The sequence below is a fragment of the Bos mutus genome, chromosome 23 (genome assembly GCF_027580195.1).
Source record: "Bos mutus isolate GX-2022 chromosome 23, NWIPB_WYAK_1.1, whole genome shotgun sequence".
NCBI lineage: Eukaryota > Metazoa > Chordata > Mammalia > Artiodactyla > Bovidae > Bos > Bos mutus.
The window spans coordinates 537374-608105 of NC_091639.1; the positions used below are offsets into that span (position 1 = coordinate 537374).

Here is a 70732-nt window from a genome sequence, read left to right on the forward strand (position 1 = left end):
GCACGTCTCCTGCACTGCTTCCTGTTATCCGGCAGCTGAGGCTGGAGCCTGTGGGCCCAGGGCCGGGGATGGGCTGCAGCTGAGGCCAGAGGGGCGTCCAGGGTCAGCAGCCCCCAGAGGGGCTTAGCGCGTCTCCTGGGCAGCCTCTTGTGCTGCCCTACCCGGCGCCCTCTCACGTCTGGGGCTTCAGCTGCGTCTCCCTGCTTCCTCGTCCTGGGCCTCAGGCAGGTTGATAAACACCAGGAAGCAGAAGCCTCCTTAGACGTGGGAGTGTACAAGACGTAGAAAGACGAAGGCCTCGGGAGCCTGCTGTTCCCTGCAGTGGGTGCGGACTCAGGGAGTCTGTTCCCTGCAGTGGGTGCAGACTGAGGGAGTCTGTTCCCTGCAGTGGGTGCGGACTCAGGGAGTCTGTTCCCTGCAGTGGGTGCGGACTCAGGGAGTCTGTGGGGTGCTGGCAGCGGCCTGGTGAGAAGGTGGGGTGCGGTGGGCTTGGGTCTGATTCACATTCTGACCCATGTGCTTCTGAGACAGCAGCCCCTCCCTGGAGGTGAGGTCACTCCCGGGTGAGCCCCAGCCCGGCCTGGCACGGACCCCTGTGCACTTTCTCGGTCTTTAATGTTTTACATTTGCCCCCAGTTTAAACAATTCTTCACAGCCTCTCCCCTCTTCCCACACAAGGAGTCAAGTCTCAGTTTCAGCGGACACCCGTCTGCCCTCAGTGGCTGCCCACAGAAGTTGACTTGATTCCTGACTTAGAAGCAGCTGTAAAAGTACAATGCCTCCTGTTGCAGTCAGACACCCACCAAAGTGCCAAAGAATTAATGCTTTCGAACTGTGGTGCTGGAGAAGACTCTTGAGAATCTTGGACAGCAAGATCCAACCAGTCCATCCTAGAGGAAATCAGTCCTGAATATTCATTGGAAGGACAGATGCTGAAGCTGCAATACTTCTGCCACCTGATGCAAAGAGCTGACTCATTTGAAAAGACCCTGATGGGGGGAAAGATTGAAGGCAGAGGAGAAGGGGTCAACAGAGGATGAGATGCTTGGATGGCATCACCAACTTGATGGACATGAGTTTAAGTAAACTCTGGGAGACGGTGAAGGGCAGGGAAGCCTGGCGTGCTGCAGTCCATGGGGTCGCAAAGAGTCGGACACGACTGAGCGACTGAATAAGAACAACACCCCACTCCAGCTGGAACTTTCCTCTCTGCTCTGGCTCAGGAGCTCACAGTGTTTTGTTGAGTTTGGTTTTGATTTCTGATCATAAAGAGCAGAAGAAAGATGGAAAATAAGTGATGGAATGTGTAGGGGGAAAATGAGATCAGATGGAAGAGAAAAGCAAAGATTATGAAGATAATGTAGGAGGAATAACGGCAGGAGGTGGAAAGCCCCGGGAGAAGGCGTACAGGAGACTCAGGAGATGTTTCCGAGGACGTGGGAGACTCAGTGCAGAGTGTGGGGTGAGGATGTGACGGTGAAACATTAACAACCACAGAACCCCCGAAGCCACACTGGGGCGTGAACACCGCTCTTCCGGGTCCGTCCTCAATTTGGGCCCCCTCGGCCTGAGATTCTCCGAGGTGGGGACCGCCCTGCACTGCGCGGGGCTGAGCGGAACCCTCCCCTCCTCCCACCGAGACGACCCTGACGGTGTCAGTCAACCGCCAACACCGCTCCGCAAGGCCCGGCGGAGGCTGGCAGGCCTGCAGGGTGTGGCGTGGTGAGCGGTTATCCTATGGACTGCATTTTAACGTGCCTTCGACGGTCTCCCTTCCCCCCACGCCCACCCTCTGCTGCGCATCCTCTGTTCCCGCAGCTGGAGGAGGCCTCCCGGTCAAACTCGCTGCCTTCGACAGTCCGTCCTTTGATCCCACAGATGGGGTGCTGCCCTGCCCTGTGTCGGGGCTCTGGCTCTGTGGTCTCCCTGGGAGCCCAGGTTGCAAAACCCAGGTGTACACACCGACTCAGACAACAGGAAGACTCATTAGCGGCCCTTTGAAGAGCCCCCGCCCCCGCCCCCGCCCCCGCCCTCTCCTCCCGGCTCCATCCACTGGCATCTGGCAGCGAGCCTGCCCTGTGTGAGTGGGAGGGGAAGGGCCCGTCTGTGCCAGCCTTCATTTCAACACTGGGTCCAGAAGTCAAGTCAAAGTCCTCACTCGGGTCACTGGGGAGGTCACGGCCGGATCTGAAGCAGGGGCCCCATGGTGCTGGGCGTCCTCATCTGGTACTGGGGACACAGAGCCCACAGTTGCCCTCTCGGGGACAGGAGATGCCCCAACACAGGGCTGACACAAAGGGTTAACTCCCCGAACGCAGGGACCCACGTCACAGGGGCCCCAGGGGCAGGCCTCCTCCGGACCCCAGGACAGTGTGCCCAGCACCACGTGACGTGGCCTCTCCTCTGTGAGCAGGTGTGGCTGTCGTTACCAGTGACCAGAGCTGTACAGCCGAGGCGCTTCCGAAAACATAAGGAAGCAAAACAAAAGAAAATCAGACACCAGCCCCCTGTTATGCAGAGATACAGATTGCCAAGGTTTTGTCTGTGTTCATCCAGCTTTGTTCTTTGCAAAGATGTACATCTTTTAAGGAAACAGCATTGACTACCTTGCCTTAATAATGTCCCAAGAGTCGCTGTACAAGGGAACGTGCCACCCTGTGTGCATGGCTGGGTCTCTGAGAGACGGCCCTCAGAGCCCGTGTGCATCCACTTGCTAGAAGAATGTGGACGCCTGGGTTCTGCGCTGAGGTTCACTAGTTTTTCCTAATTGGTCATGAGTTGGGCCTGGAAATCGGAGTATTTGAAAGCTCCCTTAAACCACCGCATTGCACAGCCCCTCTGAGCCCCTGCTCCAGGGCCTTGCGACCAGCGGCCTCTTTCACAGGTGGCACCCACATCCCGCCCCAGGAGGAATTCCACCCGGGAGGAGCCACTCAGAATTAGCAGCCAGGGCCACTGGGTTCCTTCGGCAGCGCTGATGCGCAGGCCCATGGGGAAGCAGCAATTTGAAGAATTAAAGCAGGCTGCCGCACCTTGGCCTGGCCCCCGTCTGCACGTCCCCCGGGAGGAGGCAGCCTCGGGGTCAGGCCAGCAGGTGGGAATCAGAGAGCGGGAGGTGGGGGTCTGTGCTGCAGTCCGCTGCTTCGAGCACCGAGTCCTTGGGATGTGCCCGCTGCTTGGTCCTCCAAGGAGGATGCGGGATGCGGGACGCGGGGCACCACAGCTCCTCCCCGAGTGCTGCTTGTGGTCAGAAAGCACGGGTTCCACAAGACTGCCGCGTCTTCCGCGATTTGCTTTTGTCGTTTTGATAAACGTGATGGGGGTTTCCTTCATGTGCTTTCTTTCCTTTTCTGACTTGAGGGCCTGTGGCCCTGGTGCCTGACAGCTCAGAAGGCGCTGCAGGGTCCCTCCCGCCCCTGCCGGTCGCAGGCCCCCACAGGCAGCCCCGAGGACCGAAGCTGGGGCCTCCTTGCCGCCCTCCACCCCTGTGTCTCCTCGAGGTTCCCGTCCTCAAGGGAAGGGGCTGTGGGTGAGACCCTCAGGGCCGGGGCCCTCACCGTGGTGCAGGCAGAGCCCAGAGTGACGGCTGTATGCACAGCCTCTCCATGCAAATAAAGGACATGGTATGTCCGCCTGAGCCGTCCACCAGCAGACGAGTGGGAGCCGAGACTAAAGACCTTTGAAACCTGGTGGCTGCTGGGGAGAAGCGAGGTGGGACGGCCAGCGGGGAGTGAGGCGGGGTGGACGCCATGGGGAGTGAGGCGGGGTGGACACTGCGGGGAGTACAGGGTGCGGACGCCGTGGGGTGTGAGGCCAGGCTGATTCACAACAGAGATGGGTGGAGACCACCCAAGACCCCAACAGCAGATTGTGGACAGACAGAAGGTGGTCTGTCCGCGTAACAGAGTGCCATCCAGCCTCACAGAGGAAGAGGTCCTGACGGAAGCTACAGAAGGACGAGCCCGGAGGACACGATGCCCAGTGAACCAAGCTGTCACACGAGGACGAAGACGGTGACTTCGCTGGAGGCTTCTGGCGGAGTCAGATTCAGAGGCAGAGCAAGGGAGTGGGGGCCAGCAGCCAGGACGGGGGTGCCGTCCGTGTTTCCCGGGGACCGCGTTTCAGCTTTGCAAGATGAGGAATTCCAGGGCTGGACGCTGGGGACGGCCGCACGGCGTGCTGAGCGTCATGTTCATCGTGTGTATTTCACCACAGCTGAAAAAGTAAAAACGAACGCCTCCTTTTGTGACTCGTCACAGAAAACGCAGTCTCCTCACTTCCGCACAGAACCGCTTCCGTTGCTGTGAGGGTTCAAAGGAGCAGAGGCCGGCAGAGCGGAGGAGAGGGCAGAGCTGAGAGCCCAGACCACCCATAAGAGAAAGAAAGGTGTTTTCCTCCCAGTGCCTCGGCGGGCTGTGGGGGGTACACTGGTTTCTCTCGTTTCCTGTTCAGTTTTCCCATTTCACTACTCAGGAGAGACACACTTTCTTCTTCTCTTTATCCCTTGAGATGCAGAAAGGGCTAAAGAGAAAGAGGTTCCATGTCGCCTCTGGAAGGCGGTGGGGCTGCAGAGCTGAGAAGGATTCCTGCTTACCCGGCCCTGTGAACCCCGAGCCGCCTCCCACACGGTGCTGTCCCACACATCACGCAGACGGCTTAAACGTGGGTGGAAACAGGACTTGGAATTAAGGAAAGAAGTTATTGCTAAGACCTTCAACTCAAAGAGAAGTTATAAATTTTCCTTTCCATTGGAAATTTAGCAAATTGTGTCTTATTTTTAAGCTTGAGAGCTTGAAAGTCTCTCTCCTTGTTTTATTTTCTTCAGCCTGCATCTGGCTCTGGGGCCGATGGGGTGGCACTCAGAGGCCCCTCGCGCTTCCTCAAGGCTCTCAGGTTCCCCGGTCACGGGGCTGCCTCTTCTCCGCCAAGGCCTCCCACCTGCAGGAGAACCAGCTCTGCGGGGCCGTCTCCAGACCAAGTGTGTCCTTCTCCCATGCACTGTTCAGAGTGATGAAGTAGGCGGAGGGTGCCCCGATTTAATGGGAATGATCTGACTTAGGAAATGAGCACAGGGATTTGGCTAGGAACCGGCATGAGGCTGCACCCGCAGAATCAGCAGAGGGTGGCCCCGCGTGGTCCCAGCAGAGGCTCCAAGTCGCCCGCCCTTGGGAGCCTGACCTCCCCCTGCACCGTCTCAGGCCTGAGCCACCGCCTGGCAGCTCCCAGGGAGCTCCGTGTAGACGCAGAGAGCAGATAACACACTTTCTGTGCTGGTGAATCGGTGTCAGTCATAGTTCAGGGCAAGCCAGGGCTGCAGGAACAGTGTAAAGTCACACAGGGTGTGAACCAGGTTCAGAACAATAGAGAGAGGCCGTGTGTTTTCATATCGGTGATTAATACGGAAAGCGCACCCTCTGTTTACGCTGGGGCCGTGCCAGCCAGGGCAGCGTGTGGGTGTGCGAGGCCCTTTGTAGTGGGAGCGGGCAGGGAGGGTGAGTGTGCGGGGCCCCGTGAGAACTCCAGGACCCGTGAGCACAGTTGTGCCATGCGGGGGTTGGCGGCCGGGGGTCACAGGGGAGACGGACCACCCTGGGGACCCTGGGGTCACAAAGCCCCGCTGGGCACCGTCCTCCAGCCCCTTCCTCTCGGGAGCCTCCAAAGGAAGATGGTCATGGCTGGGGACCAGCGTGCAGTCAGGAGCCCCTGCGGGCCGGGCCCCCACGCTCCACACCCAGCCTGTGCGTCTCCATCTCCAAGCGCAGGTTTTCTCGCTCTGTCACAAAACCAGCGCCTCCAGGGCCCGCGGAAAGAGGCCGATGCGGCTGGAGGTGATCGGAAAGTGGGCCACCCCTCCCAGAACCACCCTCTGCCCCCTCCATCCACGCCCTTCACGTGGACCCCTGCAGCCTGGGGCCCTGGGACAGCTGGGAGCCCCCGTCCCGGAAGCCCCCGTCCCCGTCTGCTGTCGGCAACGTGCGTGCTTTGTCCTGTGCGTCGCACGCCGTGAGCTGACTGTGGTTTCCGACTGCAGCCGCTGCCCTGGAGGGTCCCTGGGCAGAGTCAGACCAAGGATGGGCGGGAGGTGGGGGGGGCACAGGAAGTGAGGGAGCACAGAGGTCTCCCGGGAAAGGAGAAGACCTGAAGACAGGCTCACAGCGAGGCTGGGATCAACACGGGAGCGACTCCCACAGAGGGGGCCCCGGAGGCTGTGGGTGGAGCTCGAGAGAGGAGCTGGAGACGCAGGCCGATAGAGTGAGAAGGAATCGCTGGGTACAACTGTGCAAACAGCCTTGAGAACTGCAAGTGTTCAAGGCGTCAGTGAAGAGGAAACAGACAGAGAGGCAGGACGACAGTCCTAAACTCCCAGCCCCCGTCCCACGCTTGCTGCTGCGCTGGGCCTGGGGGTGTCACCGCGGTCACACCGTTAGGGCAAGGAGCTGAGGGCCCCGCCTCAGGCCCCCACTTGGAGGCACCCGCTAGAGTCTGGCTCCAAGTGCCTCCTCTTAGGCCCTTTGCTGTCACCACGCTGGTCTGGGGGAGAAGACCATCTCTAAGTCGAGGCCTGGCCAGAACCCCTGGGCCGGGCAACCGGGGAATTCCAGAGTCCAGGGGTGATGCTCACATCTGCCCTGAGTGGACAGTGTTGACCAGAAACACAGAGTCTGGTCACACAGTGTCTGCTCACCTGTTGATTCACCAGGGAGCATCCCCAGAGGTCTGCTCAACAGCCCACAAGCATCGGTCACCATTCTTGTCCTCAAGGAAACGGGGAGATGAGACTGATGCTGGACACGGGAGCAGACGACGATTCCACGGGCTCAGGCCATGCAGCGGGCGGCCGGGAACCCCAGCCCCTTTCACACACTAGGCTGAGGGAGCTACCCGTCCACCTTCGCGCAGAGAGAGCGGACTCCTAGTCAGAGGAGTCACGTTCTTACACCACCAGCCCCCACCCCCACCCCGGAGGAGCCGGGAGCCAGGGCAGGGGGCAGACCCTCAGTCCCATCCCCATCCTGGAGGACGTGAGGCCAGAGCACCCCGGGCCTCACGTCAGCGGGAGGACAGCAACTGCAGGGCAACAGGGAGTCTGGAGAAAGCACAGCGCTCCCAAGGCAGCTCTTCACGCCTCCAGTCCGCCGTGTCCCTGCCGGGCAGGCAGTTCTGAGGGGACAAGGGGCCTAGACCTGCCAGCCCAACAGAGACCCGGTTCCTTCCCGGGCTGCTTAGCAACGCTGCAGAGATGGATCCCACTAACTTACACAACCACCATGAGAACAGTGAGTGCAGGCTAGCGTGTTACTGTAAAACCGGATGCACCAGTGCAAGTCCAGGGAGAAGCCTTCAGCATTCAGCTAGCAGAGCCCTTCCTCCTGGTGCCCAGAGAAAGCCCACAGCCCCGAGTCCCGTCCTGGCGGAGGCCCAGCCCCCATCATGGGCATGTGGATCGGGCGGCTCTGGGACACCGTTCCCGGGAGGCGGATTCATTAGGATGCACCCAGGCCTCCCTCTGCAGACTGTCCTTCTCGGGGTCTCCACCTTTGTGCCTATGCAGCCTGATGAAACGGGTCCCCGGGCCCCACCCCACTCGGGTTTATCCCTACTCTGGCAGACTCAGGGGGTGCTCAGGGTGGCCGCCCAGGACCTCGCCAGCTGTGCACTGGGCATCCTCACCCTGGGCAGCCCTGGTCCCAAGGTCACCTCCTCGTGCAGTTGGTGACACTGAGAAATCAAGTCTCCAACATCCAGTGGGCAGTGGGCAGCAGCCTGGGCTCCAGAGAGCACAAGGCTCCAGGCAAAAATAACCAGACCCTGAGCCAGGAAACATCCGCCGCCCCATCCCTGCTGAAGGCACAGGGCCCTGGGCTCTGCAGGAACAGCTGCCTGGGTCCCGAGGACGTCCCTCCCCAGGCACTCGCCCTCCAGACCCCAGGAGCCGAGAAGCCCCTTCCCTGTAACATTTCTGTTTCTTCCTCTAATGGGGCGAAGGAAGCCCAGGCAGACAGATGTGCCTGGGTCCACGCTCATGGTCAGAGCTGCCGCCGGCCACTCTCTGGGTCCAGCCCGGTGCATCTATGAGCGGTGTGGACGGGCGCCTCGGGATCCCGGGGGGCTGGGCTCTTTCCTCTCGGGAAGTGGCATGAGCTGGGCCTGGAGAGGAAGGGTGCTGATGGCCCAGCATCCGGGCAGCATCTCAGGGGCAGACAACCTGCACACAGCCCGCTCTACTGACTGCTGTGCTCGGAGGAGGCAGAGACTGTGCTGTTGCCTGGGGAAGGAGGGGAGCCTCCAGCTTCAGGCAAGGGAGGGCATGGAGCAGGTGTGGTGGGAGCTGCCCTGGAAGCCACGGCAGACCTTCCTGGTCAGAGCAGACCCAGCAAAATGGCACTTTGGGGCCCTCACCCCCACCAGGCTTCCCAAGGGAGGGCACAGCACCCTGGCAGAGGACATTCTGGGGTCCCCCTGGGGGTGGGACACCGGACCCCCGTAGATGGACTCACCATCAAGTCACTGGGGAGGCTGGGGCCGAAGTGAGGGACAGGCCTAGGCCACTGAGGAGCCTCTAGCCCACCCTCTCCTGCTCATTCCGTAAATGCTGAGTCAGAGCCCACTAAGTGCCCGTCAGCGTCCTTGGCCCCGAGAAGACGGGTGTGTGTGCTCAGTCATGTCCGACTCTTTGTGACCCCATGGACTGTAGCCCGCCAGGCTCCTATGTCCATGGGATTCTCTAGGTAACAGTGCTGGAGTGGGTTACCATTTCCTTCTCCAGGTATCTTCCCAACCCAGGTGTCAAACTGGTATCTCCAACAATGCAGGTTGATTCTTTACCACTGAGCCACCTGGGAAGATGCCCACTTCCAAGAAAAGACAAGTCCTGTGTCTCCATCCCAACCACAGGGATTCTGTGGAGAAGTAAGGACATTTTCTTATAAAGCCAGGTCCCAGCTGGTGCCCGCCGCATCTGGTGAAATTAGCGGTAGAGGCTGTGACTCCACATCCCCTCCAGGCCTGGAGTTTCCTTCAGGGCAGGTGGGCGAGCTGTTTAGGGCAGCCCCCGAGTTCTAAAACCCAGGATGGGGGTCCTGTGAGCTCCAGTCTCCTGCCAGGTGGGCAGACCTCAGGCCTGGTCCCCGGAATCCAAGTCCTCGCAGGCCTGGCCTCTGGGAAGCAGAGAAGGAGCTGCCCTGGCTGGGAGGCGACTGGGGGAGACACTCACAGCCACATTCATGAGGCTCAAGCTGGGAACAGCTAGGGTGACCCTCCGTTCTGGCTTGGCCCTGACGTGGGGCTTTTGGTGCCAAGACTGGGATGGTCCCAGGCACGCAGGACAGAGGGTCACCTCGGAGGGCGAAGCCACGCGGATGGAGTGTTCCTTTCTGGTGGAGACGTGATTATGGTAATGTTTAAACCTACACGATAGGAATAGGCAAATTATCCTCAATCAATCAAAGCCCCACCCTGCAGCTCTGTGACTCAGTGACAGAGCAGGGGGACTGGAGTGAGCTGGACTTGGAGGCGCCACGCTCCACACACCAGGCGGGGCGGCACCCAGCACATGGGCCCAGGAGGCCCTCCCCTGCGAATGGAGCCGGGGACCCAGTGTTGCCCGGGCTCCGATGTGACCAGCTCACTACTCGTTACCTGGACACCCGTGTCTGAGAATTGTCAGGGTCTCAGCACAGCCCCTACCATCCTCACCGCCGCTGGAAGCTGGTGGGTGCTGGCTCAAGACTGGCCGATTCAGTTCCCCAGTGACGTGTGGCCATAGACAATGCTTCTTGGTTCTGTGCAGGTGCTGGTTAGTAAAGACTCGTTAGTGGCTCCCTGGGTGCAGGGAGGTGAGATGAGCTGCTTTTCCCGGGATGGTGGGCCCCGGGAGCCACCACACGAAGCTGGTCTGCAGGGAACAGGGAAACCATGGTCACCTCCTGCCTGATGAGAGACGAGAGTCCGGGGCAGGAGGGAGGGCGAGGTGGGGTCTCAGAGGTCCCCTCACCCCCATGCCTGCCCTGCACACACATCCAGGGGGTTTCACCCCTCAAACCAGACAAACTCTGACAAGGGAACGCCCACTCCACAGAGGAGGAACCTGGATGTTGTTTGATATGTCCCCAGAGCTTTGTGGAGCGTCTCTCATCAATTGCTCTCCCAAGGCTGTGACACGACGGTGGCGGCGGCTCCTTGGCTGCCCCCATTTGGAGGACAGGCGTGTCAGTCTCCACGTCTCTCCACCTCCCTGTCTCCCAGAACCCTGCACAATGTGGTGTGAATGCTAGTGGTTTAGTTGCTAAGTCGTGTCCGACTCTTTGCGACTTCAAGGACTGTAGCCCCAGGCTCCTCTGTCCTTGGGATTCTTCAGGCAGGAATACTGGAGTGGGTTGCCATTTCCTTCTCCAGGGTGTGAACAGTACGTCAACTTCCAAGCACATCACCTATCAGACTAACACCACGTATGCAGGTCATCACCTGGGGTTGAACTTCAGAATCATTTAGGCACCGTTTCTTACTCCTGTATACCCTTGGTTCACATCACTGCATGAGCACATTTGTGTAAGAGTCAGATATGTCCCTGTGAGCTTGGGAGATTCTCCAGGGCAGGACCACCCAGCCCTTCCTGCTCGTCTGTGTCCAGGAGACCTGGCCTCTGATGCTTGTGGCCCAGAAGGCCATCACGTGGCATCTAGGCTTGGAGGAGAGTAGGGCATTTCGGCGACTAGTTCAGCAGGTGGGTCACCAGGAAGACAGGGCCTTCTGCTAGACGTGGAGTCCGGTCCAGCCACCCACCTGCACAAGCTCTGAGAGCCCCAGGGAAAGAGCAGGGAAAGAGCCTCAGTGCTGAGGCAGGTGCTACACGGAGGCTGGGCCTCCACAGCCCCTCCCGTCCTGGCTCCAGAGCCTCCAGGAGGCCGAGAGATCTGGCTGGGGGGTATAGCCCACAGGAAGAGGAAGACATCCCTGAACTTCCACTCTCCTGGGCCAGGAGTTGGCCAGACCCAGCTCTGCAATGCCTGTTCTGTAGAGTTTCCATGGGAATGGCCTCGCTGTGTGTCTGTCTTGTCTGTGGAGGCTTAGCTGTGTCAGAGGGGTGAGCAGCCTGGACAGAGAAAAGTTGTAACGCTGGATGGTTTGGGACCTGCAACCTGTGCTGGGTCAGAGCACCAGGAAGCCCATGAGGGTTCTGGAATTTTCTTCATGACCAAGGCTGCTTCAGGCTGGACGTTGGCGGGAGTGGCCAGAGGGAAGTTAAGAAAATGTTATCAGAGCCATTCCCTTGATCAACACTGACGGCTTCATAGATAAGCTGCGAGTTTGCTCCCAGTCTCTCTCGGCGTCACGTGCCTTCCTGGGGCAGGTGTGGCCTCTGCTCAACTCTGCCACAGTGGCCGAGGCCACGGAGGGGCGGCCGCCTCAGCCAGGGACCAGCTCCCCACCGACTCATGGCCCCCTTCTCCGCTCTGCTCCAGATGTGAAACCAAAGTGCCACGAGAGTCACCCTCCTCCAAGGGGTTCTCAGTCATACTAACGCTCCTGGAAGCTCTGCAAAGGTGGTTACGGTTCCCCTTCCGAAGGGCAGGCTCTGAGCAGGAAGTCAGGTTGTAAGCAAATCTGAATCAGGGCTGGTAGTGGAGCAGCGAGAGAACAGCAAGACGAGGGCTCTGCTCTCAGCCTCGGGACGAGGCTTCTTCAAGTGTTCGGGGCGCATTTCACCCAAACTAAAAACGTTCCAACAAGACAATGGCGCAGCCGTGAGGACCACCTATTAACACGTCTGGGGAGGGAAGGAGGACCTGCTGACAGCTGAAGGGGGTTGGCAGACACACCGGGGACTTCCCCGAGGTCTGCCTCTCCTGGGTCTCTCGGGGCTGCAGTCGCAGCTCCCGCTGGCAGGCACACAGGACAGAGGCTGTGGAGAGCGACGGCCCGTGGAAAGAGAAACTGGGTTCTGGGCAACCTTCGGGGGAGTGAGTGCAGTGGAGGCAGTGAGGTGGCCCCGAGGGTGGGGGCTGTGTCACTCAGTGTGAAGGAGTCTTGGAGGCAGAAGGACCCAGGGTCTGGGCAGGAGCTCAAAGCTCCTCCGGGGCAGTGACCAGCGGCCCGCCGGCGCCCAGGCCTCCGCCTCCCACCCAGGCCCGGGGCTGCGACCTCTCCCGGGAAGCCGCCCAGCCTGGCTGCTGGGCCGTGAAGGGTCCTGCCTTCAGTTTCCATTTCAGACTTTTCACGCTGTGAAACTCTCCCAGGTACCGCGATCTCAAGGACCAGGGGAAAGGGAGCAAAAGGGGACAAGGAACAATACTTGCCTCCACTGTCGTAGAGTTACCTGGCCGAGCCTCGGACAGTTGATCGCTCAAGCGCTTACTCCCTCTGTTGTTGTTGTTAAATAGCAGATACCAGTGTAAACCGGTTTAGAGAAAGAGTTTGCACAAGAACAGCCCTGCCATTTGCACACTCTGAGCAAGAGAACCCTGCTCCCCAGCCCTGAGCTCAGGGGGTCAGGAGGGTAAGGCCAGGTGAGCCCCCGGCACCTGGCACCAGCCAGCACAGGGCAGCCCCGCCCTCCAGGGGTGCAGGCGGCTGTGAGCCTCACTGCACGGCTGGATGCAGACAATGCAGTGGGTGCAGCTGCCCGCGCCCCGAGGAGACGCTCTGGAGGCAGAACCGAGATCTCTGGACACCTGTCCTCTGTTGCTCCCACTGTGCCCTTCTGGACTTGAGCTGAAACATTTCACATTCAGACTTGGAGAGAGTTCAAGTCTTTTCCGAAATGTGACTGTTTCTGACACAGATACTTTAAAACCAAGGGGGTCCAAGCTGATTAAAGTTACAACAAATTGGGCCTTTGGAAAGTTCATGTCACCAGCCAAGGAAGGAGATTAATCTGATTGAATAATGAGTTTCATCTGGATTCGCTTCACCATCTGGTACAAATGTTTTCCAAACCGTGCAGGGTGAGCGCGGGGCTTCATGGAGGGACTATCGGCTGTTACAGCAAACGTGGCATGTTCTCATCCTTCCAGAAAATGCGAGCACGTGGAGACGTGACAGTCAGACTCAGAGCCGGGCGCCTCCGCGCAGTCAATGCCCCACATCAGCCGACACTCGTTTAGTGAGCACTTAGTCTCTGAACCATCAACACACAGCTTCCGGTGGAGAGTGTTAGACTGGGGAGTGAACCTGGAGCTCGCTGGCTCCAGCCCACCAAGGCGGCAGGTCAGAGAAATGCAGCGGCGGGAGCCAGGGTCCCGGGTCCCGCCCCCATCCCGGGTCCTGCCCACGGGGCCCGTCACTGTGCAGGCGGCACCCGAGGCCAGGAGGGAACCGGAGGCCCCGGCCCCAGTGCCAGGTCCCTCCTACGTCACGCGTGGCTCTCTTTATTTTGGCTTCCCAGGCAGCACTAGCAGTAATGAACCTGCCTCCAGCACAGGAGATACAAGAGACGTGGGCTCAGTCACTCGGGAAGATCCAAGAGACGTGGGCTCAGTCACTCGGGAAGATCCAAGAGACGTGGGCTCAGTCACTCGGGGAGATCCAAGAGACGTGGGCTCAGTCACTCGGGGAGATCCAAGAGACGTGGGCTCAGTCACTCGGGGAGATCCAAGAGACGTGGGCTCAGTCACTCGGGGAGATCCAAGAGACGTGGGCTCAGTCACTCGGGAGATCCAAGAGACGTGGGCTCAGTCACTCGGGGAGATCCAAGAGACGTGGGCTCAGTCACTCGGGGAGATCCAAGAGACGTGGGCTCAGTCACTCGGGAAGATCCCCCGGAGGAGGTCACGGCAACCCCCTCCAGTGCTCTTGCCTGGAGAACACCACGGACAGAGGAGCCTGGCGGGCTGCAGTCCATGGGGTCGCAAAGAGTCAGGCACGACGGGAGGGACTTAGCACACACGCTGCTCTGTTTTACTTTGGATCATTTTGCTGTGTTCCGTGCATTTTTTCTTTTCGCATTTTGCTTTAGTGCATGTCCCAAAACAGCATCATAGTAAATCTCTCAAGGTGGATAGTGCTCTCTCACGGGAACAATGATAAACCGAGGGTAGTGTTTCCAATCAGGAGTGCAGCTCGAGCAGTCACACACATGAACAACAGCACTCACAAGGCAAAGATTAAACAACCGCAACCCAGAAAGCGATTTTCTTCTCTGCGAGCCCCAGTGACCTCACCTGTACAGCAGGTCGGTGGTGGGGTCGTCTGCTGACACTGACCGGTCAGTGGGGATGGAGTGAACACAGCTCTGGGCAGCACGCTCGCGGGGCGAGGGCGCCGCTGTGACCTGCGCTTGTCTGCTGGACATGATCCTCACGGCAGTGTTGGAAGCGGGCGCCATCAGTACTCCTGTTTCAAAAGGGAGAAAATACGGGCCCGTGGATGCAATCAAGCTGTCCATGGCACGGGGCCAGCGAGCGTCCCCACTGGCATTTCAGCCCAGACATGTGACTTTAGAGTCTAAAGGCTTCAGTCCTGTTCTACAGGCACAGGCGACGCGAGGAATAATGCGACTCTTATCATCCGTCTAAATCGAGTTGTCATCCGTATCACGCAGAGAGCCACACGTGTGCTGTGAATGTCGTTTCAAACAGACCCCTCGACTGTAAAGTGAGTGAATCAAAATATAAACCTACGGACTGCGGTGCTGGCCCTAATGAATACGAGATACAAGCCCCGTCACTCAGGAGCACTTTTTATTATTATCGTAAGTGAATACGGGATACAAGCCCGTCACTCAGGAGCACTTTTTATTATTATCGTGAGCCCACGCTTCCTTTTTCCTGAATAAACTTCGGACTTGACACAAATCATCTGAAATTACTGTGAGGGGTTGGTGTCCCGCACCTGCCACTCTTGTGAAGGCACCTGAGCAGGTTTGCTGTGAAAGGCTCGTTTTCTTTTTAATTAGGAAAGATGTGAGGGGTCCTGAAGAGGACAGAGAATGAGTAACGTCCTCACGTCCCCACCCGGCCTCTCAGATCCCAGGGCTGGATAAATGTCAACACTGTGTCTTTAAAACTTTTAGAAAGCTAGGGATAGAGGGGAAGTTCCCCACCCTGACCATGGCAGCCCCAGACATTAACAGCACAGCCGGCACGCTATGCCCCTGAAGCTGGAAACGCACAGACGAGCACGTCCTCTTCACTTCTGTGTCCTGCGACGCGCGGCCCGAGGGCCCAGCCACGACAGGAGGAGGCAGAGGGCACAGACCGCGCTTTCCCACCTGGCTGCGGACGTGGCTTCGCCGCTGTCGGCTCCTCGTGGGCAGGGCGTTTGCAGAAGCACGTGGCTCGTGTGACCACAGACCGTCCGCCCTTGGGGCTGCGGCCGCGTGGTCTCTGTCGGGCCGTGTCCCCGGATGCTGGGCTGGATCAGGTTCTCCTCCTGGGGATGCAAAGTCCCCAGAAGCAGTGGGCACCGTCAGCGTCTGCTCCAGGCGCTGACGCCACCTCGGGACTGTGTGCTTCCCTGCTGTTTAGCGACTTTACCTGATGTCAAGCTCTGTGTTTGGGAATCTGTCTGGGCCACCTCCTTGGGGTGCAGGCCCCTGCCAGGGATTACCGGGGGAGACGCAGGGTGGGCTCGACCCTCTCTGGGGTGGGGACACAGCTACTCCATTGTTCCTGCTCTTTGGGATCCATCCTTCCCACACCCAAGAGGGGAGCTTGCAGTTTGAGCCCCTCAGTTACTCCAGGAACCCAAGCGCCCGCCCAGGACCCTGGATGCCCCATCCCCGACCCACAGCCCACTCCTCTGACCCCTAGAAGCACCCCAGCCTTTCTCGCAAGCTCAGATCCACATTTAAGAGAACGTTTGCTAACATTTCCCCAGCACTTTGAGATATCTGCAGTTGGACGGGTTTCAGGTTCTTTATCCACCACATTTCTGAAACCAGGCACTCACTCCCGAGAGCCAGGAATGACTCAGCTCTCCTCACCTTCAGCCGCCTTCTCTCTAAAATACACCCAACGGTCGGTTCAACCCATCTAAATGCCAATCGTGGCTGCCGTCGGAGCACGTCCACGTGTGTGGTGGGAAAGCCCTGCAGGGCCGCTGGCCGGGAGTGCCCCCAGGACCCTGCAGGGGCTCAGGAGCGGGGCCTTGGTCTCCCGGGGACACGCAGAGCACAGGCCTGGGCACTGCCGCTAAGCCCAGCGGCCCTGGCTCCACAGCCTGCAGATTTACAGCCCTTTTAGACCAGGGCCAACCCAGCACCTCCGTCTCTCTCAGGCCTTTCCTTCTCTCTCCTCCCAAAGCAAATATTTTGGCATCAAAAAAGTGATTTTACGGATGGTTTCCCCCCGAATCCCAGAGCACACTGATGGCAGGGCCAGCTTTTCACACATCTTTCAACAAAGCCTTTCGTCAGCAGACCCACCCTTGCTTCTCTCCCCACGTGAGTGTGGTACGAGTGTGTACACACACACCACACAAATGCACACGGCACACACATGCACACACACAATCACTGTCCACAAACCACAGCAGACACACACAGGTGCACACTTGTCCCTGGGATAACCCTGGTGTCCATCTTTCCCTGGGCGTCGGTTTATCTGTAGAGCAAATTTCCCCGGAAGCATTTCCAAGTCAAAAGATAAGCACTTTATGATGTTCTTATATTGATAAAACCCCTCTATGTCAGCTGACCGATTTGCACACTTTCCTGCAATTTGAGTAAATGCAGGAAAACGAGTAATTTTCTTCTAGCCTCATCAACAGAAGGTGCTGTTGGGTGAACTCGAATCTTCACCCATTCCCCCGGTGAGTCCACGTTCCTCTCGTTTCCATGAGGATGAGCAGCTGTCATCCTCATTTCTTAGGATTTCTTTCCCATGAGCCGCATAATTTGTGTCCCCTGCCCATTTTTCAGTTGGCTTGTTGGTCTATTTTTGATGAAATCTAGGACTTTTAAAACCATTTTTTTGATCGCTTCTCGGCCTTTTGGCTAAGATCAAGTGTAGTATCTGTTCTTATCAGTTTAATATCTGATACGTCCTCTATCCGAGGACACACAAAAAAAAAATAAAATAAAACCATTTTTTTTATAGTAACTCCTAAGAGAAAGTAGAAACAAAATTGATAAAGGGAATTGCTGTAAATATGACGTTTCATAATAACTGCTTTAGGTAAAAGTTTACAAATTCTCCCTACCTTTCAATGTTAAACTCTATTCACGGGATGAAGTAACTCATATTGTTGTTGTTGTTCAGTCGCTAAGTCGTGTCCGACTCTTGGCGACCCCGTGGACTGCAGCACGCCAGGCTTGCCCATCCTTTGCCGTCTCCCGGAGTTGGTCAAACTCACGTCTATTGAGTCAGTGATGCCATCCAAACGTCTTGTCCTCTGTCGCCCGCTTCTCCTCCTGCTCCCAGTGTTTCTTTCCCGTATTAGGATCTTTTCCAATGAGTCGGGTCTTCGCATCAGGTGCCCAAAGTATTGGAGTTTCAGCTTCAGCATCAGTCTTTCCAATGAATATTCAGGTTTGATTTCCTTTAGGATTGACTGGTTTGATCTCCTTGCAGTCCAAGAGTCTTCTCCAACACCACAGTTTGAAAGCATCAATTCTTTGGCGCTCAGCCTTCTTTATAGTCCAATTCTCACATCTATACATGACTACTGGAAAAACCAAAGCTTTGACTATACAGATCTTTGTCAGAAAACTAATGTCTCTGCTTTTTAATATGCTGTCTAGATTTGTCGTAGATTTCAAGGAGCAAATGTCTTTTAATTTCACGGCTGCAGTCACCGTCTGCAGTGATTTTGGAGCCCAAGAAAATAAAATCTCTCACTACTTCTACTTTTTCCCCTTCTATTTGCCATGAAATGATGGGACCAGATGCCATGATCTTAGTTTTTTGAATGTTGAGTGTTTTTTTTTTAAAGTGTCTCATTGTTTCTGTCACTTTTTTTTTCTATTTTTAAACTTTACATAATTGTATTAGTTTTGCCAAATATCAAAATGAATCCGCCACAGGTATACATGTGTTCCCCATTCTGAACAGTTTTAAGGCAGCTTTTTCACTCTCCTCTTTCTTCCTCATCAAGAGGCTCTTTAGTTTTTCTTCGCTTTCTGCTGTTAAATCCTCTACAAATTCTAGTCTATGGGTTATTCATCAATATAATAAGAAAAACATTTAGAAACAATGTAAAAATATAATGTAGTGATTAAGATTCACACCCTGAGAATTTCACAAATAACAGGTGATTAATTTGTTTTAAGACGCTTTCCTCTGTACTCTGCTCATCCACGACCTTTTCAGTGATACGGAAATAAAGGAAAGTTGAAAGATTTTTTCTTCTGTCACCTTTCTGAGGCACATGTCAATTAGATTTAGTGTCTGAATTTCTCCAGATTTCTGAAATATATCTCCCAAACTCATCACACATACGCAGACCATCTCCTTAGAGATGAAGACGTGTCTGAGTGATTACCCGTCATAGCCATCCTAGCCCCCCCGACTTTACATCTGCAGCCCTCAGATTTCAGGCAACGGCTCGTCTCGGATCATAGACGTGCAAGGCTGTGGGAAAGCTTTTCAACTCTGACCCCTGCCCCTCAGTGTGTCGTTGATCCAGAGCGAATGCACAGCCTCTGCTCTCCCCAGCCTGGGGAGAGAGGGAGGAGGGCAGGGTCTGGGGCACCAGCTTGACCAAAGCCAGGGTCCTCCCAGCAGCCTGAGCCTCGGAGGCTGGCCCAGGGCCGTGGCCAGGCCAGGGCAGGCGGGCCTCTGGGATCACACGGTCATCGAAAGCAATGGAGCCGGGACACTGCTCGGAACAACACGCCCTGGCAGTGATGTCAGCCGGTCGTACTGAACGCTTAAATGACACAGGGTTTGGTCGAGCCCACAGGACCCACCCTCCAGGAAAACCCCAGGGCCTCCAGGGGTCGGGGCCTGGCCAACCCAGCCGCAGCAGGACTGGGTCAGCGGCGCCCTAGCTGGAGGGTTCTCTGGCTGGGTCAATGACACGTCCTTAGGTGGGACTTAGCATTCAGGACTAAGGTGGCTCAGCCACGGGGCCTGGAGGAGAAGAGCAACTGCACTCCCGTAATTCTGAGTGAAGGAGCTCTGAGGCCCTGGGACGCCTGTCTGCTGGGGCTGGGGCTGGTGCACACGTTCTCAGATCGGGGACAGGCCTGTCCACCGCGAGGGGTCGCCTGTCCTGCAGCCACGAGCCCACTCTGCATGCGTCAGTCTGACATTGCCATCGCGCTGGTTCAGGTTCGGGTGGGAGTCAGTTTGTGACGAGTGGAGGGTGACAGGGACCCTATAAACCACCAAGCACAACGGCCACAGACCACACACACGTCTTGTTTCACGGCTGATTCGTCCCTACAAACCTGAAACGCAGAGCTGGCCTCCCCGAGAAGACTGCCCTGTGCCTGCTCTGAGCGGCCCGTGAGGCCCAGACACGTTCGGCGTCCCAGGCATCTGTGGGCTGACCAGGTGCGTCCCCGGTCCCCGAGACCTGGGGCAGGGGCTCACCTTCCAGAAGAGAGCTCTGACCTCAGCTTGGGGGAGCAGAGCCTACCCCCAGGTACCCCTGCCCAGCCCAGACGCCCCGCCAGGCTGCCCAGCCCAGACGCCCCGCCAGGCCCTTCCACCCGCTCTGCCCTTGCCTCATCCAGCCACCCCACTGCTTGTCTCTAGAGTACCCAGCCGCCATGCAGGGCCACTGGGCCCCGTGCTGTCTGCTCCACTGATCCCCTGGGACCCCAGGAGGGGCCATCACTTCCTCTAAGACCCTCTGGACCCCAAGAGGGGCGGTCACTTCCTCTAAGACCCCTGGGACCCCAGGAGGGGCGGTCACTTCCTCTAAGACCCCTGGGACCCCAGGAGGGGCCGTCACTTCCTCTAAGACCCTCTGGACCCCAAGAGGGGCCGTCACTTCCTCTAAGACTCCTGGGACCCCAGGAGGGGCCGTCACTTCCTCTAAGACCCTCTGGACCCCAAGAGGGGCCGTCACTTCCTCTAAGACCCCTGGGACCCCAGGAGGGGCGGTCACTTCCTCTAAGACCCTCTGGACCCCAAGAGGGGCCGTCACTTCCTCTAAGACCCCTGGGACCCCAGGAGGGGCCGTCACTTCCTCTAAGACCCCTGGGACCCCAGGAGGGGCCGTCACTTCCTCTAAGACCCCTGGGACCCCAGGAGGGGCCGTCACTTCCTCTAAGACCCTCTGGACCCCAGGAGGGGCCGTCACTTTCTCTAAAACCCCTGGGACCCCAGGAAGGGCTGTCACTTCCTCTAAGACCCCTGGGAGCCCAGGTTTCTCCTGGTGGCACCTGGTGTCTGAGCTCGTGCAGGGACACGAGCTCTGTGGGGAGCAGAGACGCCCACCCCCGACCCCGTCCTGGCCCCGTCCAAGCCCCGTGGCCGTGGCCCGAACCACCCGTGTTGTGTTTGCCTGAGTCTCCACTCCTCCACGTGGGAAACACAACACGAGCTCCTGGTGAACCAGCGTGTGGACCGGGCTGTTCACAGGGACACGGCTCAGCATCAGATCACTGAACGTCGACATCGAATACTCTTCTCCTCGCGGTGTGGGTTACACTGGGGTGTTTCCTGCTGCACAGGTTCTTGGAGAGTCTATTGTGGAAACAACCGTCCTGAAACCGCCCACAGGTGCCTCTCGTCCCGGGCCTGGGGCCTCTGCGGGGACCGGCCCTCCGGAGACAGGAGGAGCCTCAGAGGCGGCCCTCTGACCCACTTCTGGACAGCTGTGTTGATTTTCCTTTCTTTCTTTTGGAAAATCTGCTTGGCCCACAGTTTAGAGAGATGAGAGGTTTCGCAAGTTGTCCCGAGGCCGATGGACTTGCTGTGTGGCCCACAGCCTGGCGTCGAGTCCTCTCCAGACACACATCCTGCTGCCCGGGACCCCAGGGAGCGGGGGGACACATGTCCGCACCTGGGGGTAAGGTGGTGTCTGACACTCATACCCAGAGACGGGGCTGCACACACACAGCACACCTGAGACACACATACACACCCTACACATGCACCCACAGCCACACCCGGAGACGGGGCTGCACACACCTGAGACACACACACAGCACGCCTGAGACATGCATGTGAAGAGCTGACTCATTGGAAAAGACTCTGATGCTGGGAGGGATTGGGGGCAGGAGGAGAAGGGGACGACAGAGGATGAGATGGCTGGATGGCATCACTGACTTGATGGATGTGAGTCTGAGTGAACTCCGGGAGCTGGTGATGGACAGGGAGGCCTGGCGTGCTGCGATTCATGGGGTCGCAAAGAGTCGGACACGACTGAGCGGCTGAACTGAACTGAACTGATCTGAGACACACACACACAGCACACCTGAGACACACACACACACCCTACACATGCACCCACAGCCGCACCCGGAGACGGGGCTGCACGTCTGACGAGCACACACACCCTTGTGCTTGTCACAAGGGTGAGTACTGTCTCCAGCAGCCCCCTACCACCATGGGGACCTGAGAGTCCTTAGCCCCGAGGAAGTGTCCCTGGAAGCCCGCCCCTGCCCTCCCCCTCCACCCCACCCTGCTCCCCGCATTTGATCCGAGGACACCCAGCCCCTCAGGCGCTTGGCCCTGGTCAGAGATTTCCTGATTCCACACTCGGGGCTGGGACGCGACTTGGCTGCCACCCATTTGCTTGAGAACAGAGGGCTCGGGACCCCCGCAGCGGCTCTGACACCCGCCTTCATCCCTCCCTTTGCTCCCTGTCCGTGTCCTCTCTGACTCCCACCAGCAGGCACTACCCGACCATGAGGTCCAGGACGACTCACAAGCTCTGACACCCTCTGCTTCTGGTCCTTGTGTGCCCTGATTCTGGGAGCTCTGCTAACGACTCCAGTGTCCATCACCCGGGGCTGACGGGGACCCGTGCTGTCCTGGGAGTCCCGGGAGGAGGAGGCTCTCTGGGGTGGGCTCTCCACCCAGAGCAGAGCCGGCCGGTGCATTTTCCAGCCGTAACTGTGAAGACCCAATTCTGCTCTTTTTCGGACCCAGCCTGCACTGCCGACCACGCCAGGCCAGCACCTCTACCGGAACCTAATTATCCATCAGTCACCAGGAATGGCAGAGTCCTGAGGGGGACACAGGTCATCTTGCAAGTGATGGGCCCGGGGACTGTTTTCAAGCTAATGAGAGCGTGCTGACCCCCAGCACCGCCCAGGGAAAGCAGCTCAGCCCCCAAACCCCGAGGTCCGGGAACACGCGGTCTTCCGCCCAGAGGGTCCCGCCCCAGGTCGGGGACATGCCTTCCTCCTGGGCCAGGCCTGATTTCCTGCTTCTTTGCGTGCCTTGTCACTTCTTTTGCCCACTGGACGTTTTATGTAACCCGATGCAGGAATTCAGGGTTATGACTCTTCCCGAGGGAACTGTTGTTGTTATTGTCCCTTATTTATTTGTTTAGCCGTTCTCATTGTGCAGCACTGACGTCTCTGCTGAGGTTTTTTCCTTTCTTTTGACTTTTTAGAAGCCGGGTGCCTAGGAGTTGCGTGTGTCTGCAGGGCTGGGGAGGCAGACGAGGACCGGTGCATGCAGGTGCCTGACCGCCCTGGCCGCGACCGAGGCTGACGGCCAGAGCGGGGCCCTAGCCCGACCCCCGAGCTGTCACCCTGGGGCGTCTCTTTCTCCTGCAGCCCCAGCTCTGCTGGCCAGGCTGTAAAGTGACCAGAGGCCCCTCTGGTCTCACCCACAGGTGGGCTTGGCCTCTGGGAGCCTGGAGACGTGAGATCTTGTTCAGACCCCACCAGCCGGTCCAGCTCGTGGAATCCCCAGGCAGCACTGGTTACCTCTGCATGGCCTGTGCTTCCCGCCCCAGGGCCACAGCCTGGACGGCCGCACTCAGGCCCCACTGGCCCCTCAGGGGTGAGGCCCCCTCGGGGGTGAAGAACCCGCCACCCCCGGCAGAGCAGGAGGGCTTTGCTCAGCTTCTGGAGTGCTGAGACAACTCAGGACCGTCGGCCCAGCCTTGCCGGCACTCTGGGGAGGACTCGTCACCTCCGCGTGCTGCTGGACACGAGCTTTCCCAAGTGCTTTGATCGTCCTCTGACGGTGCAGCCCCTCCACAAAGAACAGACAAGCAGAGCTGAGTTCCGGCTCGTCCGCTCAGGGTTCACGGCCCCTCAGCCCCCAAAGCAGACTTGGCCATGGATGACGAGGCTTGTCTGTCTGGTGGTCTGACGGATACCACGGCCTCCATGCTGCAGCCGTGACTCTGGCTCAGTGGCTGCTTCCCCTGGGAGTGGATGTGGCTGACGCGGGGGCCCGCCAGAGGCTCTTGACCAGCTGTGAGTTTCCCCTCCTCTTTGAGGCCAGCCAGGCAAGGAGCACTGGCCCTGGCCTGGCTCTGGAGCCCTGGTCACTCCCACTGGCCTCCCCGCCTCCCATGCTCAGCTGCCCATCACCCGAGGCCACTGTGCCAGAGGCAGCCTCCGGCCCAGCCGTGCCTGCGGGGCCTGCAGAGCAGCCTCTGCCAGATGCGGCCTAGTGCTCCCCCGGCCGCTCTGCCCACTGTAGGCTACTGCCCATCGCTGTTCGGTCAGACATGCTCAGCCTCCACCCGAACCCTGCCTGACTTGGCTTCTACTTGAAAAAAGATAGTATCAATGGTTCCCTATACAGAGATTTCCAAATATAGACTGAGGGTTAGTTTTTTAATCCCAACTCCCAAAGAAGCTAAATGTAAATAGAATTTTTAAATGTTTACAGGCGCAGAGAATATATTGGTGGTTCTCAGTGTAGTTCAAATTGTTAATGGCCTCTTGAATTTTTATGTTAAAATTATATATTAATTTACAATTTCACTATTTAATTTCCATTATTAATGTCTTATTTAAAATGTTTTTTAAAATCATTCAATAGTTTTACACTCTTAACCAGCAGAACTCTGTGGCTTATAATTATTTGCCAATTTCTTTCTGTTTGAACTATTAAAAGATAGCAGGGAGGGGCATACAGCAAACACTCTTCAAAATGTTTATTTGAAATATCTTTTGTTTATTAGCAACACTTGTGAAGTTTCTAATTAATACAAACAAGGCTCTGACAGCAATGGATCAAGGGTTTAGGATTACACTAGGTGCTTGTAGTAAAAGTAGCATTTTATAATTTAAGTGGGACAATTAAGACATTTTGCTTTTGATGTTGATTGAGGCTTTCCAGAACTGTCGTTCACTGAGGTGATCTCTCTGAACAGACAGGATGCATTGGTGCCTCTTTTGAAATGCTACACCGTGGGCAGCTGTGTGCAGGACACAGACCCGGTCCCTCAGCAGGGCTGTTCCCTCTGGGTCTGGAGGTGCCTCGTGGCTGCAGGCCTGTGAGCAGTGGCGCAGGCCTCTGGGCGGGCCAGGTCGTGGCGGGGTGGATGTGAACCAAGCATGGAGAAATAACAGGAGACGGGGAGGCCAGTCCACCAGATCCATGAGCCCTCAAGACTGAAGTTCCAAATGCCAGCTTCAAGCTCCCTTTCCACACCACAAACCCCTTATCACTGAGGGCTAGAGAATCAGAGCATGTCTATGCTGGGAGCAAGTTGAGACATCATTCCGTGAATGCTGTTCCCTTCACAGGTGGGGCCACTGAGACCCAGAGAGGTGGCCTCGTCGGTCCAAAGTCCCACAGTCGCTGCAGAATTAGACTGGTCCTCAGGTCTGCTGATGCTGGGAAAAGCCCCTGATGCTGGGAAAGATTGAGGGCAGGAGAAGGGGACGACAGAGGATGAGTTGGTTGGGTGGCATCACCGACAGGATGGACGTGAGTTTGAGCAAATTCCGGGAGATGGTGAAGGACAGGGAGGCCTGGCAGGCTGCAGTCCATGGGGTTGCAAAGAGATGGACACGACTGAGCGACTGAACAATGACCAGGTGTGCTGGGCCTAACCAGACCTCTTCTGCTGCAGCCTCTGAGTCAGCGGCTCTGCTCTCTGACCCTCCGAAGTCCTGGAAAAGTCATGGCTGGAGGCTGGATCCCTGGTGCAGCATCTGAGCTCCCTGGACAGAGCAGGGCCCCTGCCTTTCAGACACAGACAGAGAGACAGCTGGGATAAATGGGGCTTTCCCGGCCTCTGCTGCCCTGGGAACTGGGAGGAGGAGCGGGGCAGGGGTCCTGTTTGAGTGGGCAGGGGACACGCTCAAGAGGGGGAGGCCCTGCCAGGATCAGATGGTCTTCTCTGCTCACCTGTCAGCCAAACATGGAAGGTGTATGCGGAGAAGCCGTCAACAGCCAGCGTGGGGACGACCCCTCCAACCTCCACCTGCTCTGGAAGTGCACAAAAGTCTTGAGAGGCTGCACACACGTGGTCAGCGGGCAGAAGCGAGTCTGGGTCCCAGACATTCTGCAGAATTGCTCAGACACCTGGAGTCACCGCCAGGCACGGCCAAGAGTGAGCCGGGTCCCTGCTCCCAGCGCAGGGAGTTCAAACAGTGGTTCTCGAATCAGGACCACGTGAAGACCTGACTGAGATGGGCCCGCAGGAAGGCACTGTACGTGTGCTGGCACCTTGGGCCCTGCCAGTCCAGACAGCCTGCTCCTCACTGCCGCTCCAGGAGGCCTGCTCTCTACTTTTGTTTCCAGGGATGCTAAGATGGATGCTCCCCGAGGTCGGAGCTCTTCCAGCCGCTCGTAGATGGAGCGCAAGCGCTGTGCTGTGGGGTCAACAGACAGCAGAGAGGGCGGGTATTCTTGTTTGATGACACCCCTGACTAACAGAGGGCCTGGCCTGGAATCAAAGCCCCTGGCTGATCATTCCTCGGGGCTTCCCTGGTGGCTCGTAAAGTAAAGAATCTGCCTGCAGTGCTGGAGACCTGAGTTCAGTCCCCGGGTAGGGAAGATCCCCTGGAGAAGGGAATGGCTACCCTCGCCATCACTTCTTCCCCAGTCAACCTGCTGAAAGATAAATTACAGGCAATAAAACCTTGTCCTCAGTAATGGTTCTTTACTGAAGGACCCTGTGCCTTCAACCCTCCTCTTAGGACACAGCTTTCTGCCCAGGTCCCCTCCTGACCTCCCACCCCGCACCCTCAGAAGCAAAGCCCACAGTGTTGAGGCCCAGAAAAGTTATTTTCTTTTGGCCAACAGCAGGCACTTGGGTTTATACATCTCTGTGCTAGTATCACAGGGGCTGCAACGGCGAGAAGCTCAGGACCACGGACTGTGGGCTAGGAGGCCTGGCTCTGTGACCAAGGAGGCCCCTAGCCCAGAGATGTTGGGGGTCATGCGAGACACGTCAGCTGGACAGAGGTAGGAGAAGCCTTTGAAGCTGCGTCCTCTGAGCCCACCGTCCAGGCTGTGGCCGGGGTGCCAGGTGGCCGGGAGGGTGAACGGATCTGAAGGCAGGGGAAAGCACAACTCTGCCCTCTGGCAACCAACTGCATTTTCTTCGGGCCAGTCTTCTTTGCACTTACCCTTAAGTATACACCCAGAAATAAAATTCAAATACAGCTCGGTGGTTCTTCCAAGGAGTTCAGGACCCTGTTGATTACAGGAGTATGCCATAAGCGAGAAGGAGCATCTTAGGGCCGTTCTTGGTAAACACGGGTTGACACGAACCCATAACACTGCACTGGACCGTGTGTCTTTTCTGCTTCATAAACCTCTGTGACCGAGGAGCGGCCACTTGAGAGACGAGGGCACAACCCAGCTCGCCTTCAGGGCATGGCTGCTGAGCCTGGAGGGCTAGGCCAGGGTGGCGGTGGGCTGGGGGTGGAGGGAAGACAAGGAGCCCGGGACGGGGCCTCTTCCCGGGGGGGCCGCCCCGACTGGTCACCACGCTGGCCTGCGGGACAGGGGAGGGCTCACCCCCGGGAGGCCCGGGACAAACAGGAAATTAAACGCGGTTGTTTCAAGGCCAAGATGTGTGCCAAGGCCGTCAGCTCCCAAGCCCAGCCTGGTGTTCGGGTGCCGCGCGGGGCTCGGTGAGGCCTGTTTCCTGCAAAGGCTCACAAAGGCCCACCAGCAGTGTTTATAAACCCACCAGCGGGGCCGGCTGACCTCACGACGGGCCGGGTCACGTAAACAGCTCGTTATTCTGCAAACGGACACGCACAGTCCCCTCGGGCTGGAGCCGCTGTGCCGGGACCGTGGGAAACACCCCCACCCTGAGGGGGCAGCCTGGCCCTCAGAGCAGCGAGGTGGGGGCCCGATCCGCACAAGAGCCAGTAACTTGTTTGTAACTGCTCCAGAGCGGAGGCAAGATTAGGGCAGAACACAGAGCACTGAGACGCGCGAATCTGGGGTCAGTCTATTCAACAGGCTCTCGGCACGCACGTGTGCGTGTGTGTTCCCGAGAGTGAGTGAGTGTGTGGTGTGTGCGTGCACATGCACACATCCCTTGGAGGTTTGCTCACTTGGTAGCATTAATTTTAAAAGGACAGGTCCAGGGGAATTTTATGAGGTAACATCTTAGAATGTAGATATTATACACGGGATTTCTGTTCTCCCAGTAACAGCAAGCGGGTGAAATTAAAAGAGAGAAACAGAATTAAGGAAGAGCAGCCCCGGCTATCTGAGATGAGCTCCAATATGTAGAAGCATCTCACTCCCCTGGCAGGAATCTCCAGGGAGACGGGGAGGGGTGGTAATTGCTTTTAACCCATGCAGTCTGCTTGGTCTTCATTTGCCCCAGAATCATGGAGCGTTGACACAGCTGGAAACAGTGCTGATCGCCGAACAGCAGGTGTGAGGAAGTGAGTTTAGCGCGATTTAGAGCTGAGTCACGGCTCCAGGGGCAGGACAGCGGCGAGCCCCTGGGTGCTGGCCGCATGCCTGGGAGGGGCAGAGGGACACTGCCTCCACACAGAATAGGATCTATGACCCCCGCATAGACGCTCAGTGAGCACCAGCACAGCCCCGCGGCGGCGTAGGCATGACGCTTCAGGTGCCGACAAGGCTACACCCTGGAAAGCAGACGCGCGAGCCTCACGTCTGGGGGTGTCACAGTCTCCAGAGAAGCTCAGGGAGCAGGTGGGGGGGGGTGGGAGTTTGGCTCACCGTAAGGTCAGTTTAAAAGGGAGAGAGAGCAGTCTTAATCTATACCCTAAAGTATAGAGTTTGGAATAAATTTCAGTCTGAGACCAGATTAGTCAAAAAATGTCTTTGGTTTTAAGCAGGTGCGTGAGTTACGGAAAGTGTTTTGGGAATCCTGAGACCTGGAGCTGGGGACTAGGTCCCAGCCTTCAGACAGGTCATCCCCAGGAGCTCAGGGGTGGGAGGCAGAGGGGTCCGCGGGTGGAGGAGGTCTGTGTTCACCTTCCATGAGGGGTGGGTGGCACCAGCCCGGGGCTGAAGTCGGGAGAGCTGAGCCCCCCAGGCCTCGGGCACTGCCTGGGGGCTCAGCAGCTGCACTGACGCCTGAGGCCTGAGCCCGGAGATGCGGATGAAGGCCAGGCATGAGCCCACACCCTCGGGAGCCTATCCTCGGGGCTCTGAGAGGCGGGCTCACCCCAGGATCACGGCGCGGAGAGACATGGGCACCGGGAGGGAGGGGCTTGCGAGGATGCGGCCTCCTCACAGGCCCCGGCACGATGACCGAGGCACGGCAGGGGTCACTGAGGGCTGGTCGCACAGAAGATTGACTCTTCAAACGGGGACCTGGGCGCCCCACGCCAGGCTGCAGAGAAGCCAAGGCATCAGCGCCCATGGGGGAGCGCTGGGGTGCCCTGCTGGCCACCCTGGGGGTCTGCCTCACCCAGCTCTCTGCCACAGGCCCCCCAGCGGGTTTGGCCAATGAGAGGCCTTGGCGGGCCCTGGAGGCAGGAGGAAGGGAGAGGTGGGTATTTCTTCCTTCCTGCCTGGCCCCATCCCCTGGGATCTGACAATTCTGGAGAAAGCAGGTGCTTGGAAGCAAAGGTTGCTAAATGCCCGAGGTGCAGGAGGGTGGGGCAGCCCCTCACATCCTCCCTGGCAGGGATGCGGGCGGCTCTGTGGCCGTGAGGACAGTGAGGAATATCCACCAGAGTTTAGGAGCTACTGATCTCTGACTCCAGCAATGAGAAATTTGTAGCTCAAGAGTCTCGGAACCTAAAAATCTGTGAACTTACGTAGAGCCTAGGAATCCATCTCTCCCCGGGGCAGCTGTTCTGTGCCCATAGGTATTCGGGGTTGTAACAGTGGACGATTAGGGGCGATCCTCTCCATCAGTAGGAGCAACTTGAGATGGACTACACCCTGTCCAGACTACACAACGTTCCTCCCAAAAGGGTGAAGAAGATAGTCTGTGCTGACCCGGCAGGGAGCCCCGCCTGATGCTCCTGGGGCGGTGAGTACAGGGCCCTGGCCCCGTCACTCAGGAGGCCCTGATTTGGGGTGTTGCCACCCCGTAACCACTGTGCAGGGCGCCTGTAACTCCGAGTACACCACGTGGCTCCTCACTGATCTCAGAAGCCGCTTGGGGTGCTCCCTGGCAGCCCTGGCCACGCCTGCCCCAGTGGCCCATCCACTGGGCTCTTAAAGGAGACCTCGGACCCTGAGCCCCCAACGCTGTTACTGGAGCCAGAGTCGTCCACCAAGCATTTTCAGGAAAGAACCAGAGAGTGAACCCTTAGGTGTTGAGAGTCCCCCATCTCCGTCATGACCACTGGGCTCTGCTCCCATAGCCTGAATACACAGAGAGGGCGGTTTAGTTCCCATGAAGCAGTGTATACAGTCACCAGAGCTGGAATTTCATATCGTTTTCACCTCATGAAATCTCCTGACTTTCCTTCAGCACTTGAAGATGTGGAAACCATCCTGAGCTCGTGGATAGACCTGCCAAGCTGGGGGCTGGCTGTGGTCCCCAGCCTCTGAGGATGGCAAGTATTTCATCTCCTCCGTAAGACTCTATACCTTAGGCCCTGGAGCCCTGGACCAGAGGCACCTGGACAATTTTCTCTTGATGGATGTGCGGAGGATGGTCATGTGGGGAGAATAAAGAATTGTTGATAAAGAGGTGGTTGCCTGCGGCAAGAAGCTTAACACGACCATAGCTTTTCAGAAAAGAGGGAGAGGTTAGAAGCAGAAGGCTTGGCAGGAATGTTCCCCACGGGGGTTGAGGGCACAGCTCCCTTCAGGGTGAAAGCTCTGAATCCACCTTTGAGGATGATCAGGCTCAGCCTGCCACGAGGTTCTCCAGTGCCAACCCCCCGGGTAAACCGCCACCTGGGTTCATGGTGCGCTCCCCGTCTTCAGCGGGATGGAATGCTCGGGAGGGGTAGGTGGGGTGGGCCATGGAGGCAGTCCATGAGCCAGGGTGCTCCAAGCTGCCCTGCTGTGGGGTCAGTGCCCAGGCTGGGCCCTGAGCCTCCAAAAGTCCAGCCCTGCCTGCCCTGCCCGGGATACCTCTGAACCTTCCCCCACACAGATGCGCAGGACTCAGCCATACCTCCCGCTTTCCTCATCTTTGTTCGTGAATTTACCAAATTAATGCATGCCGATTCTGAAAGACAAATCCAGCCATTTCTGAGTTCGGCAAACAGAAGGCCAGCCTTACCCCTCTCTCAGCAGCTCCCCTCCTGGCTAACATCTCACCTCGAGTGCAAGCGGCGTCCTGCATAATCCAGGGCCTATGTTCACACATCGGGTCTGTGTTTGGGCTATTCTTTATGTATTTTGTCCATCTTTTCATCCTCGTCTCTTATGCCTTCATGAGGTCCCCTGCCAGGTCCGTGCATAGGGACCCGCACGTGTCATCTGCAGGGCACGCCACCCTCGCCCAAGTGGAAATGGAGCAATGCGTTCATCGGTTTACCAGTGACAGACGTTTGGATCAGCTCCACTTTTTTGGCCGTCAAGCATAAGGCTGCGGTAACATTTGTGTACAAGTCTTTGTGTGGACATGTGTTTTGGGAGTTCTCACTTATCTTGAGTAGATACCCAAGAGTGGAATTGCTGGGTCATATCGTAAATCTCTTCTTAACATTTCAGAAAAGTGCCAGACTGCTATCCAAACTGACTGCACCAAGTGTAAAGGCTGGAGCGTTGCTATTTGCTTTTAAAAATGCTTTGAGTTCTTTTTAGCTAATGTCGCAGCAAATCAAGATTAATCATTGCAACTTATTGGCCATTCTGGGGAAAAGGTAGTTACTTTCAACGGTTCTTTACAGAACCAATTTCATCTCAATGATTTGTACTGATGTAATATCTGGGGTATCCATCCACCTTCAATTCAAAACAATAATCAGATCAGGAGACTTTGCCCTGTTCTGACATTTCTATCAAATCCTTCACCCCTGGAAGTTAACGTTCTTGACTAATGTCTCTGTGTGTAAGAGACAAGGGTCAAGCCAGAGACGAAGAAACCCAGATGCAAGTTTACTACGTAAATACGTGCTTTGGTTGTCTGAAATGCCTGTTGTCCTTACGTTTGAAATGCCTCCTAAGTCAGTCGTGTGTGTGTGTGTGAGAGAGTCTCTCAGTTTTGTTTCAACTCTTTGCGACCCCGTGGACTGTAGCCCACCAGGCTCCTCTGTCCATGCGATTCTCCAGGCAAGAACAGTGGGGTGGATAGCTGTTTCCTTCTCCAGGTGATCTTCCCGACCCAGGGATCAAACCCAGGTTTTTCTCATTGCAGGCAAATTCTTTATGCTCTGAACCACAGGGAAGCCCAGTGACAATGCACACTCTCAGCCAGCCAGGAGTGAAACCTGGAATCTTCTGATCTGCGGTCAGACGTGTTATCCACGGCGACAAGGGCTCCTGCACGAGTCAGTCATGCCCAGTAGCAGTGAGCAAGCATATGTCTGTTTATCACGCATGTCATGCCCTGTGATCTTTATATTTCAAGGAGGACTTAACATGCCAGCCCATTAAGAGATGTGGCTCTATGATACGAAAGCAGCAGTGATAAGCGGGTCTCGGGAGCCACTTGGGAAGGGGCACCGTCCAGTGATCAGACTGAGCGCTGCCTGTGTTTAATCTCAAGTGTACGGGGGAAATCCTTTTAATCCCAAGTGTACAGCAATTCCTCAGGCCAGAAAGGCCCCTGATAAGTGGTCTATCTGCTCCCCACACCCCCTCCTGGAAGTCAGGAGTGCTGCTGAACCAGCTCAGGTAAGAAAGTCTGCCTTATGTGGGGAAAACAGAGCTCTTCCCAGCAGCCGGCTACTCTTAGAGTCAGACAATTCCAAGAGAATTCTGTAGGCGGGACTGTCTCCATCTGTGGTGAGCTTGGACATACATGAGGAGCCCCTGGGTGTCCCTGGACCCCTGACCCAGGGTTCCAAACCGCCTGTGTGCCCGTCTCCCCAGGACACCCCTGAAGCATCACCCTCTCTCCAGGACACAGATGGCTCCTCCCCAGACTCCCTGCAAGCCCTGGCCGAGGCGTGCGGGGTCCCGCCCCAGCTTCAGCCAAGCAGGAAGCAGGGTCTGTGCTGAGCCCCTCACACGGCAGGGGGTGGGGCGGGGGGCTTCGGATCAAGGCTCTTTCCCACAGCTCGACTGTGTGTTTTGGCTCTACTGAGACTCGACTGAGTTAACACTGAGAGACCAACATTAAAAGACTATGTATGCAGCCGTGTAGGAAGTTCAACTTTAAAAATAAGCATGTCTTTCAAGTCCAAACATAATGTTTTGGGGTCACTGGGGTTCAAACCCGTGAGAAAGAAGGAATCCGTCAGGATGGAGGCAGCCCTGCCTGAGTTGCGGTGGGGAGCCCGGGGTCCCCGAGATTGCCCAGAATCCCAGGCCATCCACTTCCATCTCCCTCGTGAGGACCCCTCAGCCTGGGGATCGGGGTGCCAGGCCGCCAGGTGGGGTCTGAAGCAACAGCAGGAGGGAACAGAAGCGAGGGCAGCGCAGGGAGAGGGGCGTGCACGTCAGCGGGGATGTCGCGGTTGCAGCCTCGTCACCCATGGTAACAGGCTGGACGACACAGCTCCCCGGCCGCACACCATGGCCTCCCAAGCAGGTTCTCGCCCCAGCCGAGGAAACGGCCGTGCGCCCTCAGCAGCTGCGGCCCCGGGCCCCTGCTGGCCAGCTCCGCTGGGGCATGAATGGGCGTCAGGGGACCTTGTGAAGGTTGGGATCCTGTGAGACCCCCAAGCTGTGGAAGCTGTCTCCAGAGACGCCTGAGCCAGCTCCGCCACAGCCTCATACGGTTCTGGGGGCTTCATGGACCCCACGCCAGAGCTCCTTCTCAGGGTCGGGTTTCACACTCTTAGAGAGCGGTCCACTTGGGGAAATGGAGACTCTCATACCCTCTTTTTAATGCCAATTGCAAAACAGTCCAAATAGTGCAGTAAAAACAAAAAGAGCAGAGCGGAGGAGGGAGCCGCCCTGGTCAGAGGGCCTGCACCCACTCTCCTGGCTGCAGGGGCCTGAGGCGGGACAGAGGCCACGCCGGGCAGGAGGACTCGCGTCACAGACAACGGGGTTTCATTCTCCGTCTTGAGCGACCAGGGCTGACCTCTGACCGCCTGTAAGGACGGAACTGCACACGTGCATTTTGTATTTGAACTTGCCGTGGTCACACTGTCTCCTGACCACTCTTTCTCCACCCAGTCCTCTTGATCTTGCCGTAGTTTAGAGTTTGCAATACTCACAATGTAAAGAATTCATATGTAGCTGGTAGTTCTTTCCATCTCTGCAAAGAGATGGGCCAGGATGACAAAGTGGCCAACTGTCAAAAAAGCTTTTTCCAAAGGAGCATTTTAAGTAATTTTACCACTTACTACAAACAAAATAAACCTTTCCCTTTCCTAAGAAATACTGATTGCAGAGAACTGGAGCAGTTCATTCAGTGATTACAGTTATCAGTTATTAGATAATCATGGGTTATTAGTACTGTAACTAAGAGAAGAACAGCACTATCCTTTCCCACCATGAAACTGGGGCGTCCCAGCTGGAAGGGTGGTCCCCAGGCAGGCAGAGCAGGAGGAAGAGCCCACGCCTGGAGGGAAGGCAAGAGGATAGGAGGGGAGTGCCCAGCAGGCGCACACAGGTGTACCTGCCAGGAGTGCCCGGGTGTGCCTGCCTGGTGTGCCCGGGTATACCTGCCAGGCATGCCCTGGTGTACCTGCCAGGCGTGCCCGGGTGTGCCTGCCAGGTGTGCCCAGGTATGCCTGCCAGGCATGCCTGGGTATACCTGCCAGGTGTGCCCGGGTGTGCCTGCCAGGCATGCCTGGGTATACCTGCCAGGCGTGCCGGGTGTACCTGCCAGGCGTGCCGGGTGTACCTGCCAGGCGTGCCCAGGTGTGCCTGCCAGGTGTGCCCGGGTGTGCCTGCCAGGCGTGCCCGGGTGTACCTGCCAGGCATGCCCGGGTGTGCCTGTCTGGTGTGCCTGCCAGGTGTGCCCGTCTATACCTGCCAGGCTTGCCCAGCTGTACCTGCCAGGTGTTCCCAGGTGTACCTGCCTGGTGTGCCCAGCTGTATCTGCCAGGCGTGCCCAGGTCTGCCTGCCAGGCATGCCCGGGTGTGCCTGCCAGGTGTGCCCAGGTGTACCTGCCAGGCGTGCCCAGGTGTGCCTACCAGAACTGCCAACACACACACAGCTGAGGAGGGACTCAGAGATCTGATATCTTTGGTATATATTCAATTGACTTGCATTATTTTATCAATCCTATGAATTAAGAATTTAATTTTTCTCTCTCTCGTGGATAAAAGCACTGGGAAATCAATGGGCAAAATTATTTCTCTGGGATTTCACTGTTGTGAAGCCTGCACCAGGATTACCATTCATAACATTGACTTTTAACCTCAAAATCCTACTCCTGGGAACCTCTTCTAGAAAAACAGTCACCCCCACACACAAAGAGCCATGTCGGGCTGTTCATGCAACAAAATATTGGAAACTGCTGCTTGTCCATCAGGAAACACAACTTCAGACACTCACTTTTCTGCACCATCAAAAGCTGTACTTTCACTCAACACTTTTCACCTGCTTTAAACCAGGGAGGCCTGGCATGCTGCAGTCTATGGGCTCACAGAGTCAGACACGACTGAGCGACTGAGCAACAACAACTTTAAACTGACCACCCTTCTTTTTACTTAGTCTCATTGTAAGGAATAATATCTAAGACATAATGAAGATATGTGATATTCCTACATATTTTTCTCTGATCTACATTAACATTTTTTAAATTCCCTATAGAATTTGTAGTTCCCATGTTATAATAGCAAAAGCAGGCCATTCTTAATGTGTCAAAGTCACTTATTAATCTGAATTACAGTAGATGATAGCCATCACACAGACAATCCTAAATCTACTTTGAAGTTGAACCGATCAAGAAACGTCTGGCAACTATGAACCTTCCACCACACCAAAGATAAGGGCGCTCTCCTCACAGGATGTATGGATCACGGGTGATCAGTCACTAACCTAGTGAGGGCTCCAATATTTGGGGAAATACTGGAAAATTAAATTAAAATTATTCTCTGGACATAGTTTATCTTTTAGATCTAGATGAGATTAGTTTGGAAAAGGAGTCTCATTTAGTCTGGAAAATCTTCAGAGTGCAATACAGTTCTGGGCTAACCAGAAGCTTTCATTGTTCATTTGCTAAGCTGTATCCGACTCTTTACGACCCCACTGACTGCAGCACACCAGGCTCCTCTGCCCTCCACTATTTCCCGGAGTTTACCCAAACTCATGTCCATCGAGTCGGTGATGCCATCCAACCATCTCATCCTCTGTTGTCCCCTTCTCCTCCTGCCCTTAATCTTTCCCAGCATCAGGGTCTTATCCAATGAGTCAGCTCTTTGCATCAGGTGGCCAAAGTATTGGAGCTTCAGCTTCAGCATCAGTCCTTTCAATAAATACGCAGGGTTGATTTCCTTTAAGATTGACTAGTTTGATCTTGCTGTCCAAGGGACTCTCAAGAATTTTCTCAGCTAAATAACCTTTATAAGAAGTAGGCTTCAAAATCAAGCAATCTTATTTTGAATTAGCATATTTTAGTCAAAAGTATGGGATTAGTGATCAAGTATCAGTCAGGAATTTCTGCACCCCATTCCGAGACCAAGTGACACTGACATTCTGTTTCCTGCCATGATGACCCATTGATGAGAGGTGAGAGACGTAGAGAATACTGCCGGCTATAAAATGCCTGCGATCACTAAAGATAAACCTTTTTTAATATAAAAACTCACAGAATGAAGAGAACACTAAGATTGCTTTTTGGATGAAAATGTGTATCTGTATGCTGCCTAAAATAACCTTATATACCATTAGTGACACATGTGCTCCAGGTCTGATGAGGAAATTCACAGAACAGAATACTATTCAGCCATTAAAATTAGGGTTTTTAGTATATGAAAATGTTTCTTATGAAGTCAACTGGGGTTCCAGATATAGCATACACTAAATTCTATTAAAAATACATATATGAAAACTTGAATCAGTTCAGTTCAGTTCAGTGGCTCAGTCGTGTCTGACTCTTTGCAACCCCATGAATCGCAGGACACCAGGCCTCCCTGTCCATCACCAACTCCCAGAGTTTACCCAAACTCACGTCCATCGAGTCAGTGATGCCATCAGCCATCTCATCCTCTGTCGTCCCCTTCTCCTCCTGCCCCCAATCCCTCCCAGCATCAGAGTCTTTTCCAATGAGTCAACTCTTCGCATGAGGTGGCCAAAGTACTGGAGTTTCAGCTTCAGCATCTTTCCCTCCAAAGAAACCCCAGGGCTGATCTCCTTCAGAATGGCCTGAATAGAAATACGCAAAAATCATATGGTTGATTACCTCTAGGTAGTGAGATTAATAACTTTTTTTTGTTGTTATTTTTCTTCTTGATGCAGTTTTAAGTTTTGCAATAGTGAGTGTGTATTGCTTTTAAACCCTGAGTTTGTTTTCAAGCCTCTTTTGCAGCACACGTTTGATGAGTCTGTGAGCTGGGCCCCTGTGACAGAGGAGGACGAGCACGGTGGTCCGGGAGCGAGAGGGAGTGAACGCTCCACAGATGAACGTCTTCCCCTTGGATTAGAGTCCCTCCTCTCCCAGCTGGGGTCTACTGGCTGGTCTCCGGCCACTGACGCTGGGAGGCTCAGCCAAGCCCCTCGGAGGACTAACAGATGTCCAGCAGGGCCGCGTGACTTGGTTGGATCATCAGGGGCTGAGATGCCTTAAAAGGGAGCCCTGGGCGCTTTTACAGACAGCCTGCCTCGCCTTCTAAGACCCCAGAGAATCAGAAACAGATGAGGGATCAGGCCGCATCCTCACACGTGAGAACTGCGGGCCCGCCGGGATCTCACAGTCCTCGCTGGGAAAAGATGGTCGGCTGGCACTCCGGACAAATCGCCTGGATGCTGAGGGGTGACAACCTCCAGGAAAATACGGTCCCATCCGTGAGCCGGCAGTCTGCCGACAGAGACCACGAGAATCTGTCGCTGCAGGTCTGAGAGGCAGCCGAGACTGCTCTGGACGTGAACACTGCCCGATGGGGCCCGGCCCAGGGCCGAAGGAGGAAGGACCCAGCATCCCAGCCAGGCGGGACCGGGGAGCACGCGGAGCCCGGCTCTCCGGCTAAAAAGGCGGCTGCTTTTTGCAATCAAATGTTGCCATGTAACAAATTTTTCTCATTCTTTTGTGGGTTTAGTTCTTCCTTTTCTCAAAGTCCTAATTACTAGTTTCACATCCTAACACTAAATAGCTAGGAAGCCAGATCTGAGAGAACCAACCCTACACAGAAAAATGCCAGATGTTAATAAGGCATGATTTTGATTTAATTCATAGTTTCTCATCGGTAACAATCACAGAGTCCAATCTTTACAGAGACTCTAATGGGAAACAATAGTGTTAAAATTTCAGTTATTATTTTAGAACCAGTTGAAACGGTCAAGGAAATTACCTAGATGTAAGTCAGAATCTCTACCAAAGGATACTGTTGACTGAGAAAGACACAGGCTCCCTAAGGAGGAGCCCAAGGAGAGAAAGGTTCCGGGGCTCACGCTCCCGCCTCCTGAAATCCTCACACGCACACACAGACACCTACACACAGAGAAAATGCAACACATCTAGTCGGCCTGGATCACCACCCACAGGACTGCAAGGCCTCAGGGGCCAAGGGGACAGCCCAGGATGGGTCCCGAAGGCCCTGAGGTGTCAGCTGGCACATGGAAAAACCTGAGTACCTGCTCAGTATGAAGGTTGCCTGGGAGAGGTGCTGCTAAGTCGCTTCAGTCGTGGCCGACTCTGTGCGACCCCGTAGACGGCAGCCCACCAGGCTCCCCCGTCCCTGAGATTCTCCAGGCAAGAACACTGGAGTGGGTTGCCATTTCCTTCTGCAATGCATGAAAGTGAAAAGTGAAAGTGAAGTTGCTCAGTCGTATCCAACTCTTAGCGACCCCATGGACTGCAGCCCACCAGGCTCCTCCGTCCATGGGATTTTCCAGGCAAGAGTACTGGAGTGGGGTGCCATTGTCTTCTCCGGATTCTGGCCGAATGCTGACCTCAACTCAGCCAGCCCACCCAGCTGCAGCTGAACCCACCCCTGCAGCTGCCTGCTGGAGCTTCCGGCCGGTCCAGGGAACAGCGCTCTCTCCCAAGGCACAGCACAGGTGGGGCAGGGAGCAGAGACCCTACCGTCAGTCCCTGGGTCCTCTATCCAAGGTCAGCTCAGAGCGGCCCCTAGGGGCAAAGTCCGTGTGGCTTTCAAACCCGGCTCCTGGTGTCCGCGGCAGAGGCTCCGTGTGTTAAGTGTGTCGGGCACAAGACACCGCGAGGAAAGCCTGGTGTCAGCACCCGCTTGCCCCAGAAGTCTTTGCTTTCTAAGAGTGTGAAAGGCTTCTCCATCCCTTTACAACCTTTTTAAATCCTTCTGTGCTGAATATGTGAAACCTGTACCATGAACCTGAAGAGTCGTGGCTGGACCGAGAGACAGATCTCTGCAGCAAGGCTGGGCTCTGGCTCCCCCAGCCTCTAACCAGCCTGACTGCCCCCTCAGAGCCCACAGGCCCACTTCCGGAAGGACCCTCACGATCGTGGACATCGTGTTGGGAACTTCGGCTCCTAGCAGGTTAGGGATCCCAGGAGACCAGGAAGGCCTGCTGATCCGGGGACCCTTACCCAAGTCTCCAACACGGACCGCCTCCCAGGAGTCCCTGGGCACGGCTGCTGTCACCGCGGCTGCATGCTCCATCTCCCGGGGCTCATGCTTAGCCATGTGGATAAAGAAAGGCCTGGTAACCTGTTGTTAATACAGCCGGTCAGAGGTCAGACTTTGTAGGAAGCTGGTGACACAAAGATTCTGAGGAGCGTGTCGATGGCAGGTGATGAAGGCACACGGCCTCTGCCCCACAGGGCCCCCGAGGTGGGCTCCCCGAGGTCCAGGGGAGGGGCCCGGCCGAGAGGCCCTGCAGCTGCTGGAGGCAGGCGGCTGCCCGGCGGGTGTCCTTGGAGCAGCCTTCGTGGAGCAGCAGAGACTCTGAAGGGCTTCCCTGTGGATGCTGAGGGCAGACCGCTGCCTCCAGGTCTAGGTGGGACCCTCCCCAGGCAGGACTGTTCTCAGAAGGGGGATCGGGACTGCAGACCCCCTTGAGTGGCATCTCCAAAGGGCCTCCTGTACCCGCTCAGCTGGACCCCACCTGCCTCCCTGCAGCCCCGTCTGCTCCCTCCCCATCCTGGCCACTCCCCTGACCTCCAGGTCATCTGGTATCAGGATGACAGGTTTCAACAACCAACTGCTTCCTGGCTCATGGGACAGGTCCTGTCACCAAGGATGCCCTGGAGCAACGCAAACCAGGACAGGGCGTTCCCAGCTCTGACCAGCAGGGCCAGCACCCAGCATCCCAGAAATCTGGGGGTACTTATGGAGTAGCCATATGTGCAGGACGCTGCAGCCCTGGGCCAGGATGATAACACACCAACATTTTAGGGCAGTTTAAATTTAAATTTTACAGGGGACTTAACTCTCCTCCTAAGGCTGTCGGTGCTCAGTGTAGACCCTGGGCTTGGACTCAGGGTTGGGTTTGTGGGTGTGTGTCTCCATCTACATGGCACTCTCCCCACCGAGGAGGCCCACCTGAACCCCGAATATACACCTGCTTTTCCAGTTAGACACTCACCCCTCAGGTTTAAACATTAAAGGTAGGGATTAACTGGTCCCATCACATCATGGCAAATAGATAGAAAAACGGTGGAAACAGTGATAGACTATATTTTGCGGGGGGCTCCAAAATCACTGCAGATGGTGACTGCAGGCATGAAATTAAAAGACACTTGCTGCTTGGAAGAAAAGTCATGACCAACTTAGACAGCTTTTTAGAAAGCAGAGACATTATTTTTTCAACAAAGGTCCATCTAGTCAAAGCTATGGTTTTTCCAGTAGTCACGTATGGATGTGAGAGATGGACTATAAAGAAAGCTGAGCACCAAAGAATTGAGGCTTTTGAACCGCGGTGTTGGAGAAGACTCTTGAGAGTCCCTTGGATACCAAGGAGATCCAAGCAGTCCATCCTAAAGGAAATCAGTCCTGAATATTCATTGGAAGGACTGATGCTGAAGCTGAAACTCCAGTACTTTGGGCACCTGATGCAAAGAACTGACTCATTGAAAAGACCCTGATGCTGGGAAAGATTGAAGGCAGGAGGAGAAGGGGACGACAGAGGATGAGATGGTTGGATGGCATCACCGACTCAATGGACATGAGTCTGAGTAAATTCTGGGAGTTGGTGATGCACAGGGAGGCCTGGCGTGCTGCAGTCCATGGGGTCGCAGAGTCAGGCATGACTGAGCGACTGAACTGAACTGAAGGTGAGCAGTGTGAGGGGAGCTGACTTCTATTAAATGTGAATATCCTTGTCTGTTTAAATCAGTTTCTTTCTTTTTCAGAATACAAGTGCCCCTTTGATCTTCCACGGAGAAATTCAGACGGTCCAGCTGTATCTGTGAGTGAGGAAGCTGATCCCTGAAGGGCGTGAGTGTCCGCGGTCAGCAGGTTTGGGAGGGAAGCAGCTCCCTGGCACCAGGCAGGCGTTTGCCATCCAACCTGGGCATCGGCTCATTATGACGCTTTCATTGGAGTGTAGTTGCTTCGCACTGTTGTGTTGGTCTCTGCTATGAAGCAGAGGATATGTTTACATATATCCCCGCAGATCCCAGCTTCCAGTGTGTGCACATACACCCCCTCAGACCCCAGCTTCCAGTGTGTGTGTACACACAACTCTGATCCCAGCTTAGAGTGTGTGAGAAGCATACTTCTGTTTCCTTCAAGAGCAGGCAAACCTGTTCCTGTCCCTTCATCCACTCCTGTAGCAACCTGCGACGTCCCCTGATGGGAACCCAGGTTTCTTCCCTCCTCAAACACCGTCGCCTTGAGCACCGCCCCGCCCACGTCTGAGTCCCACTTGACAGGAGCACGCAGAGCCCTTCTTTCAAGCGGCTGCTGCCGGCTCCACTGCAGGCAGCACACAGGAAGGAACAGCCTACGGCCACACCTCCCTGAACGCGCCCAGTCTCGTCTCATCTCGGAAGCTAAGCAGGGTCGGGCCTGGTTACACTTGGATGGGAGGAAGGAAATGTCAGTGGAGGCCTTTGAGTGTTTCTAACTTTTCCTCTTTGTGGCATTTACCCAGAATTCTTTGAGCCCAACAGCCAATGGCATCTTTACTCACCTTGAGTATTATTGTACTCTCACCAAATCCTTTAGGAAACTCCTGAGAAAAGAAAGGAAAAAGTCTTGTCAACTGTAAAAACCACTGCCTGAAGGCACTGGAGAGAAACCAAAGGCAGCTGAGGCGTGGAGGAGCCCTGCCTGGGGAAGGGAAGTGCTCTGGGGGACTGCGTCTGGGGTTTCATCAGACCAACCCTGTGCTCAAATGAAAACCCACCAGTCTCAAGAGGAACACACTGCAGTTCAGAGTCCTTACAGCAAATCAACCACAATTCCTAAAAAAGGATTAGAAAATCAGATATTTGGAGAAACTCAAGAGTTTCACAGGAGGCAGACCCGTATAACCCAGCTGCTGCAATTAGCAGGTAAAAACTCTTACGTTTTGCTCTAGGACATACAGGAAATCACTAGGAAAGCTCATTAGAGAAACAGACATTTGTTAAAAATCAAATAGACATTCTGGAGTTAAAAAATAGAATATCAAAAAAGAAAAACGTACTAGGCAAGCATAACAGGAGAGTGGAGACGACAGCAGGTGCAGTGAATGTGAACACTGACCTATAGAAATCAATGAATGTGAACAGAGAACAAAAAGATGGGGAAAGCTAGCAAGGTCTCAGAGGAACCGAAATACATGCAGTTAGCATAATTAGGGGGCTTCCCTGGTGGCTCAGATGGTAAGGGATCTGCCTGCAATGTGGGAGACCTGGGTTCAATCTCTGAGTTGGGAAGGTCCCCTGAAGAAGGGAATGGCAACCCACTCCAGTATTCTCGTTTGGGAAATTCCATGGACAGAGGAGCCTAGCAGGCTACAGTCCATGGGGTTGCAGAGAGTTGGACATGACTAAAGTGACTCACACACACACAGTGTAATTAGAGCCTAGAAGGAAAAGACAGAGCGGGGATGGCACAGAATGTTTGCCAAAAAAGTTTCCAAATTTGATGAAAGACACAAATGCGCATATTCAGGAAGTTCAGGGGTTCTTTGGTGTTCCAGTGGCTAAGACATCAGACTCCTAATGCAGGGGGATCACACTCCTAATGCAGGGGGATCACACTCCTAATGCAGGCCCAGTCAGGGAACTAGATCCCACATGCTACGACTAAGACCCAATGCAGCCAAATGAATAAATAAATATTTTCAAAAGAGTCCAAAGAGTGTAGGGTGATAGACAGTATATAGAACATCTCTACTCGAATCTTATCAACACTCTCTCTTGCTTTGTGTGTCATTAGAACAGACCACCCTGTGACTGCTGAAATGCCTTTTTGCTTCTGATGACCTTGAAATTGTCCTGGAAACTTTCTTTTACATCCTCATCCTTGTTTTGATAGAATATGATCAGAATACTTCCTCCTTTTAGGATTTAGCTATTCCTAAATTATTTTAATATAATGTATAAAAATTTTTTAACTCTAAAATAAACAGTTGAATTTGAAATACAACTGAAGTTAAGAAACACAGGTTCAAAGGAAATAGGGGGTTTAGATGGTATCAAAGCCATCTCTCCCTCTCTTAGTTTTCAGTTTATCCCTCAAGGTCACAGAATGAACCTGTGGAGGCCAAAGTCCGATCCTCCTTCCAGAGGAAGGCCTGCGTTTCGCAGCAGCTGGAGTGGGACCGTTGCACGTTTGTGGCCTGTCTCTCCATGGCCCTGACGTGACAGGAGGGGGTGATCTGTGTTGTCTCCAGCCTGCCCTCCTTGCTCTGCTGGGAGCACGTGCCCCCTGGATCAGCCGACCAGGACCAGGGCATGCCCCGGTCACCAGAGACTGCAATTGCACAGTCGTGTGAGTGCTCCACACGGTGTTCCTTGGAAGAAGCCGGGCCAGGCACTAAGCAAACAGAACCAGAAGCAGCTTCCAGACACTTCTCCGAACAGGAGGCTCCGTTCTCAGTCCCTCCCGGCAGACCGGAATCAGCCCTTCAGCTCAGACCAGCGCCTGGAGGTGCACTTGTGGCCCAGGCTCCGGGGGCCGTCCACAACGACAGTGATCCACAGCATCTGCCGCCCACGCCGTCCCCTCCTCCCCGAGCAGGCTCCGTAAGAGCCCGTGGACGGCAGTCTCCCGCTCTCGCTGGGTCTCTGCACCACCAGCCTCGCTACATGGGGGCGTCTGGACGGCGTGCTATGTTCTGCAGAGAGGGGCGTTCGCCCAGGCCTGCATGAAGGCTGGAGGTGACTCAGTGGCTCCGGCTGCCCCCTGGCTGGCGTTGGCAGTGGGTCTGTTTCTGCAACCTGGACACGTGATCCTTCCTAGCATCACTGCCCCTGCCAACGTCTCGCAAGTCAGCCATCTGACTTATTAACAGCGATGAGTCCATTAGCACTGACAGGCACCTGGATCAGCTGCGAGCAGCCTCGGCCCTGTTGGTGACCAGGCACACACGGGGTGGTGGGGCCGCCCTCTCCCTGGGCTGTCACCAAGGGACTACAGGAACCAGACCAAGACACGCACAGTGATGGGGGGTAAGGATCTCCGCTAAAATTAGAAATATTTATGACTTGGCTCAAAACCTTAAATTGCTGTAAAAACAGGACATTAAACACACACACACCTCTCTGCGGCATAACTGGCCTCTCCCTGCTTGTTTCAACCACTCTTCCTTAATGGCACGTAACGATCAAGAAGCAATGCCAGAATCCCACCCCGGGCTCCTGTTGGCAGAGTGCCCACCTGCTTTGAAATCTAGGTTACTAAAATCATCACATGCATTCTTAAAGGATTTGGAAAAGTGATTAATGTGTTTTAACCCACACGCATGCACTGAAGGGAGACAGCGGCTGCCACGTCCACGGGGGGAATGTGCCTCACGGTGGGCCTGAGCGGGTCTGTGCAGACGGGTACAAGTGGGCGTCTGGGCAGAGGCTCCGAAGGCACTTCTGTGAGGTAAACACAGAGTGGCTAGAGCCAGGCTGAGCTGGACAGAAGTTCTGATTATCTTAAATAATGCGGCTTGCTTTATATACAGTGGATGGAATGTTCTAAAATAGCCTCCTGCTTTGTAAGATCAAGAGAATTGCAAAAATCCCTCTGAGAGATGTTACCCATTGTGGCTTCAAGAATTCCAGGGATGCCTGGCTGGTCTATTTTAAATCCTGGTGTCACTCGCCCTGCGTAAACTCAGAAATTTGTAACACAGGAGAGCAATCTGCAGCAAATAATCCCAGGCTGGAAATTTTAGCAGTTTTATCTTGTGGGGCTGTGGTGAACTTCAGATAGCTTTAATGAGTCAAGTGCGCTATTGATATTTCAGTTCCATCCTATGAAGCAACAGAAATAGCTGGTAGAGGAGGCCATGTGAGGGGGCAATGCTGAGGGATGCCAGACGTCCTGTGGCCAGGGACGTAGCTCGTTCCCAGACTTGAAGACATCAGTTCTAGAAAGGGCTGTCTAGAGTCAGGAAAGATGTTTGCCAAAGCACTAACCAGCTACAATCCATCGAGTTGAGCTATAAAACCCAACGCGCTGAGACACCAACATTGTAATACCAGAGAGAGGGTCATAGCCTGAAGACCGAACTTGATTGGTCACTTCCATGGCTCAGATACACACCTCGTTGTTGCCGTTCAGTTGCTCAGTCATGTCCGACTCTTTGCAGCCCCACAGACTGCAGCGCACCAGGCTTCCCTGTCCATCGCTATCGCCTGGACTTTGCTCAAACTCATGTCCACTGAGTCAGTGATGCCATCCAAACACCTCGCTTCTGTTGCCCTCTCCTCCCGCCTCAATCTTTCCCAGCTTCAGGGTTTTCTCCAATGAGTCAGCTCTTCGCATCAGGTGGCCAAAGTATTGGAGCTTCAGCTTCAGCATCAGTCCTTCCAATGAATATTCAGGACTGATTTCCTTTCAGTATTCAGGATTGACTGGTTTGATCTCCTTGCAGTCCAAGGGACTCAAGAGTCTTCTCCAACACCACAGTTTGAAAGCATTAATTCTTTAGCACCCAGCCTCTTTACGGTCCGACTCTCACATCCATACATGACTAGTGGAAAAACCACAGCTTTGACTAGACGGACCTTTGTCAGCAAAGTGATGTCCCTGCTTTTTAATACACTGTCTAGGTTGGTCATAGCTTTTCTTCCAAGAAGCAAGCATCTTTTCATTTCACACCCCTTACCTTGCTGCTAACCTGTTGCTCCTGTGCCAGGGTCTTACCATGCCCATTGTGTGCTGGACACTGGTCTGCCTTCCCGGGGCTCCTCTCAGGCAGGGATGCATCTGCAGTGTCCACCTGCCTTGTGAGGAGGGTGAACGGTGTCTCCTAAAGACAGAAGCCGGCAGAGTTCAATAGACACTGTCAGCTCCTGTTTGGGCTGGTGAATCCTGAGGACTGTGAATGAGCCATATTCCTCTTTCCCGTTTTCTGAGTTTCCTACCCCAACTCCAGCTTGCTCTAAACTCTGTGGCTTCTAATAGGAACAAAATCCTCATGAGACTGATAAGGGTCAAGCTGATTTTTGATGTATAAATACAGTCAACCTAGATTCTAAAATTTGAAAATAAAGCAAGCTACCAATTTCTAGATATGACTCGTGCTGTCTGTAGAGTTTCTGATAATTTTAAATGAATTAATTTTCCTTCTTGACAAATTGATTTAACTCTCTGATTATTGACAGATTATATGAACAATCCAAATGCCAGCCTCTGTGGATCAACCCCTGTATTATTTCTTCACAATAAGACCCATTAGTTCAAAAGCCTGCTTACACCAAACTCAATTTTTCACATATCCAGTTATTTAAAAAAAAATCCCAAACAAGCAGATTTTTGGCCATTTAGAGTCTATTTTCTTCGCATCCCTAGGAAGTATCACCTGATGGTTAGAAGAGAAAGGATGGAAACAGATATGCTAACGTCTGTCAAGAGAAGCTGTGACGATGACTTCAATATCAGACAGAAACAGGTTTCAAAACAAAGGATGTTCCCAGAGCATCGGGTGGTTGTGCAGTGGTTCAGGAGTGGGCGCGGCACCGCTGCAGGGCTCCAGACACACGCAGCGAAAAATGGTGAGACTCACAGGGCTGGGGATACCAGAGACGTCTTCTCTGAAATGATTAAACAAATAGATGGAAATCAGCAAAAATATCAACCAACCTGACTTAGCTGGCACTGACAGAACCTTCGTCCCTTCAAGTACACTTACTGAGACTACATTCTGGGCCACAGAATGAGTATATGTTTCTATATGAACACAGATGCAAATATTCTAAACAAAATGTCAGCAAATCAAATACTATATATAACACATGCATTAAGACTAAGTGAGGCTTAACCCAGGAATGCAAGTTTGGTTTAACATTCAAACATCAATCAACATATTTTACCATATTAATAAACTGAAAAAATTGCCTGATGATCTCAATGGACACAGGAGTATTTGACAAAATCCAGCTTCACAGTGCACTGGACACAGGAGGGAGATTTCCTCGCTCTGTAAGGTGCACCTGAGGGTGAAATGCTGATGGCTTTGCTCCTAAATCAAGAACAAGACAAGGTCATGGCTTTCACTGCTTCTACTCACTGTTGTGCCAGGTGGCTGAGAGTCCATTCAGGCAAGAAAAGGAAATCAAATGCACCCACCCAGGTTAGGAAGGAAGAACAAAACCTGTCCTATTTACAGACAACATAATCAGCTATGCAGAAAATCTAATGGACTCTACATAAAATGATGCAAGAATTGACAAGTTAGAATGTCAAGAGTGCAGGGCACAAAATCAATATGAAAAATCAAATGCATTTCTTTACACAGTCAGCCCTTTGTATCCACGCGTTCTGCATCCTCAGATTCAACCACAGATCAAAAATATTTTTTTAATTCCAAAAATTTCCAAAAAGCAAAACTTGAATTTCCCGTGTGCTGGGAACCATACATATAGCGTTGCGTTTACCAGCATCTGTATAACATGCACTCTGTATCCGGTATCAGCAGCTATCTAGAGATGACTTGAAGCTTATTGGAGAATGCGTGTAGGTTATTTTATAGAGGAACTTGAGTCTCCTTGGATTTGGGCGCCCTCAGGGGCCCTGGAACCCGTCCTCCGTGAAGACAAGGAAATGACTGCATGCAGTGAATGAGGAACAACTGGGGATTTTAACTAAAAACACACCACCATCTGCTGTGGCATCACATGTGACTAACTCCAGCATGGGAGCGTGAGACCCGTGCAGCTCTGCAGCGAGGACTCACTCCCGAGCTAGTGGAGAGACACACCTCGTCCCTCGGGAGATGCAACACTGTCCAGATGCCAGTTCTTCTCAGCTGATCTGAAGATTTCAAGTGACCCCAGTTGAAACCCCAGCCAGACTTGTACAGCCTCAGTTCACAAGCGGGTTCCATCCAGCCTTCACCAGCGTCAAAGTGAAACCCAAACCCCAAACCAAGCAGCCTGATCGTGGACATGGGACACACGTCAGTCCTATCTTTGGTCACACTTTTTTCTTTCTGTGTGATGCATTAGTTTTGTTTGTTTGCATTTTTATTTTGATGAATCTATTTTTGGGAGAAAGAAAGGGAAAGACGTTTGTTACAGGAAAACGGTGAACCTCCCTAGAGGAAGAAGGGAAGCCACACTTGAGAGCGGCCAGGTCGGGAGGGACTTGGTCTGTGAGGGGCCCTGATGCTTCAGCGGACAGCTCTGCAGAGCCTGGGCCGGGAGGGTGGCCTGGGGTGATGCCCAGGTCCCTGGTGTGGGAGCTGGCAGCCCCGGCGCCCCCTGTCCCAACAGCAGCCACCCGTCTGCAAGGCCCCATGTCTCCTGCCTCCTGGGGGCAAGTGCACTTATGGTGTCATGGGCCATGCTGTCCACGTGTGTCCACTGACTCAGCGGCTGCCAAACTTCTGAATTCTCTACCCATCCTCCTGGAAAATCTTTGAGTATCTCTACCCTGAAGGCATATACTTACCTATTTATGAATTACGTATAAGCATATATTTGATCATATCACTATAGCACACGAATTGTAAAAAGCTGCAGAAACGACTCTAAAATGAGATGAAAACAAATACACATGATCACTTTGGAGCAGGTTCCAGGCGGGGCCTCGTGGTCCACCATATCTGCCAGAGAGGACGGAGGGACCCCCGAGCAGAGGCCCCTGAGGCCCGGCCACCCCCACGCCCCCTGCTCGGATCTGCCTCACTTCAGAGGACCAGGGTGGCAGGAAGCGAAGAACCATCCGACGAGACGTTCTCTCTGCCCTCCTTGTCACTCAGAGCAGCTGTCTTCCTCCTTCCTCCCCACCGCATGGAGTACGATCACCCTCCCTGACCGGAGATGCCGACTAACCTTCCAGGACGTTTGTTGTTTATCCACGGGACCAGCCTGGGTCGTCACACCAAGAGTGGGTCACAGAGGAGCCAGGCAGAGGACCGTTCCCATGAAAGAGATCAGAGAGAAGGTTTTTTTAAACAGCTAAAAATAGCAGAGTAAGCAAGGGCCACTGTATAAACTGCTCCTTTTCATATCAAAATTATCTGAAGGAAAGCACCCAGAGGACACTCCCTGCTCAGATCTGATGCCGCCCCAGGGCGCATGGCGCCCACGCATGGGTTCCTGGGACCCGGTCACTCCCACGGGGCCCTGGGAGCCTCCCACCACGGCCTTGTTAGATGGCCGAGTCACACGTGTCCCCCGTTGAGGACAGGGTGGCCGGCACCCCCACCAGAAAGCAGGGGTATGGAGAGTGCCTTCGGGGCTTCTGCTCCAAGTTCCCAGAGGCGATTCAAGACGCACCAAGACACACTCTTGACTGTGACTCAGCCCCTGCCCTGAGCTCTCTCTGAGTCAGTCTTCCCTCGAGGCCATCTGGGGAGAAGGGGAGAGCTTCTCTCCTACACCGGGTGGAGGCCTCCTCAGATCTGGCAAAGGCACCACTCTCTCGTGGCTCTGCTCTGCCCCCTCACCCGGAGGCCAGGCTCTCCCACCCCCAGAGCCTTCCTGGAGCTTCTGCTGCCCACGAGGGCTGGGAGGTGGGTGAGCGGTGGTGTGGACCCGGGCGTGTGCATTCCCATGCATAGTGCATACCTAGTGGGCGCCAGCTCAGCACACTCACCCATCAGTGAGGACAAGAGTCGCAGGCTCTGTGCCAGGCCGCCGCGTCCCCGGCCGCAAGTGCCGCACTTGGCAGCGGCCACAGACCCAGGCCCTGACCACATGGGAACGCAGGCCACCGGCAGCTCAGTCCCTTAAACCCGCAGCCCCGCCTTCCGGGAGCAGGGGCTCGACAGGAGTGAGCGCCTGGGGAAGACAGAGCCTCGTCTTTCCCACCAGGAACCCTTGGTCCACAGAGGACGGGGCTGGAATTCCCGTAGACACGCGTGTGCGAAACGGCCAGCTCGCCAGGCCCAGGAACGAGCTCGCCAGGCCCTGGAGCGGGAGTCCTCCTCTGGCAAGCGTGCAGTGTGCTGAGTCCTCTCTGAGGGCCCAGCAGGCCGTCCTCGCGGGCATCAGGCCCAACCCCGATGAGAGGAGGGCCCACTGGGCTTTGGGTCCAGGGTTGGATGCCTTTCCAGACGTTCCCTCCCGCCCCTCGGGCCCCGGGGACCACAGCACAGCCTGGAGCAGCAGACGGGTCCTCGTTTTACGGAACGAGCATCCCTTTGGAAGACTGTCAACAGTGCAGAAAATGGCAAGAGAACCTGGAAAACGGCTCAGGGTCAGGATGTGAGATCCACAGGATCCAGCCTGCTCCTCACTCCAGGGGTCCAGCCACCCGGGCACCCCTCAGCACACTCCACATTCTTGTCTCTCTCGACCCTGCAAAGCCCACTTCAGGGGCCGTTTGGACAGTGAATGAGCATCCAGCAGAGCCTGGAACGCTAGGGGAGACGCGGACAGCAGGTGTAAGCTGAGGGCTGGCACCCGGGCTTGGGGGCGGGTGGGCTCTGAGCCCCTCCAGACCTCTGCTGATCCATGCAGACGGAAAAGCCGTCCACGGTGTGAATGTCGACACCTGAAAACTCTAAATGAGAAGCTCATTTACGTCTTTGCTGTGAGAGAATCCATCCCTGGGCGGCTTCCTCAGCCCTCCCCGCCCGCTCCTCCTGCACTTTCTTGGGGCCCCCGGAGGTGAAACAGGAGCCCCTTGTGAGGATTGTGGGCGGGGGAAAATGGTTCAAGGAATTCGGGACACACCACGAGGATTATTTCCGGGGCATAATGATTCGTAACTTATGATCACACATCTATCAGGCTTATCTGGGAACAACAGATGCGTCTCGAGGGTGCTGATCGAGTGTGTGATGACACTGCTGACCTCCTTGTATCGTTCCTCCCAGCAGCGACCTCAGTTAATGGTGTGCGATAAGGTCCCCCCAGGCCTCTTCTGGGCCAGATGGCGCGTGTGTGGCCTGCGTGGCCGCCCCTTCACAGCGGCGTCTCCGAGCCTTACCTTTCCAGCCCGAGAGCCTCTGTGAAGTGCAGAGGGGAGCAGCCGCAACACAGCCGTGCCCGGTGACCCCATCTTCAGAAACGCGCCTCCTCAGCCACCCTGGCTGCTGAGCTAAGACCTGCAAACATGACGAGAAAACAAAAGCCTCTGGGCGTCGGAAGGTGTCAGCGGCGCGTGATCTCAGACTCCCCACGTGGCGCCTCCAGCAGCCGCCCGCCCTGTGCTCCCCACTGACTTCTGTTTTCTAAAACGTTCTCAGCGTCTCGCAGGTGGTCAGCTGGTTTCCATAGCTTTCTAGGTGCACAACCACACCGCTGTCCACACTGCCCCTGGGGCCGGCCTCCTTGGAACCAGCTTTACGAAGCCTGAGGCGGCTGCCATTGGCCTTTCGGAGGAAAGGTTTGCCAAGCCCCGCTCAGCTCACACCCGAGGACCGGACTTAGGATCCAGGGCCTGGCATATGGCTGTTGGTCGTGTCTGTCCCTCAGCACAATAAAGGGCTGCTATCTGTGTTTGTAAACACGAAGGCCCAGAGGGAACAAGCATGAGCGATAATTAAAATGCAGTTAATTAAGGCAGCGAAATAGGTGCCATCAACAGTTACATCGTATACAAATACTTGTGTGGCGTGTTGACTCTGAGTCTCCTCAAACGCCGATTCCAGCCTCATCGCTAATTAGGACAATTATTATATTTGCTTGGGTAATAGCTCCTCTTTATCTTCCTCCAAGTAAGTTAAATGCATATGCAAATACACATCAAATGCCAAGATGATTTTCATCCTCTGACCTTTCAAAACTTATCTGAGCCTTTGTAAAGGCGGGGCTCCTCGTGAGGAGCAGCAAAGGCCAGGCCACTGGGAACCACTCTCCCAAACCCCACAAGAGAGACGAGCAGATAACAGTTAAGGGGTCAGCCTCAGGCCGCCACGTGAAGCCACCAGCTGGAAGGTGGAATAAAATGCAGGCAAGTACAAGCAGGCATTGGGTGCGACCATAAAATTTAAGGACGCATAGCAACCAAGAAGCAAATCCACTGGGTTCTGAGGTTGGGATGTAACAGCTCAGTATCCACAGTGCTGACACTCTGCCTGACCAGGGGCTTCTCGCAGCTGCCATGGATGAATGAACTGCTGCTGCTGCCGCTAAGTCGCATTAGTCGTGTCCGACTCTGTGCGACCCCATAGACGGCAGCCCACCAGGCTCCCCCGTCCCTGGGATTCTCCCAGCAAGAACACTGGAATGGGTTGCCATTTCCTCCTCCAATGCATGAAGGTGAAAAGTGAAAGTGAAGTCGCCCAGTCGTGCCCGACTCTTAGCGACCCCATGGACTTCAGCCCACCAGGCTCCTCTGTCCATGGGATTTTCCAGGCAAGAGTACTGGAGTGGGGTGCCATTGCCTTCTCCTGAGAAGTGGCCAATTCTCAAAAGGTAGGAGCGGATGATTGTTCGTAGAAACTTTCAGGAGCGTGAGTTTGGAGGCCTCCCAGTGCGGCCCCTTCCCGGGCCTCCTCTCCTCTCTCCCCTCTCCTTGCGCCGCTTCCCTTGTCTTTCCTCTGTCTCCTCTCGCGCCTGCCAAACCGCCCCTTGCCTGTGGGGGGAGCAGGGAGCAGACAGCCCCCTCAGGGACAAGTAGGATGGGGAGGGGTGGGGGGACCAGCTCTCCCTTCATGAGCATTGTGGAGAACATGCCACCTCGATCATGAGCTTCCCCCAGGATCAGATGTGCCCTGGTTCCCAGAGTGTCCTCGAAGGCAGCAAAACACGCCCGCTCTCCGTTGGGCGTTGTCGGGCTGACAGGGGCTCCTCTGTGCTCTCTGTCTCTGGTTTCATCAGAGCTGTCTGTGCGTCATCTAAGTCCTCCTGCCCTTCCTTCCAGGAGCTCACAGTCTAACCGAAGAGATGAGAGGAAGGCACACACTTTAGGAGAAGGAGTGTTTCAGGAGCTCCTGTCAAGCACAAGCCCCTCTCAAGAGAAAATTCTGGAAAATTCTGGGCTGCCAGCCTGGAGTCCACGAACCCTGAGCAGGACCCCTGCCCTCTGACTGTCTTCACAGCGTGTGTGCCCGGCGACCTCCGAGGAGAGTCTAGCTTCCCGCCAGTTCCTGCAAGTGCCACCTCCGTGGTCCTCGTGACGGGATCCTTATTTTTCATAGAACATGACACAGTCCTGGGACCGTCAAGATGCTCACCAGCAGTGTGAGCCCATGGTACCTTATTTCCAGATCCTTCTCTTGAACCTCTTCCACACGCTCAGTTCTAGCATCAGAGTCTAAGTTCTGGGAAGGAAGGGCAGTTACACTGGAGCAGTGACCCTGGGGGCTGGCTGGGCTCCAGACGCCCGGCGGTTCAGCACCCGGGAACATGGTGTGAACTGCAGTTGGGCAAGAACAACTGATGATTAAGGTCTGAGAGTCACGGCAGTCCCTGAAGTGATTTTAATATCAGAACCTCTACAGCTGGAGGAACATTTTCTTCTCTTGAATTAATTCAGTTAAAATTAAAGAAGATTGTTTAATGCCTTGAAAAGTAGGTGCGTGTCTCTCTTTTCTGGTTCAAAGATAAGAAAGACCAGGATGGGGAAAAGAAGTTGACGACATAATTCATCACCCTCTGTTTCCATGTCGACTGGGAAGGAAGCCCATTTGAGTTTTAAAGAGTCGCGTGTAACATTTAGAAACATGAATCAGATTAAAAATCCATATGCTGTTTTTACAGAAATAAACACGGGGAAACAGAGTGCGTGAGCCGCTGCTCTGAGCTAAGCAGGACAAGCTCACTGGGTCTGATGGAACGGTGACAGTGTCGGTCCTCAAAATAAGCACAGGGTGTAAAAATACCCCCTCCAAACCCATGATTAATACCTTTAATTAGAGATGTTTTACCTTGCAATGACTTGACAAGTATCCACTCCAATTAGAAATGGTTCACACACAACCAAACTAATGTCGTGCTTCCTCATTTAATGGCAAAATTAATCTGGAAAATGTAATTAAATAAGCACTATTTTTAAATGAACAGCGTGCCTCATTTTTCTTGTCTCCCCCCTTCCCCAGTCTCCTCCTCCTCCTTCCTAAATGAAATTGGATTTGCAGAATCAAAAGGCTTTAAATCAAATCTGCTTAAGATCACTCATGAGTAAAAATAAACTAGTTTTTAAACCTTGGCAATAAACCACTTAGAGAAACGTTCGCACTGGTTCCTAGGGGAACCTGGGGGATGAGATGGGAGCTTTCATGCTCAGAGGCAGAGTGGTGACCCAGATGAACCCCGGGCTGTCCAGAGCACACGTCTCTGGGCCCCCATCAGCAAAGGATGTCCTCAGACCTTTGGGTGACTACTTGACGTATGGACCCCAGAAGCACTCACTTTGAAACTAAAAACATAAGGAGGCTCTGTTCATTGTTTCAGGTCAGTTCAGTCATTCAGTCGTGTCTGACTCTTTGCGACCCCATGGATGGTAGTACACCAGGCCTCCCTGTCCATCACCAACTCCCGGAGTTCACTCAAACTCATGTCCATCAAGTCGGTAATGCCATCCAGCCATCTCATCCTCTGTCGTCCCCTTCTCCACCTGCCTTCAATCTTTCCTAGCATCAGGGTCTTTTCCAATGAGTCAGTTCTTCACATCAGGTGGCCAAAGTATTGGAGTTTCAGCTTCAGCATCAGTCCTTCCAATGAATATTCAGCACTGATTTCCTTTAGGTTGGACTGGTTGGATCTCCTTGCAGTCCAAGGGACTCTCAAGAGTCTTCTCCAACACCACAGTTCAAAAGCATCAATTCTTCAGTGCTCAGCTTTCGTTATAGTCCAACTCTCACATCCACACATGACTACTGGAAAAACCATAGCTTTGACTAGACGGACCTTTGTTGGCAAAGTATTGTCTCTGCTTTTAACTATGCTGTCTGGGTTTGTCATAGCTTTTCTTCCAAGGATCAAGTGTCTTTTAATTTCATGGCTGCAGTCACCATCTGCAGTGATTTCGGAGCCCAAGAAAATGAAGTCTCTCACTGTTTTTATTGTTTCCCCATCTATTTGCCATGAAGTGATGGGACCATATGCCATGATCTTCATTTTTTGAATGTAGAATTTTAAGCCAACTTCCTCACTCTCCTCTTTCACTTTCATCAAGAGGCTCTTTAATTCTCCATTTTCTGCCATAAGAGTGGTGTCATCTGCGTATGTGAGATTATTGATATTTCTAACAATCTTAACTCCAGCTTATGCTTCTTCTACCCCAGCATTTCTCATGATGTACTCTGCATATAAGTTAAATAAGCACAGTGACAATATACAGCCTTGACGTACTCCTTTCCCAATTTAGAACAAGATCATTGTTCCATGTCTGGTTCTAACTGTTGCTTCTTGACCTGCATACAGATTTCTCAGGAGGCAGGTAAGGTGGCCTGGTATTCCTATCTCTTTGAGAATTTTCCAGTTTGCTGTAATCCGCACAGTCAAAGGCTATAGCGTAGTCAATGAAGCAGAAGTAGATGTTTTTTCTGAAATTCTCTTGCTTTTTCTATGATCCAACAGATGTTGGCAATTTGATCTGTCTCTGCTGCCTTTTCTAAATCCAGCTTGAGCATCTGGAAGTTCTCGGCTCACGCACTACAGGGCCACAGTAACAGCTGCTACCACTGGGTCCTTCAACCCAGGCGCCGTTGCTTTGCTTTGCTTTCTCTGCAAGGTAAGAGGAGTAAGCAGAGACGTGCTGGAAAATACGTGATCACTGGTTCTATGGAAACACAAAATCCCTGATTCATAGCATCTGCCAGTTTCTCTGGCAGACACGCTGCCAATTACGGACGACTCCAAGCTGCCGCGTGACGTCACCAGTCAGCGAGGGGACGAGCCGGGCGCTGGCTCTCGCCGTGTTTTGCTGATGGAGACACAGAGGCACTAAAAGCCCCAGACTTTCCAAACCAGTGTCCTCGCCGGGAAAAGCCGAGCGGGCACCTTCTGACTCCAGCAGGTCCACTGTGGGTGAGAAGGTCCCCGGAGAGGCGACTGCCCAGGACTGTGGCGGGTGCGGCCGCCACATCAGCGGGGACGGAGACTCCTGGGGCCCAGGTGTGTGTTCTCAGCCCAGCCAGTGTTAGTCAAATGGTAAGGAGAGGATTCGGAGAAAGTGGACGCTGTAATGCTGGGGCCCAAGGGAACATCAAACTCCACCAGATGGCAAGGTGGAAGTGACGTTTTAGAGTCCAGCCTCCCCTCTTCCAGCCGCCAGAAGAAGAAAGAGAACTAGGAACCTCATCCCCTCCCCATTGAGACCTTTAAAAATTTCCTCAACAGTCATTTTAGGCTTGCTGGAGTCAGGGCACCTTTACATGTTTACAGTCTATGGAGGGACCCTGGAAGGGCTTTCATGAAAGTGTCTTTGCCACTCAGTCATGTCTGACTCTCTGCGACCCCATGGACGCCAGGCCTCCCTCCCTGTCCATCACTATCTCCCAGAGTTTGCTCAAACTCATGTCCATTGAGTCAGTGATGCCATCCAACCATCTCATCCTCTGTCATCCCCTTCTCCTCCCACCTTCAATCTTTCCCAGCATCAGGGTCTCTTCCAGTGAGTCAGTTCTTCCCATCAGGTGGCCAAAGTATTGGAGCTTCAGCTTCAGCATCAGTCCTTCCAATGAATATTCAGGACTGATTTCCTTTAGGATTGATTGGTTTGATCATCTTGCTTATAGTGGTAGATAAAAGTTTTCCAAAATTCTAGTTTTCCCTTCAAAACTCAGAGTTTATCATTGGCTCATAAACACCGTCAGTTCTCTTCCTTGAAGAAGCAGCCTCTCTCCTGCGTTCTGGAGATGACATCTGCCACTATGCCCAGTCTAGAGGACCTCAGTTTTCTGCGCAGTCTTCTGGCAGGTGACAGGGCCGTCCCCCAGAATGTAGCCAGTCCAGCGTTCCCCAGCCCGAACCCTCCCCTGGGGGCGGCTGCACCCGGGCGGGCCTGGCGGGGCCCCACTCCCTCTCCCAGGCCGGATCGGGACCTGTCCCCCAGGCCACAGCCAGACGCCGTCACTCAGTTGCCTGTTCTTCACAGGGGTCGAGGGGTGGGGTGTGCAGACACACCAGTGGGCAGAGTCAGCACCCCACCCGCTGCAGCTTTGGCTCTATCACAGCAACAGGGAAAGGGGCCCAGTACTCAGGACCCCATGAGGGCCTCGGCCGCCAGGACCAGGAGTGGTTCTGGGGGAAAAGCTCAGCCCCTGGAACCACCTGCACTGAGAGGAGTCGGGGGGTGGGGCGCTGATCGTGGTGGCTTCTTACCCCAAACGGGCCTCACACAGCTCAGGGCTCCCTCTCCTCCTTCAAGTGGAGGAAACCGGGAGAATGAGTCCTGCAGGTCGTGACCTTTTGTTCCGCCTTTACAAAGTCGAGTCCCTCCACCAGTGACCACGTGTTCGTGTCCTGAGACGGAGCCCCTTGAAAGCCCAGAAGGGTGGGGTCTGGACCTCGGTCCACGTCTCCCTGGAGACGTTGCCGCCCAGGACACGGACCTGGCATTCCAACACCTCAGAGCCTCCTTCTTCTCATCTGTCAGGGGAGAAAATAACAGTACCACGCCCTGCTCCCGCCCCGGGACTCTTAGGACAATTAAAGGGGTGATGCGTGGAGGAGGCTGGCCGTTGGCCGCCCCCAGGGGACCCACCAGACACTCTTACAGCCAGGTTCAGCTGCTCACTGTCGAAGCGCCATGAACAGAAGGAAAATTCCGCCTGGAGGACGTGAGCCGCGTAATTGGGTTGGTGGCGCCCAGCGCAAACTGCCGACTGCGGGTTATGTAAACTCTGCTAATTTATTAGTGAGGGAGTGGCAGGCGGAGGATCAGGGTTGATTTGTTCATGTCTGGGACAAGGAAAAGTCATGATTTTCAAGTCTGACCATGTCAGAGTCTGACAGGTAAATGGGCAGCCCTCATGCTAATCCCCCTGAGAGCAGGCAGGCAGGGGAGGGCGCGGCCCAAGGGAAGTGGATTGGAGGTGTTGGAGGTGAGCCCCTCCTGGAAGTGAGCCCCCCTGGAGGTGAGCCCCTCCTGGAAGTGAGCCCCCCTGGAAGTGAGCCCCCCTGGAGGTGAGCCCGTCCTGGAGGTGAGCCCCTCCTGGAAGTGAGCCCTTGAGGTGAGCCGTCCTGGAGGTGAGCCCATCCTGGAAGTGAGCCCCCGGAGGTGAGCCCATCCTGAAGTGAGCTCCCGGAGGTGAGCCCTCCCTGAGGTGAGCCCCTTGGAGGTGAGCCCGTCCTGGAGGTGAGCCCATCCTGGAAGTGGCCCCCTGGAGATGAGCCCATCCTGAAGTGAGCCCCGAAGTGAGCCCCCTGGAGGTGAGCCCGTCCTGGAGGTGAGCCCGTCCTGGAAGTGAGCCCCCTGAGGTGAGCCCCCTGGAGGTGAGCCCCTCCTGGAAGTGAGCCCCCCCCCGGAGGTGAGCCCGTCCTAGAGGTGAGCCCCTCCTGGAAGTGAGCCCCCTTGGAGGTGAGCCCGTCCTGGAGGTGAGCCCCTCCTGGAAGTGAGCCCCCCCAGAGGTGAGCCCATCCTGGAAGTGAGCTCCCCCGGAGGTGAGCCCCTCCTGGAGGTGAGCCCCCTTGGAGGTGAGCCCGTCCTGGAGGTGAGCCCATCCTGGAAGTGAGCCCCCTGGAGATGAGCCCATCCTGGAAGTGAGCCCCCCTGGAAGTGAGCCCCCCTGGAGGTGAGCCCGTCCTGGAGGTGAGCCCCTCCTGGAAGTGAGCCCTCCTGGAGGTGAGCCCCCCATGGAGATGAGCCCCCCTGGAGGTGTGCCCCCCGCAGGCCTGGACCCCCTGCAGGCTCAAGCACAGCAACCCCCTCAATCCTCCAGCCAAGCTCCATCCAGTCTGTGTGAACCTGGGTAGCTTCAACACACCAGTGTCATGAACAGAAGGAAAATTCCTCCTGGAGGACGTGAGCCGCGTAATTGGGTTGGTGGCGCCCAGTGCAAACTGTTCAAACAGCTTTCCAGAAACGCTGTTTAGGACAAATGGACACACGTGTGTGCTTGTGTCTGCAACAAGAGGAAGAACAGCCACGGACATCGATTCGGTTCTAATAAAATACTGAGAGCTTTTCACTTAGCTGCAAGTAACAGAAAATTGAACTACAGTGGCTTTAAAAGAAGAGTTCAGGGCTTTCCTGGTGGCTCAGTGGTAAAGAACCCACCTGCCAATGCAGGAGACTCAGGTTCAATCCCCGATCCGGGAAGATCCCTCAAGCCATGAAGCAGCTAAGCCTGTGCGGCACACCTGTTGAGTCTTTTCTCAAGGGCCCTGGAGCCAAGGCTGCTGAGCCTGTGAGCTGCAACTGCTGAAGCCTGTGCCCAGAGCCCGTGCTCTGCACAAGAGCAGACTCTACAGTGAGAAGCCTGAGTGCTGCAGCGAGAGAGAAACTGCACACAGCAGCGAAGAGATTACTCCCAGCGCAGCCCAGAATAAATCACTTAATAAAGAGGAAGGCTCAATTTCCAACACAAGTTTCCATGTAAGCACCTGCTAGTGTTGGTTCGGTCACAGTAATGCCAGGACTCACGTCTCTACATCTGTTTTCTCTTTTCCTTCAGGGTTGCAATGCTGTTGCTGCAGCCCCAACCATCACATTCCCATTCAAGGTGTGACGAAGAACAAGACACACCAGCCCTGTCTGTCCTTTCTCATCGGGAAAGAAGCAGCATTCCCAGAGATCCATGGCAGCTTTGGCTTCATGGCCAGTCGCTGAGACCAGCGTGTCGCCCCTGGTTAGGAGCAAGGCTAGAGAAGCCCGAATCCGGGCTTATTCCTTCCCTGCACTGTCTTTCCTCCAGCGAGTGGGGACGACAGCAGCGCAGGTAACAGGCTCCAGGTAGAGCCGGCGTCACCGTCCTCACCGGGCACACCTGCTCTCCTGTGCTCAGCAGGGGGAGTCAGTGTGGACCCCGCAGCGCCCGGGCTGCCAGCTTCCCTCTTGCCGTTCCGCAGACCCCAGGATCATGGGGACCCTCCACTTGAGGATGGTCGTTGCCAAGGGCCCATGAATATTAACAAGGAATGGCCAAGAGCGTAGGAAAGTGAAGCAGGTCAGTCACGTGCCCTTTGCACTGGAAATGCTGAGCCTCGGTGAGAAAAGCAAAATAAACGGCTAAAATGAGGAGGTGTCATCGTGACACCTGCCTGCCAATGCAGGAGATGTGGGTTTGATCCCTGGGTTGGGAAGATTCCCCTGGAGAAGGAAATGGAAACCCACTCCAGTATGCTTGCTGGGAAAACCATGGACAGATGAGCCTGGCAGGCTACAGGGCTACATGAGGTTGCAAAGAGTCAGGCACAGCTGAGTGACTAAACTAAAACAGTAGGAACAGTGAGTGGAGTCAGAACAAGGCCGAGCCCAGGGCAAAGCCAGGCCCTTGGAGACAGGGTGGACCAGCCGCTGGTGGGGCTGGTGTCCTGGACCAGGAGCTGAGTGGGGGTGGGGGTCCTGTGAGACGGAGTGCCCAGCCCTCCTGAACTTGGCAGGGTCTGAACAGGCCCGAGTGTCCAACATTCCCCCGGGCACACGGCAGCGACGAGAGGCAAGGACGGGCCGCAGCAGGACGGTCTCACTCGGGGACAGCGCCAGTCCAGCTGGCAGGACAGGAGGGACTGGGCCAGGGACCCACGCAGGACCGGGAGGATGGCCGGCCTGGTGCAGGCCTGGGGCTCCGGCACCTAGGAGGTCTGGGTGCAGGGTGGGTGCAGACCCGTGCCTGAGGATGAGGAGGAACATTCCGGAATCTTCCACACCATCCCCAGGCCGGAGCGGTGTAGCTTGGCCCCCGCTGAGACCCTCGGGAGTCCTGGCTCCTGGGGGCCAATGTCCCTGTGCCTCCAGCCTTGGGGGCTCTGCTCTTCCTGCTGACCCGTCCCCAGCTCTAGAGCCACAGTGGACAGCACAGCCTCCGTGTCCCGGGTCCACACTCACAGCCCACCCCGGCCACCTCGCATCCCCTGTGCTGCTTCCTGACGGGGGACGTCCCAAGACGAGGCCTGGCCCCAGCGACTGGCCTGCTGAGCCGCCCGTCATCATCTGACGTTTCCTCCTGTCCCCGCCCCGTGAGTTTGAGTGTCACCTTAAGGAGAAGAGAAAGAAGGCCATGGACCTCAGACAGGGGCCTTGTGTCATGAGAAGGTGTGGACTCTAAACCGTGTTGATTATGAGAGTAGGGGACATATGGATACATTTTGGAAACGCACACACACACACACACACACTTCCATACACAAATGTTCCACAGGTGTTTTGTTATATGTGAGACTGGGATTTATGAGAGATACACACTTATTTTTTCCTGATGCTTCCGCAGAGCTCCTAAACACTTAGAATGTCCTGAGTGCTGAGATGATGAGGCTGCCTTTTGTCTTGTTGATGAGGCTTTGGAAGCACCCGAGGAGGGGCTGGCAGCCTGCAGAACCCACGGAGATAAGAGGGTTAGAAGCCTCAGTCGCCCCTCCTGACCCCCGGGGTTGGAGGCTAGATTGATCGCCAATGGCCAGCGATCTGATCAGTCAAGCAAAGCCTCTGTAAACCCCAGAAAACAGGCCTGGAGAACTCCGAGATGGGGAGCATGAGGCTTTTTGAGGACAGAGCACCTGGGGAGACGGGGAGGCTTGTGCCCTCCCCAGCTCTCCTGCACCCTGAGCTTCATTCTTCATAATTCACAGGGGTCTGGTTAGTAATATACTTCTCTGAGTTCCATGAGCTACTCCAGGAAATTGATTGAGCCTGAGGAGAGGGTCCTGGGAGCCTCACATCTACAGCTGGTTGGTCAGAAGCAGTGGAGACGCGATTGGGTCTCAGGTGGGGGCATCTTGTGGGGCTGAGCACTTACCCGTGGGGTCTGAGGTATCACTGGGCGGCCGGTGCTAGAGTTGGGAGAAGGTACTGGACTGGGGAGGCTCCCACTCTAGGTCAGGAGTCGCCCAGGGGTCCACCCACCAGCTTGAAAACCAGGACATCTGCAAGCAAATGCCCCCAGCTCAGGAATTCTGCACCTATCTGCCGCACGGTCTGGGCCTCTTCTTGTCTGAGATGTCTGTATTCCTGATCCGATTCTCAAAGGGGGTCACATCCTCAGAAATTTAAGGGTAGTTCTCTTGTATCAACCAACTCAAGACCTTTATTTGAGTATTTTGTTGATATTAATAACTCAATAAAAAATGTTAAAATGACCCTAACGTATGCTATTTGATGTGATTTAGGAAAAATCTAGTTTTTATACTTTAAAATATAAGTTCAACTTGCAATTTTAACAATGGAACCAGATGCTGAAGTTTACGTCTAGTCCTTTAGGAAAACGTATGAAATAATATTTTATTTTCTTTTGAAGGTAAATGGATACATAAAGGAGCCTTAAGACAATTGATTCTCTTTAAAAGGTGTAATCAAATCCCCATGGTTTCCTTAATTCTTAATTTAATTACCAAATCCTTTCTTTTGCTGGTAGTTCAAGGTGAATCCATCCAACTTCTGTCTAAATTCCTGCACTTGTCTACAGTAAGACCTCAAGCCAATTGCTTTATTGCAGAAATGCAGAGTTAGCCAGACACCAGGTACCAAACCAGGTAACAGCTAGTGTTGAAGTCAGGTGACATCAATATTGGATGATCTCATCATCAAGAATAAAAGGGGAAAGATGCGCCCTGCAGGCTAGACGGATACCGTGCCGGGGGCTGGAGGAGGAGGTGCCGGGGGGCCCAGAGCCGGGACAGCCAGCCAGGCTTTGTGCCCGCTCCCGCCCTCCTCACCCGCTCCCGCCGAGCGCCCAGGGTGTACCTCGCAGCCCCACCCGTCGCGGCCCCTCAGGGAGGTTCTGTAATTACCGCCTGCTCCTTTCCAAACCTGGCTGCAAGTCTCTGCTCGGAGGGTTCTGAGAGGGTCTGACCCAGGCTTGGGGCTCGAAAAGCAGTTGCCTAGAGGAAAGGAGGGTTCCGTCGTAAAACAGGTATGAAAACACAGAGACCTGAGCCCACACCCGAGTCCCGCCTCAGCTTTCTCTTGAAAGCACAGTTCGAGGACTTCTGGGTGCTTCCCGTGGACACAGCAGAGGTGCCTGAGCCCTGTCCACGCCCTCTAGCGACCACACGCCCACCGCTCACCCCCACCAAGCCGGCCCCGGGCACAGACGTGTCCCTGCAGGCCCACGTTGCGCAAGCCTGCAGCTCCTCCGCTCTTGTCGACGGGGAGCCTCGCCCGGTGAGTGACTCCTGCACTGTCCATCTTCCTGGACAGCTCAAGCCCGCCGTCTCGGGGAAAGGTTTCAGCCCCGGTCAGTCAGCCTTGAAGCATCACCAGCTAACTAGCTGGCCGCACTCCCATGTGGCCTTTGATTAAAGCCTCCGAGGCCGCAGCAGTAAGAACAAGGTCCATCAAAAAAAGCACATGCCACCCGGGGCAGTCCCCCTGGGGGTCCCCGCTGGAAAGTGACTGCCTGAGGGAGAGCGGAGACTGCTGCCGGTCACCTGAGGGCGACGTGGAAACGCATCCAGACCTCGGGATGGGGAGACGCCCGCCAAGCCAAACACAGAGGCACAGAGTTTCCAGTGAGCCCACGAGGCACCCTGGGGGCGGTGGCCGGGCCTCCCCGTGTCCACCCCGAGGCCAGCCCTGGGGGCGGTGGCTAGACCTCCCCACGTCCACCCCGAGGCCAGCCCTGGGGGCGGTGGCTAGACCTCCCCACGTCCACCCCGAGGCCAGCCCTGGGGGCGGTGGCCAGACCTCCCTGTGTCCACCCCGACACAGGCCTGCATGCTGGGGAGCAGTCCGGCCTCCCCACCCCGCTACCCCAACTCAGCCTGTTCTCGTCCTCAGCCCCATGCCCTCCTCTCTCCTCTCGCGTCTCCGTGAGATCAAAGGCTGCTCTGAGGTCAATAAATCAGGTCTAATGAGAACACTGGTCATCGTGTTCCTGCTCCGCCTGGACGGCAGGGCAGCAGCCACGGGGGAGGTTGTGTCCTGGGTTGGTGGGGGAGGCCCTGATGGAGTCGCCCGCTCCTGCTGGGACGTCCTGGGCGTCTCGGTTCAGCCCAGCAGGGCCGCTGCCCACCTCCCTGTGTCGGCCCTGCAAGGCCCCGAGGACCAGGAGGGGTGGTTCACGGCTGCCCTCAGCGTGCTGAGGCCCCACTGGGTCTCCCTGTGTGAATTTAGGGCCGTGGTTAGGGACGCAGAGCCTGGCCCCCCGCTAGAAGTGACACGCTGTGAAGCGACACGCTGTGAAGCGACACGCTGTGGGGACCTGTCCAGGCTCCACCGTCCACCCTGCCACACTGGGGCTGGCCTGGGGGCCTCCCCCCCGGCCCAGGGCCCCTCCTCACCCAGCCCCTCCTGCCCCGCCAGGAACCCAGAGCCTACATTCCTGGGTTCACTTCCTGTTCAGAGCGGGGGCCCAGGAGGTGACCACGTTTCTTCGTTTCAGATCGGCCATGGGAGCTTCCTTGAGCCGCAGAAACTCCTCCTACCAGGCTTTCTTCCGTAATATTGGTCAGTAAACCGGTATGAATCACTGCATGTTATCCTGAAGTTGCCTTAACCAGAAATCCCAAACACACTGGACAATACTGTCAGGCTTCCGTGTCGCCGTCACTGGTTACCAGGCACACACAATTTACTGGCAAACACATGAGATCTGCTGAATGAGACCAAGCAAGCTAAAGTGAGACAACGAATAGGAACCAGAGTGGGAGACGGACCCCAGGGAGCAGCTGAGCAGGTGCTCGTCCCTCCTAAGGTGGCGATGTTTATTCAGAGCGACGGGAGCATCTCGGTGAACTCGACCTGGGTGGAGTAAAACCTTTGCCCCCGGATGGGGCTTTTCAACTGTCCTTTTGTTTGTTTGCTGAGTGTGTGCAAGAGTCTGGGGTTGATGGATGGCCATTGAAAAGCACAGGATTCTCAGCTCTCTGGCCCGGACGGCTTCCTTCCTAGCAGGGACGCTCAACCGAGAGTGACCATGGCCTCAGGGGATAGTTCTGTCTTCACAGCTGGGCTGGGGTGCTGCTGCATCTGGCAGGCAGATGCCAGGGGATCCTAGACGCCCTCCAAGGAAGGGCCCCGGGCCCCTGTGGCCACCGGGCACAGTCTGCCCCAACATACGCGTGATCACCCCACGTGCCGCTGGGGCTGACCCACAACCTCCTCACTTCCACATCACCAAACATCGTCACCTGTCGCTCAGGGAGCGGCCCGTGGGGGGCTGTCCTGGCTACTGTCCCCCCCACACCCCCTTGAAGGGCACCTGTGCCTGCCACCCTCAGGGCCTCCTGGCGACAGTCACCGCCTCGGGCTCTCTGCTCCCGGCGGCCGCACCAGGCGTCTGCAGACACTGCTTGCTGCCCTTCCTTCCTCCCCTCTGCAATTTCAGAATAAAAAGCCTTGAATTCTCTGAGAGTCTCCTGCAGTGTAAAACAAAACAAACAAACAAACAAGGCCCAGGAGACTTTGTCGAAGAGAGAAGGGCCTGATCCTCAACCCAGAAATTTGACGGTGAAAAGAGGCCATGGTGCTCGGCCACCCTAGTCAACCTCCAGGGCGACCTGGCTTCCCCTGACTGGGATTAACGACGAGAGTCAATCTCCTAGTGGGACTAGCAGAAAGAAAAAATATCTTTAGATAGTTTTTCCCTCCCCTGCTCCAACCACGGGGCTCCCCTAGCCAGATGGAATGCAAGACTTTCTGTAGCTCCGCCTACATGGCATAAACAGGGCTAGGGACTTGACGAGCCCTGTCCCAGCCGAGGCCCGGGACAGACCTCAATCTGAGCCAGGCCCATCCCGAGTGAGTCAGATAACTGGAACCACGCTATCATCAAAGCGAGATAAATTCTGGGGCCCTGAACCCACAGCAAAACATCAGATAATGACCGGCCTATTAATGAGATGAAAGTGTTATTTTTAGATTAGGCTAACCTAGAGAAAAGTTGGCTCAGCCTTGGCTCCCTGAGATGGCCAGGACCGTACACTCCGGTGGCTCAGCTGCGTGCGCTCAGCCAGCTCAGACCTTCCCCCCGCCCTCCGGCTGGTGGAGCGAACATGCACGATCTAGGTCAGCATCGCCTCTGGGAACAAAAGGCGTTTCTCTTGAAAACATCTTGAAATCAACTCCAAACGCTGCACAAACCAAGGCCCATAAAGATGCTGCAGGACAGAAACAGATTGGGCTCCAATGGCAGCTTCACACAGAGTCAACGTTTGCCCTCCTCCTCCAATTTCCTGGACGGGGTGTGCGGGGGGAACAGATGGCAAAGGTGGGCATGACACGGGACAGAAAGGGTTGCTGTTGTCTGTTGTAGCAAGAGTTCTCAGTTCTCACGGGGAACTAACTTAGAATGAGGAAGAATAACAAGAAAAATCTTCCTTTTGACTCTCTACTTCATTTAAATAATTTCAGTAGCCCTAGCAATGGCACCCCACTCCAGTACTCCTGCCTGGAAAATCCCATGGATGGAGGAGCCTGGTAGGCTGCAGTCCATGGGGTCGCTGATGGTTGGACACGACTGAGCGACTTCACTTTCACTTTTCACTTTCATGCATTGGAGAAGGAAATGGCAACCCACTCCAGTGTTCTTGCTTGGAGGATCCCAGGGATGGGGGAGCCTGGTGGGCTGCCATCTATGGGGTCACACAGAGTCGGACACGACTGAAGCGACTTAGCAGCAATTAAATAGACAAGCATAGTTCAGACAGGACAGTGGACCAGAAAACCCACTGTCACAGAGCACTTTCCTATGGATTCTGGAAAGAAATCCAGTTTTCCTCATTTTGATTTCAGTGTTACAACCCAGGTAATGTCTATTTCATTATCCAAGTGGCTCAAATGAGACCAGAGAAGTAAAGCTTGCAACTCAGAGCTGTGGTTCTAGGACTTTCCTCTCTGGCTCCAGTGAAGGAGCCGGTGTCAATAAGACCATCCTGCCGAGAATGAGCATAAAATCTGGATGAAATGCGAAACGAGCTGCTGAAAGACAGTAGGCTGCACTCAAGCAGCACTCAGACCAGGTGCTCGGAGAAGTAGGGATCACAACTGAGCATCACGTTCCTCCTGGCTTTTCCACCAGAGCATCTGCTACAGCCTAAGTGGAGAAGGCAGGAACTCAGCGAATCTGCTGGGGATCAGGTCAGAGTCCCCACACCAAGGCAGTGGCACCAGAGAAGCTGAGAATCTGGAGAAACAGAAGCCACAGAGAAGCGAGCCTGGCCTCGCATTGTGTCCACCCTGAGGCCTGTGCCATTTCCCACCCTGCGTGCGGCCAGCATCCAAAGAGCCAAGGAGAGAATGTTGCCCAAGAGGCCACAAAGCTGAGCAGAGCTATCAGGAAACTCAGGATGCCAGAGAGAATGGAGGGGCCCCCGAGGGGGAGCCCTGGGCGTGGGCCTGCAGGTGAGGAGTGACCAGGAACAGTCCTGTCCACAAGAAATGGGTGGCCAAAGCCCCTGATGGAACCAGGGTACGCTAGCCCCACAGACTGCCTGTGAGAGGAGGAGCTTCCACGGAAGATAAAGATAGCATCATTAAGACAATCTAAAGCTTTTATACACAATATCCAGCATCCAACCATGAATTGTCAGGAGTCCTAGTAAATAGGGCCAAAGGAATGAAAACCAGGGAAAAATCGAAGACAATAGAAACAGCCCCTCAGGTCATCTGGGTTTTACTGTTATCAGACAGAATATTTAAATAGCTGTGATTAATAGCTAAAAGAAGAGACGGCAAAGATGGAGAACTGATATTTTTTAAAAAGCTATAAAAAGAAAAAAAAAGCTAGAAATGAAATATATAATTATCACAGTGAAGAATGCAGTCAAAATAGTGAACTCAGCAGAGCCGGGGAGAGACAAGGGAGACAGGCTTGTAGGAAGACTGACCAAAGAGAGGACAATGCTGAGAAAACATATATGAGAGCTTGAGAAACGCATCACACAGTGGGAAGGCATGACATCCATGGAAAGGGAGTTCCAGAGGAAGAGAGGCAGAAAAGGGTCAGAAACGAAATTTGAGGAGGAATTGGCCAAGAAATTTCACCAAACAGTAAAAACAGAAACCCATAGATGCAAGAAGCTCTAAGAAATTGAAGCTGGATAAAGGCAGTGTGGGAGAAACACGCTTAGATCCATGTACGTCACGCTAGGCTGTAAACATCACAGGCCAACATACCAAAAATCAAAGCACAGCCAGGGGTGAGAGCTGTGGACAGTGAAGCAGGAAGGGGCCGCCGCCTCCAAGGAAGCAGAGTCGTATCCACAGTTGACTTAAAAAAAAAAAAACAAAAACAGTGGAATGCAGAAGACGACGATGGTGTCTGTAAACACGGAAAGAGAACAGTTGCCAAACCAGACATAGAAAAATATCTTTTAAATGAAGCTGCAAGAGGTGTTCAGTCAAGTCCATCCATCCATGTCCAGCACAGTGGATGAAGCTGTGAATACACATTAAAAGCAGTCTGTGCCGCTCACCCCTCTCTAACATCTTGCTTGTCCCCACCAGCTACAGCCCTGAGGAGGCAGACATGCGGGAAAGCACGTGTGGGCGGTGAGAGCAGCCCACCAATGCCTCCCCCGTTCTTGGTCCAGTTTACAACTTCCAGCCAACCTTCACCTTGGTCTTCAAGTATATAAATGTGCCTAAGAAGCTGTGTCTCTGCCAAGTAAACCCCTGTGGCGATTCAGAAACGTGAGGAAGATGCATTCCAGTGTTGCACCTGTTCCGCCCGGCCACTGATGACCTTCCTGGTGCTCCTGCTGTGGACGGAGGCCTGGGGCGAGACGTGGCCCTGAGTGAAGGCAGATGTCATTTCTGGAGATGGGCTGCCCCAGGAGGGGCTGTTGAGACCGCCTGAAAACCTTCTTAGCAAAGTCCCCAGGGCACAAGGGAAAGCTCATGGGCTTTAGCACTGACGCTTCATGCTGACCACTTCACCGCTGAATGACCACAGCACGGAACCTCCTTGAACTTGTTTTCTCCATCTGCTAAATGGGCACACGAATACCCACCTCAAAGACTTGTGAAAATTAAATTAGATCAAGAACCTGAGGCTCTGGTGACAGTGCATGAGGTGTACTCGGCCCCCAAATAGTAGGAATTTTTCTGTCGTGCAGGCGTGTCGGTGAGTCCCCTGGGAGGAAAGTGCGGAAAGACAAAGTGCAGAGTGGGAGAGACAACAGGTAATCTGCCCTCGCTGGCGGCGGGTGAGCAGCGGGGCTGGGCGCTAAGAAGCAATGTGGAATTTCTACACCCTAGTTTCTACTCCGTGAGCTGCGAAGTTGGGTTGCCTTAGAGATGGCACAGTCATTAGCCACCCCAAAAATAAGCACACTGCTGAGAATTTATAGGAAAACGCATTTAATTAAGTGCCATCTGAGCCACCCACACTGAGAACAAGGATTCTGGCAACAAGGGGGCTATTGTTGCCAAGTTCCTGCCAAGCGTTGTTTTTCCAGGTTCGTGTGCTGGTTTTTTCTGACTGAGGCCTGAACAAAGAGCTCCAGACAGCAGCGTGCTGAGAGAAAGCTGGTGCCCCCCAGACCAGAGTCTCTCAGAGCCCCAAGAAGATTGGGAAAGACTTTAAAAATATTTCCCTGGATGGAGGAAGGGCGTGGGCACCGCCCGCATCAAACGAGAAGTAGGGAATGGCGGTGACTAAGCGTCAGGGCGAATTCTCACCTCTGATGTGCCCCCAGCCCACAGGCCCCAGCAGAACACAAGCTCTCACCACGTGCCAGGCCCCTCGTGCGTTCATCTTCAGTCCTCACCGCAGCCCGCAACCAGCACGCTTCACCCTCGGCTTCCAGGACGCGGACGCCCAGCCTCAGAGACATTTGAGAGCTCGCCTGTGAGCACGGAGCTGCGAGTCAGTGACAGAGCTGGGCTCCGCACAGGGCCTCCCTGCAGTCAAAGGCCACGGACCACTGCTGCCCTGAGACCCGGGCAAAGTCCTGAAAAGTCCACCTTGACATGAACAGGTGACGAAAAAAATCAATGCGTAAGATTAAGCCCAGCCAATCAGGAAAGACAGGACAATCCGAGAATACAGGACAAGGAACACAGACAACTCCTACCGTGTTGGGAAATCGCAGAACGGTCTGTGCACGAAGAAGTGTGGTGTCCCAGGGTCAAAGTGGCACCGCACACCATCCCCGAAGGCCCTGTGTTTGACGCAGCCCCATCCTTCAGGGGCAAGCATCCCCACCCACGCCTCTAAAGCCTCTCGCAGACTCATGGAGTGCTGTGGTTGGTGCAGCTTTCTCCTTAGCTGGTGGAAAATGAGGGTGTGCAAGTTTCAAGTGTAAATGTGAAATCCATTTAATCCCCTGATCCCCTGGAGAAGGGAATGGTAACCCACTCCAGTGTTCTTGCCTGGAGAATCCCACGGACAGAGGAGCCTGGTGAGCCACAGTCCAGGGAGTCGCAAAGAGTTGGACACGATTCAGCACAAGCATAAATAGTTTTCTCCTAGATGTCAGGTGGAACACTGAAGAGAGACAGCAACAGAGGCCTTGTTTTCATGAGTCATCGAGACAGAAGACACCGGCGTGTAGACGTGCCGGTGCGTCCGAGGGGGCTGCCCATGCGACGCAGCCCCACTGGCCAGCTCCACTCAGGGTCCCACCCCATCTAGACCTGTCGTCCTGAACTGAAGGCTCCTGCTTCACTCCCAAATGTCTCTACGGCGCTGGGAAGACTATGTTTAGTTTAGCTTCTCATTAGTGTCTTCAGTTTTTTTACCCTGTCGGCCTTTGCATTTAGAACGACCACATCTGGAGAACTTAAAGGCAACTGGGGCAGACTGGACCCTCACCCAGGCCCCCTCA

At 54.8% G+C, this 70732-nt stretch overlaps 1 long non-coding RNA gene and 1 pseudogene across 1 annotated transcript; one reads left to right on the forward strand and one right to left on the reverse strand.

Moving 5' to 3' along the window:
* The first annotated feature begins 16913 nt into the window (after positions 1-16913).
* Positions 16914-17027, forward strand: LOC138985125 (U2 spliceosomal RNA; annotated as a pseudogene).
* Positions 17028-44801: 27774 nt separating this feature from the next.
* On the reverse strand, positions 44802-53882 carry LOC138984924 (uncharacterized). Its single transcript, XR_011462175.1, has 5 exons — positions 53788-53882; positions 50904-51021; positions 48800-48835; positions 46838-46986; positions 44802-46558 (listed from the first exon to the last, which is right to left on the reverse strand). It is a non-coding gene; the product is annotated as an uncharacterized lncRNA (long non-coding RNA).
* Positions 53883-70732: the final 16850 nt, after the last annotated feature.